General features: G+C 55.0%; 2 protein-coding genes across 2 annotated transcripts; one reads left to right on the forward strand and one right to left on the reverse strand.

Annotated features, from left to right (window-relative positions):
- The first annotated feature begins 6,998 nt into the window (after positions 1-6,998).
- Positions 6,999-22,946, forward strand: DELE1 (DAP3 binding cell death enhancer 1). Its single transcript, XM_002710270.5, has 13 exons — positions 6,999-10,650; positions 11,284-11,398; positions 11,482-11,599; positions 14,130-14,277; positions 15,144-15,314; positions 15,540-15,628; positions 15,728-15,824; positions 17,709-17,851; positions 18,576-18,734; positions 18,825-18,917; positions 20,465-20,624; positions 21,422-21,637; positions 22,409-22,946. The coding sequence occupies exons 1-12, from the start codon at positions 10,014-10,016 to the stop codon at positions 21,634-21,636; spliced, it is 2,145 nt and encodes a 714-aa protein (XP_002710316.2). The 5' UTR covers positions 6,999-10,013; the 3' UTR covers position 21,637; positions 22,409-22,946.
- Positions 22,947-27,378: 4,432 nt separating this feature from the next.
- PCDH12 (protocadherin 12) lies at positions 27,379-41,078 on the reverse strand. Its single transcript, XM_051844366.2, has 4 exons — positions 37,838-41,078; positions 33,864-33,964; positions 31,598-31,749; positions 27,379-28,188 (listed from the first exon to the last, which is right to left on the reverse strand). Exons 1-4 carry the CDS (start codon positions 40,712-40,714, stop codon positions 27,743-27,745), a joined length of 3,576 nt encoding a protein of 1,191 aa, XP_051700326.2. The 5' UTR covers positions 40,715-41,078; the 3' UTR covers positions 27,379-27,742.
- Positions 41,079-53,776: the final 12,698 nt, after the last annotated feature.

Here is a 53,776-nt window from a genome sequence, read left to right on the forward strand (position 1 = left end):
TTGTAGTGGTTCATGTCCTGCTGGTAACAGAGTGGGAGCCCACATAGAGTTTTATGGGCCCCCTGGGATGGGTTCCTTATCACTTATTTACTAAGTCACGTGGCCAAATCTTGCTGCAGTGGAAGCTAGAAAATGTCGAGCTGACTGGACATCCACAGCCCCATCACCTGCCTCACCTTGGGAGAAGAGAATGGATTGTGGTGGCTAATAGGATGTCAGCCATCTCACTGCACCGTACTACCCCCTGCCCATCATCTCTGGGGCTCTCTCTCCCCTGCTTACTTTGACTAATGAAGGCGATAGTTTCACTCTAGGTGGCTGCTGTGCCACGTGAGCAGAAGTGCCCTCCTATATCATCCAATTTTCTTCAACAAACATACTTGAGGGCTTACGTCCCATAAGGTACTGAGCACATAGAATGGTATCATACGTGCTTACCATGTGTGGAGTTTCCAGAAAACAGCATACTTGCATGAAGGGTTAAGGGCATGTGCAAAACAGGGTGAGCTTCAAACCAAATCCAGAGTCTCGTGGTGTTGGCACTGTAGCATAGTGGGCTAAGCCTCTACCTACAGCACCAGTATCCCATATGGGCACCGGTTGGTATCCCAGTGGCTCCTCTTATGATCCAGCTCTCTGCTATGGCCTGGGAAAGCAGAAGATGGCCCAAGTGCTTGGGCCCCTGCACCTGTGTGACAGACCTGGAAGAAGCTCCAGGCTCCTGGCTTTGGATCAGTGCAGCTCCAGACATTGCGGCCATTTAAGGAGTGAACCAGTGGATGAAAGACCTTTCTCTCTGTAACTTTACCTGTCAAGTAAATAAATAAATCGTAAAAAAAAAAAAAAAAAACCACCTCATATATCCAGCTCTACCACACCCTGCAAGGACAACCGGATAGAAACACACACACAGGTTGGCTGGGATGGGATATACGTAGGGAAAGAGCATGCACTCGGCGTGCGGGGGCCATGAGTAACTCTACACGCCAGGTGATCTCTGGAGACTCCATTCTACGTAGATCAGGACTGGATGTAACAGCCCTGTGATTGGCCTGGAAACCATGGCTTCTTAAGCTCTGATGATCCCACTCCATGATCTGTGGCTCTCCTAACACCTGGGGGAATCTTCAGCCAGCAGGGGCTGCCCTGTAGAGGTGTGTGCTCTGTGCCTGCGGGGGAGGGCTCCGTGGATTAGGTAAGACACTGGATGGGGTGACCCCCAGGTCCCTTCCAAATCTGGGTTTATAGTCACAGGTTTTGTTCCCTTGTGTGTGTGCCTTTTCTGTTTGTATTTATTTGGTCTACTTGAAAGGCAAAGTGATAGTGACAGTGAGAGGAGGAGAGAGCGATCTTCCACCCAGTTCCATTTCATAAATGTCCACAACTGCCAGGGCTGAGCCAAGCACAAGCCAGGAACCTGGAACTCCATCTCAGTCTCCCAGGTGGTCAGCAGGGGCCCAAGCATTGCAGCCATCAATGGCTGCCTCCCATCATGCGATGGGGAAGGGTTGTAGCTGGGACTAGAAGGAATGCTGGGTATGCGATGTCGGCCCTTACAGTCCCAGGTTAAATGAATATTGTTCTCTAGTGTCAGACATTGGGAACCCGTAACTTCTAGTCCTTTCTTACCCCTCACGGGAGAGGGCCCCCTGCTTCTGCCAGGCAGATGGCCTACCCCGGAATGCTGTGGGAACAGTCCGAGTGGACTGGCGCAGAAAGACCTAGGAGGCTGTCCCGGCTCTGCCTTAGCTGGGCAAATCTCGCACCTGCTCTGTGTCCTCTTTGTAAAATTCACCTCTCTCTGAGAAAGACACGGCGATTACCCCCCACTTTACGGAGGCGGGGCTCCAGCCCAGCCTGTGTGGCTCTGGGGCCGCAGCTGTGCGTCCCAAAGACGCGCTCCTGGGGTGGACACGGACATGTGCGGTAGTCAGAGGGACGACCCGGTACAACGGACGCGCGGGAAGCACCCGGAACAGAGGCAGTGCGACTCGGGGCCCGGAGTAAGGCAGCAGGCGCGGGAACCCGGGGCGGGCACGAACCGAGCCGCCCTGCTCTGCAGGCGGCCGCTGCGGTCCCGCCCCCCGCGGCGAGGCCAGGCGGGAGGCCGGGCAGCAGCCGCGGCGGCCCCGGTGTACACTCCTCTCGCGCTTCGCTGCAAGATCGCCCCAAAAAGCCGTATTAAATAAATAAAAGAAAATTCAGCAGATGGGAACATGAATCAATGGAAACTCCCATATGAGTGCAAAGATTTATGTCAAAAAACAAAGCATCAACATCTGGGAGCTGCCGCGGCTCCTCTTGGCTGCTCGCTTGGAATGCATTCTCAGGGTCGCTTTCCGCCTCTTTCCGGCCCTGGGCGAGGACCGAGAGAAATAAAGAATGAAGCCCATTAAAATCAGTCATTTTTAATCAGAGACGAACGCTGTTTTCCCCCTCAAGGCTGGAAGGGAAGCGAAGCAGGCCGCGGGGCTCCGGGCTCGGCCCGGCATCGCGGAGAGACAGAGCCCCCTGCCGGACGCCGAGGGCCGCCGCTCCCCCGGGTCCGTCCCCTTGGGACTTCCACGCGGCGGCCCAGACGCACACCCCAGCGCCCACCGCACTGCGGCCCGCGGCGCCGAAGCCCCGGCCGTCACGTGGGCGGGAGCCAAGCCCGCCGCCGCCAAGGAGCTCATCTGGCCAGGGAGAAAACCTGGGCGTGGGCTCCCCTACTTTCGAGGAAGGCAGGCGACGACCAGCGGCGAAAGAGGAACCGGGGCTTTTGCAAACCTTAACCCTCAGACGCGGCCACCTAGGGGTTAAGGGCGCTGGATCTGATGTCTGAGTTCAAATCCCAAATGCCAGGGCCAACTTCGTGACCTTGAGCAAGCTGACCTCCGGAGAGGGTTTCATCATCCGAAGAACGGGAGTAACAGCACCAGGCTCCTAGGAGGGTTGTGAACAGTGACTAAAGACGTGCTCAGTGCAGTGCACACATACACAGCCTCGAACAAATGCCAGCTGTTACTAGGAAACAGGCTCCAGGTCTCATCCTAGCCTACCAGGCTCTGTGACCTCTATCCCTGGGCTCCAGCCATGTGAAGCATGTTCCCTTCTGCTTCAGGGCCTTTGCATGTGTGGTTTCTGCTGCCGGGAGGACTCTTTCCCACCTCCTGCTTCAACCCAGTGTCACCTTTCTTTGGGCCTCGGCTTATTTGTCACAGCATCCCAGAGACTCTTTCAGATGTCTCCCTCCCTCAAAGTGTAGCCTTCCCTGCTCTCAGCTGCCACAGCAGCCTGGGTTTCTTCTCTTTGCTAACAGTGACCCAGTGGAAATGTCTCATCAACTGTGCTATGCTTAACATCTGTCACCCCGGGACAGCTCACTCTAGCCACTGCCCAGTTGCAGCACCCCAATGCCCCGGACAGTGACTGGCAAACTTGGCGGGGGGTGGGGGTAACAGCAGACTCCGAGGCCTTGGATCCATACCTTCCAGCAACAAACATGTGTTCACTGAGTGTCTGCATGCCAGGTCTTGTGTGGCATGCCAGCAACATTAAGCAAACGTAATTCTGTCTCTGACCTGATGGAGCTCACAGTGCAATGGCAGGGACAGGCATATACACAGATGACAACACAGACAGAGCGGAGACAGCAGTCAGGCTATGTGTGAGTGTCCACAGTGAGGACAGGGCACTCAGCTGCGTGTTATCGGTGAACGAAGCCCAGTGCCCTGCCTGCATAATCTCACTAACGCTCACAAGTATTAGGCCCATTACCATTCCTGCTGTACAGATGAGGGATCAAGAAGTTAACTTTCAGGGCCAGGACTGTGGCGCAGCAGATAAAGCCGCTACCTTCGACGCAGGCATCCCATTTGGGTGCCAGTTTGAGTCTTGGTTGCTCCATTTCCAATCCAGCTCCCTGCTAACATGCCTGGGAAAGCAGTGGAACTTGCTCCAAGTCCTTGGGAATCCTGCACCCACATGGGAGACCCAGAAGCTCCCAGCTCCCAAGCAGTCCAGCTCCAGCCATGGTGGCCATTAAGGGAGTGAACCAGCAGATGGAAGATTTCTGTCTCCCTCCCTCTCTGTAACTCTGCCTTTCAAGTAAATAAATCTTTTAAAAAGTTAACTTTCCTTGGATCACAAAGCTTATAATGGCAGAAGCAGGATTCAAACTGGGCTGTGCTGAGTCAGAGCCAGAGCTAGGAGCTACTTGGCCATGCTGCCTCCGAGCAGAGTGGTGAGGTTCCCTTCTTGCTCAGGGGCCAGTTCTGTGCTGGGTGACAGCGGGGCACTGCCCCTCCCAGCTTCCTGCCAGTAGGAACACCAGCCCCTGGGAGCAGAGGGTGGCAAAGGGGACCCACAGTGGCTCAGCTAAAAACAGGAGTGCATCTGGCTTCTGTTGCTGCTAACCCCCACCCAGGGGGAGGTCCCAGCCTGAGCTGCTCACCACCCTAAGGGTGTTGCTCTCCCCTTTCACAGCCACCAGGAAGCTCCAGTGCTCCTGCCGCCTCTTCTCCCCTCACCTCCCTGGGGCCTGTTTCAAAGGTTGTTTCATCCTCCATTCACTGTCTCAATGGCAGCCCTGCCTGCCCCGGAACCCCAGGAGTCAGCCAGCACAGGGTTAGGGGTACCAGTGAACTTCCTCGGGTCCTCTCTGCCAAGGCCTGGCTGAGGCCAGGTGGGCAGACCTTTGAGGATTCTGGACCACCTGTATTTTTCAGGTCCCCTCCTCCCCCCCCCCCACCCTCAGCTCCCAGGAAGTGTCATTTTGTACCCGCATCTGGAGAATTGTGACAGGAGGATCTGAGCTCACCCCAGGACATCCAATGGAAAAGTCTAGCAAGTGAGATGGGGCTGCAACTCAGGAAGGAAGTCATGGGTTAAGTAACTGTCTGCTTTATTGAGTCCTTTCTGTGTGCCAGGCACTGTGTTAATGAGGCACTTTATCTGTGCTCCATTTCACAGATGGGAAATTGAGGCCCAAGGAATAATTCAAGTCTCTTTCACAAGTTCACCCAACTAGAAAGCAGCGGGGAATTCAAACCCAGGCCACTGGGACTCCAGAACCCAGGACCCTAACGGCTATACTCTCATCCAGGAGTCAAGGACACAGAAGGGACGTGTGGGCACGACTTGTGCTAGGGTTCAGAGAGAGGAAGGCACAATGACACACACAGAAACGCAGCGGGGAAGTAAGCAAGGGAAGCTGGAGAGGAGACAGATTCAAGGCCTGCAGCAAGAGGGAGATTTTCACAGCACCTGGTGACACGCTGTGTGTGGAGCTGACTGGCATCTTTAGGGTATTGGTACAGATCAAGAGAAATCCAGGAAGCAAGTCAGGGTCAGAGGGCTCCCTCTGGGTCCCAGCAACATCCTGCCTTTGGGGTCTGCCAGATCCCTTACCCCATGCTGGAAAAATCGAGTCAAAAAACAGCTTGGGTAAGTGTCCAATGTTTGTACTCAGTGTCAAAAAGCAGGTGGAAGAAGGCAGAGAAGGGTCTGAGCCGAGCCTGAGTCCATGAGTTCTTCTGGGGATGGCTTGGAGAAGGGTCAACAGAACGAAGGAGACAGGAGGGTGGGGGCTTGTGTGGAAGATTCAAGGGGCGGACGGTCACCCGAGGCGAGTGCTCTGGGTCCAGGAGTCTGAGCAAAGGCCCAAGGGTAGTTAATGAGGTGTGTTCTGGGGATCCTAGCGACCCTGGTGTCAGATGGACAGGGACGGAAGCCCTGAGGCAGGGCAGAGAAGCAAGGGGGTCCTGCAGGAATGGAGGGCAGGCTGTGCACTGATCGGGAACTCTGCAAGGAGGGGGAAGGAACAGAATGGCAGCTGAGAGGGGCAGGAGGATGAAGTAAGGATTTTCCTCCGAGGTAGGAAAGGCCTGTGTGTGCTCCACAACCGAGTGTGAGGAGCCTGCCGTGGGATGGATGCTTCGGCATGAGGATTGGGATAATTATAGAGACTTTTCTAGAAGAGACAGGAAGGGAATGGGACTGAGAACGCAGTTTGGCCTTAGAACAAAGAGAAGAGACAGACCTCTCCAACTGAGCCTGTGTCCTTGTCGTTTCCTCTAAATCATAACCATTTGTTTGTACTGTGTGCAACTAACGTCCAGTGGTACGCACAGCTGCTGTCAAGCCAGATTCCCCCTCCTCCCAGACGGCTGCTGTTTATGGCCCACGCGTCTGGCAATTTAAATGTCTTACCTCATGAGAAGTGCACGCTCGTCATTCCCATCTTACAGATGAGGAAACCGAGCAAGAGCCATCATAATGAACTTGACCAAGGTGACCCAGCCGGCAAGTGGGAGGGCCGTGTTGGACGCCAGACAGTCCCACTCCAGAGCTCCTGCCCTTGGGTGCTGCTCCCGGGCACCTCACAGTTGCAAATAGCCCCTAGTGCAGCACTAGAGTGGAGACAGCCCGTGGCAGGGGTCTGCCTTTAGTACTCCTCTGCAGTGGGAGCACTTTCAGTAATGAAGAGGTCATTTCCTCTTCACGTCTCTTTTCAGTTCAGGGGTCGAGTCCCCCAGAGCTCGGCATGCTCCCTGCCAGCAGGCTCTCCCACACTCAGGTATAAACTGCTGACCACCTGACCAACCCCACACCCCTGCAACTAGCAGGTTTTCTGTGACACGTTCTTTTAAAAATAAATGAAACAAAACAGTTGCATAAGCAGTTTGCTTACTTTTCTAATAAAAGTCCCACTAACACAAAGCAAAGAGCTGGGCCCTGTGCTGAGGGGGTGACTCAGACTCTTTATGACGAAGGTGAGGTCACTGGCCTGGAGGGACAGAGTGAAAATAAGAGCTTGATCCACCCCCGTCGATTCCCACACAGCAGCCTAGCACTTGCTGGATCTCTGACTGCCCAGCTGAAATCCTGAGTCCCAGGCCCTCAGAACACAGTCCAGACATCTGGGGGCTAAGAGATGTTTACCACCTGGGCCCAACTACCACCCAAGACCATCATCGCACGCCCCCTCCCCACCCCTAGGCTACAGCTAATCTTTTTTTTTTTTTTTTTTTTTTTAACATCTACTTATTTATCTGAAAGGCAGAGTTACAGAGAGGCAGAGGCAGAGAAAGATGCAGGAAGAGAGGTTTTCCATCCATTGGTTCACTTCCCAAACGGCCGCAGTGGCCAGAGCCGATATAAAGCCAAGAGCCTGGAGCTTCTTCCGGGTCTCCCTCATGGGTGCAGGGGCCCAAGGACTTGGGCCATCTTCTATTGGTTTCCCAGGCCATAGCAGGGAGCGGGATGGGAAATGGAACAACCAGGACTCCAACCAGTGCCCATATGGGAAGCCAGCATCGCAGGCAGCAGCTTTACCCGCTATGCCACAGTGCCAACCCCACCTCCAGTGATCTTAAGTGTACTCCGCCTTCCCTGCCTGAATTGTGCTTCCCCGTCCTCTTCTTCCCCTGGCTAGTGCCGAGTCCTCAGCACTCAGATTTGCTTATGGCGATGCCGCTGCTTCTAAGAAGTCCTCCTGAATTCCATGTCTAGACCGTGGGCCTCCCCAGTGTGTACCCCTAGCACCCTGTACCTCCCCACCACAGCACCTGCTCATCTGCAATGAACCACACTTGCCAAGTACTACTCATGACCTTGAGTAGTCCTCTTTCACACCGATTCCAGGCTGGCCTCGTGAGCTGCGTTAACCAACGAATTCTAGAAGCGATCCTGCGTGGGTTCCTGGCCTGAAGCCCCTGGCAGCCTCCACTTTCGTACCTGTGCAAGCCCGAGCCACCACTTAAGTTCAGCTTCCCAGCAGACAAGCAGAGACCACCCAAGATGGAGAAAGGCCCAGCCTTTCCGGGGCCCTCGCTGAGGGTGCGTGATTCCAGCTCCAGCGGTCATCTGAGACCAGCAGTCAGGTCGCAGGACGATGAGACACAATGGCTGTTTTAAACCACTACATCTTGTGATGCAGCAACCAAAAAACTAAAACATCACTCTCTGGTTTCATTGCTTACTGGCTTTTTTGCCTGCTACACTGTTTTCTTCTGTGAAGGCAGGAACTACATCCACTTTTTTAAAGTATATACTTGTATACTCCAGACCTGCTGTAGCAACAAATGTGCTCTTAAGTATCTGATGAATGCAAATTAAGAATGGCTACAAAAACAAAGGCAACAGTGAACATCTGGGACACTGCCAGTGGCATGAGTACACCACAGGTGATGACCTGCACGCCTGGACATCAAGTTCCCAGTGTAAGACAGGCACTCACCTTGGCAGAGGGATTCAGTCACCTTGACTGGGGCCATACTCCAACAACACTGACCCCGGGGGCAGGAGAAGACAAAGGCTGATGGTTCAAATAAAGCTGAAAGGTCAAGGGAACAAAGTACCATTCCTGCCAGTGCTCCTGTGGGCAGCACTGAACAGGTGAGCTTGCACCAGGGAGGCCTCCAGCTGCCCTCACCACCTGCCCCTCACGCAGTGCTCTGTTGGGGTTCTCAGAGACGCCACCATGCCATTTCACACACGGGACAGCTGCCTTAGCCTCTCCTTCAAAACCCTTCAGCCAGCTCTAGCCAGGAGCACCTGAAGGAATGCATGCATGTGGAATGAACGCATCTCCACTCAGACAAGTAAATGCCGAGTGGGGTCTGGTGTTCTTGGCTGTAATCACCAACAGCACAAGGTGTCCAGTCAAGTCTGCCAGATGACAGTTTACGTCAAGACCTATGTGGGCCACACAGTGGGAAAATGCCATCCCTGTCCAGAGGACAAGAGAACTGGGGAGACTGGATTTACACAAATGAGATGATTAAATCAAAGGACAGAGTATGATTACTGCTAAACTGCAGTCGGAAGTGAAGTGCTATAGGAACTGGGAAAAGCAGGCAGTGGGGGAGGGCTCAGACAGGCTTCACTGAGGGGCTGGGATGGGGCTGAGCCCTCAAGAGTGAAACCCCCTACAGACAGGCTAAAAGGAAGAGGAGGAATAGAGCTGAACCCATGCTTGCTATTTTATTCGGAAGCAGCCACACAGAGATTGAAAGGTAGCTGCCCCAAAGCAAGGCTATTTCTGCAGAGTTCCCCAATATTCAGCCTTCTATCTTACTGTTTCCCCTGCCTTTCTCATCCACCTAGCAAACTGATACCCATGAAGGCCCAGCTCCAAGGCACCCACTTTTCTAAGGCACCCCACGGTGTGCCCACCGCTATCTATTACATTTGCCTACTCACCTCCACTATAGTGACCAGAAACAGATTAGGTTCTTACTACATGCCAGGAACTGTGCTCGACACTTTTAACGTATTGTTTAAGCCTCACAACGACTGCCATCCACTTTACAGATGGAGAACCGGAGTGCACAAGACATCGCTAGGAGGCTAAGTCCCAGACTGGTGGGGCTCAGGAGCCTCTGCACTATGTGTTCCCGAAGGCCACAAATGTTCTGGATTCATCTGCCTGCTCAGATTCTAGGATAGCGGCTGACATATGGCTCAAAAATTCTCTATCAGGGGACCAGTGCGGTGGCTTAGCAGGTAAAGCTGTTGCCTACAGATCTAGCATCCCATATGGGTGCCGGTTCAAGTCCCAGCTGGTCCACTTCCGACCCAGCTCCCTGCTAATGTGCCTGGGAAAGCAACCAAGTGCTTGGGCCCCTGCATCCATGTGGGAGACCCAGAAAAAGCTCCTGGCTTCTGGCCTGTGCTGCCATTTGTGGAGTGAACCAGGAGATAGAAGACCTCTCTCTCTGCCTCTCTGTAACTCTGCCTTTCAAATAAAAAAAATTTTAAGTAGCTTCTATAAAATACAGAAGTACTTTGAAAACAATTTTTAAAATTCTGTGACAAGCACTGCAACGTTCAGACTGGACGCCTCGGCCTCCAAGGAGGTACCCGCAGCACTTCCACCCCCCAAGGCCACGTACCTGGCAAGAGAGGAAGCCTACCCCTTATAGGTGAATTCGAGTCATTTACTTCACCGGTTCCAAAGGGGTCAAAGAGGAATTATTCTTTCCCACAAAACCCCACACTCTGGGACACTACACTGCCTGGGGCTGAAGATGAGGGGGCGTGCGGGGTCCGCGCCTGCTGGGTGGGGGAGGAGGCTCCTCTCGCGGATTTTGAGGGGAGCCATAGTCGCCCTCTCTCGGGCCTGGAAGGGCCGGCTGAGGCCACGCCACCTGACACCGCCGTGGCGCACAAAGCAAGAGCCGGCCGGAAGCTGCAGCTTTCAAAACCCGGGCGGGCCCGGCCCCGCACCTCCGACGCGAAGCTCGGCCCACCGAGGCTGGCTGAGACCACCTCCGCAACCTCGCGGGGCCCTCTGGCGTCACCGGAGCCGCTCCGCCCCGCTTCCCCACGGCCCTGCTTCCGGGGCGCTCTGCACCGCCGCCCGGACCCCGGCCGCAGCGCGCTCTGCGCATTCCTGTGGGGACGCCAAGGGCAACCCACACCCGCGCGGCCGGCGACCTCCCGGCCGGAACACGCCCACAGCCCGCACTTCCTCTCGCCCAGCGCCGTCCTTCCGGCCGGGCTCCTTTCTAATTGGCTGTCTGAGAGCTTCCCCGGGGACTCGGCCGCTCGGGACACCACGCTGGCCGCTGGAGTCGCTGCCCCGCGGCGTGGCCACACGTCTTCGGCTGCGAGCTCTCCGTGGTGCCGGTGACATGTGGCGCCTGTCAGGACTGCTGGGCCGAGGTAAGGGGCGTGGGAGCGGCAAGGCGGCAGATGCTGAATTGGAGCCAGGGCTGCAGGAAGACGCCACAGCGCCAGTGGGCGGGGCTAGGGCCACGGGGTGGGGCATTAAGTGGGGGCGGGGCTTCTGCGAGGATCAGCTTTGCATGGGTGGGAGGGGCTAAGGAAAAGGGGAGGGACTTAGGCGCCAGGAGGTGGGTGGAGCTAATGGGAGGGGGAGAAGTCAGGTGTGGAAACCGTGGGCCGATCCGATGGAAGACCGCGAGAGGCGAGTGGAATAGGAAGCCAGTGAGCAGAGGAAGGGTTCAGACCTTGCTCCAAGCACTGGACGAGACTCTGTGTATGAATATGTGGTCATAGAACTGTGGTTGCCAGCCACAGGAGGGCATCAGTCACATGGGGGAACTTTATCTACATGTGGATGCTCTACCCTAAAGGGCCCAGGTTAACTGGCTCTGGGTGGCACCCTAGAATCTGGGCAGAGACTTGCACGTATATCTTTGTTCAGGAACCATTGAGGAAGTGGGCACCAGTGCTGCCTGGGTTCCTGGATAGAACTTGGGTGCAGGTCTGAGGGGAGATGGTTGCCTGAGTCCTGTTCCTGTTGAGGTGACTGATCCTTTTCGCACTGCACAGCTCTTCCCCGCCTGCTGGGATCTGACCTTCAAAGTGTGACTCCTAAGTCTACCAGCCCAGATGGGCCTCAGGCAGCTGCCTCCACACTGCTGGTCCCTGTGCCCAGCTTTCAGCGGTAAGACACTGCCATTCTACCACCTGACTTCTCTTTGCCCCCGTGTGGGACAGAACTTGACAGCCCCTCATTGCATCATCTAGGTCGCGCACCCATGGCCCGGGCACAAGACAGGGTCCAAGGAACCATGGGTGGAAGGATGCTTTCCACTGGATGTCTGCTCGTGTCTCGCCCAACACTCTGTGGGATGCATTATCATGGGTAAGGCATCCCCAACTCTCCTTGACTTTTGGTGTGAATTAGAATGATCCTGAGGCAAGCAGTATGGCACAGCAGGTTAAACCACTACTTGGATGTCCGCATCCCATCTTGAAATATATGGTTTGAGTTCTGGCTACCCCACGTACTTCCAATCAAGCTGCCTGCTAATGTCCCTGAGAGGTACTTGGGTTCCTGTCACTCATGTGGCTTAGCTCCTGGCCTAGCTTAGCTCTTGAAGGCACTTGAGGAGTAAACCACCAAATGGAAGATCTCTCTCCCTCTCTGTCTCTCCCTCTATGTTTGTCACTTTGCCTTTCAAACATACATAAATCTTTAAAGAAAAAAAAAAAAAAAGAATGGTCATATATGAAAGTATAGCCTGGTTTAGAAACAGGAACTAGGGCATCATTGCGTTCATACAACAGATGGCATTTGAATGTATTCGTGGAGTCTTTGCCACCACTCCTCCTCAAATATGTACTTATTTCTCATTTAATTCAGTAAACATTCACTTAACACCGTCTCTGAGTCAGGTGTTCTTGCTAGGCACCAGGGACATAGCAGAGAACAAGGAAGATTTATTTCTTGCCTTCACGGAGCTTACAACAAATAATAGTAACTAGCATTCGTTATTCATGTAAAGTATGATACATTCATTATCTTGCTTGAGCCTTATAAAAATCTTGCAAGGAAAACAAAATCTTCATTGTTTAAAAGATTTATTTATTTGAAAGGCAGAGTTAGAAAGAGAGAGGGACAGACAGAACGTGATCTTCTGTCACTGGTTCTCTCCCCAAACAGCTGTAAGAGCTGGGACTGGGGCAGTCTGGAACCAGGAACCTGGAACTCCATCCGAATCGCCCACGTGGTGGCCCAAGCACTCAGGCCATCTTTGCTGCTTTCCCAGCTGCATTAGCAGGGAGGTGGATCAGGAGTAGAGCAGCTTGCACACAAAGTGGCACTCACAGGGAAAGCTGGCGTCACAGGTGGAAGCTTAACCCCCTGTACCACACACTGGCCCTGTATAGTTTTCATTAAAAAAAATAACTTTTTATCTTGTTGAAAGGTAAGAGAGAAAGAGAGATCGTCCATTCACTGGTTCAGTCCTCAAAATGCCTGCCATCCAGGCTGGGCCGTGTGGGGGCCAGCGGCCTGGAACTCTGTCCAGCTCTCCCTGTTGGGCGGTAGGGCCAAGCTCTTGAGTCATCATCTGCTGCCTCCCGGGGTGCATTAGCAGGCAGCTGTATTTGAAGCAGAGTAGCTGTGACTTGAACAGGCACTCCTCTGTGGGGTGCAGGCATCCCAAGAAGCAGCTTAACACAATCTTCATTTTTTTATTAAAGATTTATTTATTAATTTGCACACAATCTTCATTTTTTTATTGAAGATTTATTTATTAATTTGAAAGAGTTACACAGAGAGAGAAGGAGAGGCAGAGAGAGAGAGAGAGATATCTTCCATCCACTGGTTCACTCCCTAATTGGTCACAATGGCTAGAGCTGTGCCGATCCGAAGCCAGGAGCCAGGAGTTTCTTAGGGGTCTCCCACATGGGTGCAGGTACCCAAGGACTTGGGCCTTCTTCTACTGCTTTCCCAGGCTGTAGCAGAGAGCTGGATAGGAAGCGGAGCAGCCAGGACTCGAACCGGTGCCCTTACAGGATGCCAGCCCTGCAGGTGGTAGCTTTACCCGCTCTGCCACAGCACTGGCCCCCATCAGCCCACTTCTTAAACACCATAACTGGATTAATTTCCCACCCTCCTAGAAACAGATGCTTAAGACTTTGAGGGTTAAAGTCCTGCATGAGTTCCAGAGCCCCACAGCAGTAGTTACTGTATTTATTTCTCTGTGTGCTTGGGTTTTGTCTTTCTCGATGCAATACAGGAACCTCATGCCAGCAGAGACTTTGTCTGATTTTTGTACACAGTGCCTGTTGCAACAAGCAGCATGGAAAGAGACAGAAAACCCAGCAGTCAGTGGGATGAGCGTGAGCTCAGGGCTTCCTGCCGACCTCGCAGGGAAGAGACACGTTGAGCACGCCTACACCTGTCACTGTGTGTGCTGGTGCCATCGCTTGGTTGTGCCAGACTGCAGAGGGTCCATTGGGGAGCACTGAGCGTGGCTGCATGTGTGGCTAAGCCCCAGTGTGCCACGTGATCCTGGTGCCTGCCTAGACTTTGTTTATTCAGTCCTGCACGCAGGCATTTACTTGGCCTCTGCTGTTTCTTAGCACTGTGGTGATCACCAGGGGAGTGCTGGTGAGCAGGTCATACACGGGTCCTGCCCTCCTCGTGCTTAGAGGTGAACAGGAGTAACAGACCTTGGATGAAGAATGACTGTAGAGAGGATAGGTTAAGTGCGGATGCCATCAGGGCTCTGGAGAGAAGTTCAGTGTTGTAAGAGTGCGTAGTGGGGAGCTGGCCCGGCCAGGAGCCAGGACAGGCTTCCGGAGGAAATGATCTTTGATCTGAAGACTGGGTCTGGAGCTCTGATGAGTGGCAGACCGGGTCCCTAAGGTACTGTTTTCCCCAGGGCACGCTGGCTGTGCTGGCCCTGCAGCTGGCCAGGCAGATCCACTCCCAGGCGTCCCTGCCTGCAGGACCGCGGCGGCCGGAACACTGCTCTTGGCGCAGTCCCCTGGACCGTTTCCTCCCATCCGCCCCGTGGCAGCCGCACTCCTGTGAGTTCTCAGCCCCAGGGGCAGCAGGGCTGGGCTGGGCGGCATCTCAGGACACACCTCAGGAAAAGAGCTCCTTGCCTTTCCTATCTGGAGTCAGAGGAAGCAGAACCCTGGGAAATTCTGTCCACCCACGGCGTGGCCACACCTGCCCCCTGGGTGTCCTTCCTTGCCTTCCCATCACCTCCTGTGGAGGGAGCCCGAGAGGTTCCGGCTACTGCAGATCCTGGGTGTGGCCTCCTGCCTCACCTTTAGCCAGTGAGGTCATTTTCTGGTCAGTTTTTAAGTCATTCATGAATAAGTAAGTGTTCATTAGAGATTGTTATAAGAGGCATGACACAGGAGCAGTATAGCCTAGTGGTTAAGGCTCTGGAGTCAGAGTCTAGGAACTGAAGCCCCAGGGGCCCTGTTTCCTGGTCTTGTGTCCCTGGACAAGTCACTTGCAACTGCCTTGTGCCTCAGTTCCCTCACCTGTAAAACAGGGGTAATGAGCCTCATGCCCAGTACTGCTCGTGAATGGTGACTCATTGAGTGCTGGGTAACTGTTACTGCACGTTCTTGTCCATCTTTCTGTGACTGTAACTGTTGCCATTGGACAAGGGCTAGTTGCCGCAGCTTCCACAGTGGGGAAGGTGGCTGCCTCCTGCACTGCAGAGGAGTGGCTTATGGGTAGGCTTGGAGGTCAGCAAAAGGATGGGCCCCTCGAGACCCCCGTGGAGGGCAGCCCTCCAAGGCCGTGAGGAAGGAGGAGGAGTGTGCAGGAAATGTCAGGGTTTTGCCGTTCTTCCTCGGGTCTCCAAAGCCTTGGGGAGGGTGAGCAGGCTGCACTGGTCCCTTCCTGACCTGCACACTCATGCTGCTCTTCCCAGCACTGCGGAGGCACATTCTCCCCCTCGCCAATGGCCCCACTTCCACTCCTGCTCCCGGGTACACTGGCCTTGGGGACAGGCAGGGCCCAGAAGAACCCTTGACTCAGCCCCAGAGGGTCTCCTCGCGCAGCCCCTTGGAGGCAGCTGGCCTCCAGGACCTCTCCGAGGAAGGTCAGTCTCCACTTGCTGGAACCGGGAGGGGAGCAGGGCGGGTGGACAGTGGTGGCTGGGAGCTCCCAGCTAAGGGAATTCCCATCATTCCCATGAGGCTGTGTGCCTTTTGGGTTTCTTAGGAGCCCGGCAGGACTGCTGGCTGGAGAGGCTGGGGAGACTGGGGAGCCGGCGAGGAGGTGGAGTGACACTGCCCCTGGCTGGGTGTTGGCCTTTGCCTTGCAGGTCCCAGTGACTGGACCTTGCTCCATGCCAGCAGTAGCTCCGACTCCACGGCGACAGCAGCCCAGCCTGGGCCCCTGGGAGACAGGAAGGTACTGTCAACGCTGGCCACTCAGAGCCCCAGCTTTCCCCTGGGCAGGCCGCGGTCCCTGTGAGCCATCCCTTGAAGAGTCTTCGTGTTTGCTCCCTAGGAACAAGACACATCAACAGCTCTTCCACTTGAGGAGGCCGTGACTTCCATTCAGCAGCTCTTCGAGCTCAGTGTTTCCATCGCCTTCAACTTCCTGGGTAACTGGGAGGGCTGTGCCTGTAGGCAGGAGGGCGGGAACGAGAAAGGGTACAGTCAGGGTGGAGAGTGGTTGAAATGAGAGACTATCTTCTCCCAGGTTGGTAGACCAGATGCTGGCTTGATGACATCAGCGATGAATTCTTTCTCAGATGTGTTCTGGCATTCTTTTTTCTTTCTTTCTTTTTTTTTTTTGTAAAGATTTACTTATTTGTTTGAAAGGCAGAGTTACAGAGAGGCAGAGGCAGAGAGAGCGAATGGGAAAGGTCTTCCATCCACTGGTTTGCTCGCCAGATGGCTCCTACAGCTGGAACTGAGCTAATCTGAATCCAGGAACCAAGAGCTTCTTCCAGGTCTCCCACACAGGTGCAGGGGCCCAAGGACTTGGCCCACCTTCTACTGCTTTCCCAGGCCGTAGCAGAGAACTGGATCAGAAGTACAGCAGCTGGGCACCCGAACCGGTGCCCATATGGGACTCCAGCACTACAGGCAGTGGATTTACCCACTACGCCACAGCACCAGCCCCAGCGTACTGCCTTCTTAAAATGCTCCTGGAGCCAGCGCTGTGGCGTAGTAGGCTAAGCATTCGCCTGCAGGAAGGGAAGCCGGGTGGAGGGGTGCAAGCAGAGGCCCTGGCAGGAGGGGCCACACAGGCAAAGGCTCCGAGGTGGAAATCAGCGCGCCCTGCTCCTTTCCTCTCTTCTTTTTGGCTTGGGCAGTAACCACAGCATGAGCTGAGTAGACTTCCCGGTCTCCACTCTCACATATTCCCATTCCCGGTCTCCTCATGGGACGAGGTGGACAGGGGCCAGCATTGTGATTCAGCAGGGTAAGCAGCTGCTTGCAGTGCCCGGCATGCCATATCAGAACGCTGGTTCAAGTCCGCGGTGCTCCACTTCTGGTCCAGCTCTCTGCTGTTGTGCCTGGGAAGGCAGTGGATGATGGTCCAAGTCCTTGGCTTCCTGTTGCCCATGCGGGAGACCCAGGTGGAATTCCAGGCTCATGGCTTCAGCTTGGCCCGGCCAACCATTGGAGCCATTTGAGGAGTAAGCCAGTGCATGCAATCCCTCTCTCTCTCTCTCTCTCTTTCTCTGTATAACTCTGCCTTTCAAATAAATAAGTAAACCTTAAAAGAGGAGGAAAAAAAAAGCAAAATTAATGGCACCACCTGGAGCTGGCATTGAGGTGCAGAAGGTTAAGCCACCACCTGTAACACCCAGGTACATTCCAGTCCCAGCTGCTCAGCTTCCAGCCAACAGATGATGGTCTTAGTACTGGGGCTCGTGGGAGACCCAGATGGGATTCCTGGCTTCTGACCTGGCTGTTGTGGGCATTTGGAAAGAGAACCAGCAAATGGAAGATCTCTCTGTCCCTGTGTCTCCCTCTTTCTCTGATGCTATCCCTTTCAAGTAAATAAATCTTGAAGCAGTATCACCTGTACAAGTTAGGGTTTGCTGCAGCCTGATCTCACCCTGGCTACCTGAGTCACGAAATGAACCTGCTGGGGTCTGCCGACCACCAGATCTCAGGAAGGGTGGAACCTGTCGGAACCAAGCCGGAGGAGCCGTTTCCTTCCCTCGTCCCAGCCTGAGCAAGGTTTCCGCTCCTAAGAAAGTGTCTCAATGATTGGCACATTGATTGACAGCACTGTGGGCAGGGCTTTTCCCAAGAGAAGGAGGCTTGAATGGTTGTGTAGGAAGGCAGAACCCACGGATGTGTGGCACACCAGTGAAGTATTTGGAGGATAGAAATACGTGCCAGATGTCTTGCATAGAAAAGGAAGGCAGGAGCCCGGGTTCGAGTGAGAAGCCTGTGAGGGTCTGGCCGAGGACGTGGGGCAGCTCATGGAGGGGCTGTAAGTGTCCACGCCCTGTGCTTTCTTGCAGGGACAGAGAATGTAAGGAACGGGGACTACGCAGCAGCCTTTTCTTACTTCCAGAAAGCTGCGGACCGTGGCTACAGCAAAGCACAGTACAACGTGGGCTTGTGTCACGAGCGTGGGAGAGGCACCCCGAGGGACCTGAGCAAGGTATTGCGCTTCCTCCCCTCCCCAGGCCTGTCCACCGTGCTGGGCTGCCCAGAGTGTTCCCTGGAGATGAGCGGGGCTGTGGGGTGGCAGGAGGCCCCATTTCTCTCTCCCACTTGTTTCAGTCCAGCCCCAAGGGAAATGCAAGAAAGAAGCTCCCACCTTCTAGAAACTTAGAACTCAGGGAGGTCAGGGCTGGCCTGGAGTCTTTGCCGTGGTTTCCTAGTGCCTGGAACAGTGCCCTGGTGGATGGGTTAATGCGTTCTAAAGAGCAGGAGAAGTCAGAGTCGCGACATACAGGGGTGTGTTGCTAACAGTTGTGGAGACTGAAAAAGGGGCAGCGACTTCAGTTTCCTTAACAGTAGAGAACTGGTTCATTACATTATATGCTAGGTCTGTATTGGCAGGAAAAGACATCCCATGGTAGGTTACAAAATAGTGTGCTATGATCCAGGTCTCTCTCTCTGCACACAGGCACTTTGTGTGTGTGTATATGTAATGTTTACATGTATGCAAAGAGATTTGAAAGCTGTGCACTCAACAAAGAATCATTTTTAGAATTTCTTGGGATGTTATGTTTCTATTTTTAAATGCTGGCTTATCTATATTTCCTGACTCATCTATAATAATTACATATTATTTAATGAAAATAAAATTTCAGATTTCGCCCAAAGAGCAAGGCGCTTACAGAGTCACCGGCTGACTGGGTGTTTGCTCTGTGCCGTAGGCAGTCCTGTATTACCAGCTGGCTGCCAGCCAGGGCCATGGCCTGGCTCAGTACCGCTGCGCCCGGTACCTGCTGCAGGGCTCCGCCTCGTCCTGGGACGCTGAGCGGCAGAGGGCCATGTCCATGCTGGAGCAGGCTGCGGACTCGGGCCTGAGAGAGGCAAGTGCCCGGGGCGGGTGTGTCCCGGGTATCCTGGGCAGGGGAGCCTGAAAGTGACCGAGCTGCCTTTCCCCTCGCCCTCGACCACAGGCCCAGGCTTTCCTCGGGGTGCTTTTCACCAAGGAGCCGCACCTGGATGAGCAGAGAGCCGTGAAGTACCTGGGGCTTGCCGCCGACAATGGGGTATGCCATCTCAGCTGTCCAGGCTTGTTGAACAGGGCGTTGAGTCTGTGCGTGTCTAGTGGGGGTGGAACCGAGTGTGTCTGTGCTCCCCAGCTGCACTTGAAGCCTTAGCCCTGTCTGCTTACTGTGGGACCCATGGGTGGACCCAATAGTCGCCCAGCCTGCAGTCAGAAATGGTGTGAGAATCTACTCCAAAGACAAAGCCGAATGCGCAGAGCAAGGCTCCCGCCCTCTGCCCCGAGCCAGCTGTTACATGTTTACCAGCACACACTGCTCTGATGCCTTCCTGATCTGACCCTGTTTGCCCATCTTGAAACTCGGCATGGTAACACCTGCCTCACCTGTCTCCCGATTCCGAGGTTGTTGTGAGGATCAGAAACTACCTGAGAGAGCAGGTGTGAGAACCCTTTGTTAGCTGTGCATGCGGAACGTGCATCTGTACAGGTGCTGGCAGCCTTGGAAGTCAGAAGATGAGCAGGGGGCGAGAGGGTGAGGGAGCGAGGGGGCGAGGGGGCGAGGGCGAGGCTGGGCACTGGGGGTGGGGGACATGGGCACTGGCATTCAGGCGGCCTGACCCGGAGATTGCTCCATGGAGCATTGGTTCCTTGCGGTGGACAGATTGGTTTGGGAGTACTGAGTTCAGCAGTGGTCTTGACTGCAGGAGCTCTCAGAGCGTTGTCACTGAACCCCCGAGAAGGCAGTCTGCTGTGCTGTCTTCCTCGAGTGTGTGTCACCAGGATGTTCTGAGTTGTGTCTGGAAGGCCCAGAGAAAGAAAGGGAGAGAGGGAGAGAGGTCTTCGACCATCCACTGGTTCACTCCCCAAATGGCTGCAATGGCCGGAGCTGAACTGACCCAAAGCTGGGAGTCAAGAGCTTCTTCCAGGTCTCCCATGCAGGTGCAGGGACCCAAGGACTTGGGCCATCATCTGCTGCTTTCCCAGGCCACAGCAGAGAGCTGGATCAGAAGTGGAGCAATCAGGACTGGAACTGGAATCCATATGGGATGCCAGCAATGTTGGTGGCGGCTTTACCTGTTATACCACAGTGCCAGCCCCAAGGCTTAGCCTTTTAAAGGAGCAGCACTTTTATGTTATTCAGGCTTTGCAGCCTCGCAAGCAGAGGTTCAGGAAGGCAGACAGGGCCTTTGGGAGGCTGCCCTTCCACCCTTGCCTTCTTGTGTTCCCCAGATAACGGAGCCTGGCTCCCAGGTTTTCCCATTACTGGGCTGAGTATTTCCTGCAGGTTTCACTTCTGCCTGTTTTAGCCAGCCTCAGCAAGAGCAGCCTCCACGCTACTCAGGCTGGCATCCTCCCGGGTGGAGGCGTCCCTGTGTCCCCCATGCTGGCGAGCTGTGGGCCTCTGATGTCTTACAGTTGACATCGCGGTATGGGCAGGCTCAGTGGGCCCTGGCCCTGCGTGGACCAGGCTTCAGCATGCCCAGCTCCATCTTCCTCCTGGCTGAGCATTCCAGTGTCCTGTGTGTGTGTGTGTGTGTGTGTGTGTGTGTGTGTGTGTGTGTGTCTGCGTCTGCCCACTTCTTCCCATAGGACTCACAGAGCAGGTACCACCTGGGGATTTGCTATGAGAAGGGCCTTGGTGTGCAGAGGAGTCTGGAAGAGGCTGTGAGATGTTACCAGCAGTCAGCAGCTCTGGGAAACCAGCCTGCCCAGGAGAGGCTGCGGACGCTGTTTGCCGTGAAGGCAACAGGTACTGATACATGTCAAAGCGAATAGGGTCCCTCCCCCGAGCTGAGTCCCCTGTGACAGAGTGGGCTGGCAGTATCCCTGGTCCCTTGTCATTTCCTGCCCCATTGATGGTGAAGAGCACAGCTTTTGGAATCAGACAAACCTGAGTTTTAATTCTTCGTGCCACTGAATTCAGACTGCACGTCTTTGACCCTGTAAAAACAAGGGTCATAGTGGTGCCTAACTCGTTAGGTTGTCATGGGGATTAAGTGAGATAACAATCAAGGTCTTAGCCCAGGGTGACACACAGCAGGTGGTGACTAAATGGAAGTTGGCTGGTGACTTTTAGGAGAGACGATGGCCTGAGACTGTCTGAACCACCCTCCTAGAGCTCGGAGAGTCCAGCTCAGGAATCACTGGACGGGGCTGGGTTCATGATGCCGGGAGGAAACAAGTCCTTTAAAAAGTCTTTGCTTGTGTTGGGTGTTTGGCCCAGCAGTTGCAACTCTGGTTGGGTTCCTCGCCTCCCGTTTTGGAGTACCTGGGTTCAGTGCCCAGCTCCACACCTGGCGCCAGAGCCCTCCTGCTAATGCACCCTGGGATCCGTGGTGAGGACTCATATGACTGGGTTCCCGCCACCCACGCGGGAGACCTGCACTGAATCCCTGGCTCAAGGGGGAGCTGTTGTAGGCATTCGGGGAGTGGGCTCTCTTGTCCTCTCTCCCCCTCTCAAATAAATAAGTATATAGCATTGGACTTTGCTGCAGAGTAGGCGTTTGGGAATACAGCATGAGTAAGAGTGTCTCTCCTCTTTCGTAGCTCCGGGGCCCAGCAGCCTGGCAGTTACTGGGTTGAAGTCTTTCTCCAGCCCCTCCCTCTGCAGCCTGAACAGCTTGCTTGTGGGAGCCTCGTGCCTCCCACACGCCTCGAGCACGGGCAACCTCGGCCTCCTGTGCAGAAGCAGGCATCTCGGGGCCCCCAGCAGGACTGCCCCGTCCTTGGAGCGGAGTCTTCTAAGACTGGGTTTTGGCTAAGGTGAGGTCAGACACAGTGGCTGGTGCCTCTCCGGGCCCGGGGGTGGGCACAGGAAGTTGAATGACAAAAATAGGGTGTCAGTGTACTCCCCTGGGTGAACATTCCAGTGGTGCCCAAGTCCCCAGGTTCAAGTGCGTAGCTAACAAATGACTTGGACCGTTTCCCCCACTTGGCAGATGCGTTCACAGTCATTCCTGGTCTGTGCACCAGAGATTCACTCGGTGACCTGTGCGAAACTGCCAAGGGGTCCGAGACCCTGGGGCTCACCTCAGCCTTTGCCCTCAAGCAAACGGCTTCAGCTTTCCCCTCCGTGGGCCTCGGCTTCCTCCCACCTCGACTCTGCCGACACCAGATGCGTGTACCTCTGTGGTTCACAGGGTGACCTCGGGCAGGATTCAAATCCATGTCTTATTGTAGTAGTTGTGTGTTTATCACTGAATGTGACAGCGTGACCAGCCTACCCACCTGTAGCTTTACAGACGGCATGGCTTGGATGAAGCTAACTTAGAAAAGAAAGGGGAGGTAATTTAAAGAAAACCATGGCCTCAAGGTGAACACAGGTCCAGAGAGGCGCAGAAGTCGGGGGAGTGGTTCCATGAACAGCTGGAGCCCGGGGGGCCACAGTCGGGTCGTCCCTGAGACTGGCTCAGACCTTCGCCTTTGTTCATCCCCGGTAGAGAGAGTCGCCATCTTTCTCCTTGCCCTCTGACTGGGAGGAAGCTCTCCCTCCCTGACTGCCTGGATGTGTCTGCATCTGCTTGACTTTTTCAGACCTTCTCACTCCAGCCCTAGACAGAGCCTGTGAGTTCTCAGATTTCACCACTTGAGTCCCAACGAAGAGGCTGATTGTCCATCCACCTCCCAAAAACCTGAAGCACCTGCGCGGCACAGCAACCAAGAGGGAAGTGTGTGACGTCCCTGGCGGCCCTGACCTGACTTGCCGTACCGTGTCCTCGGTTGTAGACCACGGACAGTGGTATGTGCCCTCCTGCCGTGCAGGACTGACCTGATGCAGACACCTGTGTGTCTGCAGAGCACGCCCCGGTGCCCACTCAGCCCGCAGAGGCAGTGGGCGGCCCCGGGTGTCAGGAGGCCAGGAGGGGGACCTGGGCCACCCAAGGTTCCCCTCCACGGGCTCACGCTGCGATCTTAGGCGCAGGCATGACTCTCATCCTCCCGACGTGAGAGAGGACCTGGAGTCCAGCACCAGGCGCCTCGGAGCCAGACAGGGGATTGTGAGTGCTTGTTTGAGAAAGGTGTGCGGAATCGTAGGGGTGTTTAATAAAGCAGAGATCGGATTATCTCATCATTCTTGCCCTTGAGCGTGTTGGGGAGAGCCAAGGAGATGGGCAGGGGATGCTGAAAGCCGAGGCTCCGTCCTCCTCTCTAGACTCTCCATTAACCAATTTAAAGGGTCTTAAAAGCTTTTCCAAGAGAGAGACTTAGAAAAAAATGATTTCTGAGTCAACGCTAATGACTCCAATTACTGAATTTGTGAATAGCTCTGTTCCCTGGCTTCTGGATATTAGCCCAAGTTCAATAGCATAGATGTGGTTGAGGGTGGGGGGTGGGAGGGACCGCTGGAATGGGAAGGGCCAGCCCCCTCAGCCAGTACAAGGGTGGCAGCATTTCGGGGCTGGGGCTGGGGGCCCGGTGGGGGGTTTGTACCTTTCTCCACCCCGACTCTCCCAACCTCACAGTGGTCCCTGCCACACTTGGCCCAGCAGCTTCCGGCCACTGCTGGAGCGCCCAGCGCCTCCCTCGGGCCCTGGTCTCTTTCTGGGCCTACCCTGCACTCTGGCCTCACCCCCGCAGGGCCCCTCCCACAGCTGTCTCCTTCCGTGCCTATCCCAGTTCCCCAGCCTTTAGCGCAGTGCCCCAGTGGGGGGTGGGGCCCAGCATCTTCAGCAGCACCGGGCGCTGATGTCTCTGCCAAAAAGGGGGCAGGGGGAGGTTTGTGGTCAGATAAGTTTGGGAAAGGCTGTGCTAGACGTCCCCTTTTATAGATTCACAATACACATCAGCATATTCAAGGTTCCAAGAAGTGCTACGGGGAAGAACCTGGTTAACCCTACGTGTCCCGCACCGCCAAGTCCAGCACGAAGCCTGTTCCCTCACAGATTGCCTGGCAGCCCCCGGCACCCTTGGGGGCTGTGTCACAGCCTGCTCTCCCCATGGAGCCCAATCCCCAGCCCCCACCCCCCACCCCCATTGTGCCTTTGGATTCTATGATTGTGGCTTAGATCTGACCACACCTGAGGCCACGGGTGTCCTGTGCTGATGGCAGGTGCAGCTCCCGCAGTCACTGCTGAGTTAAACGCTGGTTCGCTTTGGGGAGCCAAAGCGGGGGTGGGCTGTTCTCAAGAGCTCCCATTTAGGACAGAAGGGCTTCCTGTGGAGAAGGCGGGGCGAGCTGGGGGAGAGATGCTGTCAGTGCTGTCAGGGGACAAAGCCCTGGCTCTTCAGGCATTGCAGTCCTGACACAGCCCCAGGCTCACCAGCAGACCTGGAACTGCTCTGTGTTTGCCATGAGAATTCTGTTATTAATGACCATGATTAATGACTCGTCATTATGCCCCGAGAGGAGATGTGGGAGGAGGACAGGGAGGTGGCCTGGGTGAGAATGCTGGGCGCCCCAGTGTGGAGGCCTGGCGCCCTCGAGCTGGGACTCTGCGGAAGCCCCAGTGCCTGCCTTTCCCTGCATGGAGATCCGGGAGCCCTGACCCTGTGGCAGAGGGACCCTGTTTGGTCCCTTGGAGCTTCAGGGCCAGCCCAGTGCAGAGTGCTTAGTGGTTGCTCAGTGAATAGTTGCAGTGAGTGAGAGTGATGGCAGGAGTTCCCTCCTCTCCACCCAGCGCCCAGCTCCACGCCTACCCAGCACGTAGTAGGTGCTTTAAATAGCAATGGATGAATCAAGGATTCACCCCCACCTTGTTCCTTGGACAACTTTGGACACTTAGAAATTGTCCAGTAAATACAAGGCATTTGCTGAAGCAGTGTTTCTGATCGTACCCCTTCTCCCTCTGCCCCCATTACATCACACCCAGCACTGAGTAGGGTTGGAAAATACCGACCTATTTCCCAGGTCCACACCAGGTGCCAAGCTGTGCTTGAGCCAAGACTCCCTCCCCACCTCTCCCATCTTGCGTTTTGGGATTTGCTTCTCTCGAGAGACCCAGGGGTAGCAGTTGCCATCTCGACTCCTGTTTGAGCCAGAGGAGAGGCAGGGTCAGTGAGCTGAAGCTGGGTGACAGACAAGAAGGCTGCCTGTCAATCTCTGAGCTGCCCCCAGGCTCCAAGTGAGCACTGCGTGGCAGTCCCGGTGCTGGAGAGCGGCTGACTATTGATAAAATGTGTCCCTCTGTGCTTTCCAAATTAAGACGACATTTAACTGAGAGCCTGCTGGCTCGCCTGCTCCCTCCGTCTCCCAGGGGACAGAGCCTATCTTGGTGAAAACTGTTTTGAACATGTCCAAAGTCTCAGCTTTGACATCTTGGCTGATGTCAAGAAGTTTCTGTAACCTTCCTGTTCAGCACACCCAGTTCTGTCACCATATGCACCGTGGCGTTCTCAGTCTGTTGCGGGAAAAGTGCTGCTGTCAGTGTGCGAGGAGGGACGCGGGAAGAACACCAGGCCTCACGGACGGGCACCCCAACTGGATCAAAGACCTCTCGCCTCAGAGCGGGAGCAGCAGCCAGGACTTCTCCAGGTTGTGCGGGGAAGCCGAGCGGAGGCGCGGCCTGCAGGGTTGCAGTGGGCCTTCATCTTATGTAGGTCAGAGACCCCTGTGAGAATCTGATGAAAGCGCCCACCCTTTCCACGGAAAACTGCTGCTGCTTCCCAGTCCTGCGTGCACTCAGCAGGCTCGGAGATGCTGAAGCTGCACCGGGACCCCAGGTGAAGAGGCCTTGATGTATTAGAAAAACATCATCTCGATCCCAGATCCAAACCCTAGCGCTGCCACGGGGCCCGGGGCAAGCTGTCTGCCGTGTCTGCCTTTCTCTATCCCCGGCTGTAAAATGAGGAGTTGAAATAGGTCAAGTCCAGGCTCTGCACGACTGGACTCGCCCGTGTCCGGGGAGGGTTGGGGCACGTCACAGCAGGGCCGCAGAACCCTCTGTAGGTCACATGTTCCTTTGAGAAGATGGTAGCTTGTGCATTCTGCCCGGAAAGATGCTTGTACGCAAGTTGTGACTAATTTTTTGGGGGGAGGGGAGGTGCAAGGGCTACAGCTTTAGGACTTTGTGACCCCGAGGCGTGCCATGGTCAGGCAGCTGCACTTCCTTAGGTCACCTCCTTCCCTCGTCTCTGCACCTGCCAACATCAGCTGTGCACTAGGAGTCTACCAGCCGGTGGGGAGTCAGCACCAGCTGCCCTAGCAGTGTCACTCAGACTTGGTTTTTCCATAAAAGAGCCACGTTTTCCTAATGCAGCCTTACTCAGAGCTCCAGTATTGACAGAAGGGTCCTGTGACCCCCGTGTGTACCCAGTTCTTCACTCACACATCCCCTCAACAAGTTCACCCGCAAGTGTTGCCCTGTGCCAGGCAGCTGGCCCCTCTCAGGGACCCAGAGACCCACACAGAAGATCACAGGTCTCTTGTCGTGAGGCCACTATGGCCTGGAGGGGCTGGATCAGGACCCAGAGACTCCAACCTTGGACCCCTGACCACCTGCATGGGGGCCTCGTTTTCTTCAGTTGTAAAGAGTGGTGACAGCGATGCCAGACTGTTCAGGTTTCAAGGAGGCCCTGCAGTCCCCAGTGGGCAGTATAATTGGCCCGATTTGATGGACAGTGGGTGTGGGCAATGAACTCGAGCAGGGACAAAAGGAGGCACAGACAGAGGAACGTCCAGTGTCTGCGAGACATTTAGAAGCTTGCCAAGTGACTGCGTGGAATTTTCCTGGAAAATCACAAAGCTGAACCCTGGGAAAACAGTGGCTGTTCTTCATCCCCACCCCCGACCCGCCTCTGGAAAGCCGGCTGCTGTCAGCGTCGATTGCATAAACGCAGGTCACACGCTGGCCTCTGGGGCCTGCATTCCCAGACCTGAATGCTCGCAGGACGGGCCACCTGTGGACAGGGGAGGGGAGACTTATGCACCTTCTGTGCCGTGGCAAAGGGCAAGGGCCTGTGCCGGGGCAGGGGGTCCACGCTCCTTCAGCACGGGTGTGCGCGTGTGAGGCTGAGGGGTTCAGGAGGGGCTCAGGCAAGTCCGCCGCTGGCAGAAGCTGCCCTCGGGGCTTTTCCTTTTCTTTGCCTTGGCTGGCAGCCTTGGGCCAGGGCTGGGGGCGTGGGGTTTCATGTTGGACCACTCCCGATCCAAATCCTGGCTCCATCTCTCCCTCCTGCTCGATCTTGGGAGAAACTCAACCTTCCTGAGCCTCATACTGCTTGTCTGTGAAATGGGGATAACAATCCCTGCCTCCCAGAGTCTGCGGAAAATCAAATGAAACCCTAACTATAAAGCTTGGTGCCTGGCTCATGGAAATGCTCTATAAATAGTCCTGCTTTTCTTAGCCCTAATTTTCCAGCTTGGAAGCAATCCTTTGCTAGAGGCGAGAGGTCAAGAGCATGTGCGTCCATCGTCTGTGTACCTGTCACCAGTGGGGCAGCATCAGCACGCCCCACTCCCGGCCAGGCCCACCAGGACTTTCTTGCCAGGGACCGGGTAACAAAGAACCCTCCTCACTCTGTCACTCATACCTGTTTTTCCTGAAAGGTGTACACGGGAGAGCAGACTGCCTTGTTTTCTTTATTAGTAGGGCAGGGAGCATTGCCTGGCCCCGCAGGACCCGGTGCCCTGATCCCGAGCTACCCAACAAGGCCACCCCCTGCCTGGGATGCTCGTGGCATCCATCCTGCTGCAGGGTGCACCCTCCCCACCCTGCTTGTGTTTTGCCAGCAAACACTTATCTCAGCCACAAACTGTCCCTGGACAGAGCCCGTCATAAGGGGCTGCTCCAGGCAGTCCACTGTCACCCCTGGGGCCATCGCCTCCTCTGTGGGGACAGCACCAGTCACCCTCAAGTTCTCCACAATGTCAAAAACCAGGTCCCCAGGCCTGGCCTCTCTCACATCTCTCAAGACCTCTGCTTCTTGGAATCAGAGGCACCCAGGGTGTGCTCCCGGGCACCTGCTGCTGCTGCTGTCGCTGCCACTCTGGCCCTCGACCCCCTTCTTTCCACCTGGGCCCTCCTGCACTTCCAGGCCGGAGGTTCTGCCCGTGGCCAGGTCCAGACTGAGGGTCCTCCCACAGACCGAGAGCCGCCGCAGCGCCTCGGAGGCGGCCTCCACCGGCACGCTGGACCGCTGCTGCAGCAGCATCTCCAAAAGCGAGCTCATCTCCGACAGGAAGGTGCTGGCCAGTCGTGTGCCGGCCGGGCTCAGCTCGGGCCCTGCCTCCTTGCCGAACGTCTGGAAGGTTCTTGGCTCTTCCAAGGCTGCAGCGTCGGGAGAGATCACGTTGTCGCGGTAGTTGGTGGTGAGGGGCAAGGACAGCCTGGCCATCCAGGCAGGGTCAGGGACGCTCAGCCGATCCAGGGCCAGGCCTGCGGGTGGGAGGAGGGGCACAGTGAGGCTGGGCTCAGGGAAGAGCAGGCGGCAGGGGTGGGGCCATGGGCAGGGCGAGGGCAGTGGACAAAGGAGGGAAGGGAAATGGCAGGGGACGGATGGGGTGGTCAGAGGGGGACAGGAAGGAAGAGGTCCTGACAAGGAAGCCGGGAGGCAGGAAGGCAAAGACTGAAGTCCCCGTGAGCTGGGTGGGGAGGAGGCGGGAGGGGCTGGAGGCCCAGGACTGGAAATCAGCCGAACCTCAAGAATTTCCCACTCCCTGGTGCATTTCAGGTCCAACTGTCTGCTACTGAACCCAGCCAGGGTTTTCACCCCTTAAGGCAGAATTTTTCCCTGGGGGCACCACCTTTGTTAGACAAAGCCGCAGCTCCTGGCTTGGCTGCCTTCTGCCTACATCCCTAATAGCGCTTAGTAGGTGCTGAGCAAGTTACATGTTTATCTCATTCACCCTCTGCACAAACCTGTGTGGTCAAGAGTATGGTCCCCATTCTATGAATGGGGAAACTGGAGCCCAGCATAGGTAGGTAAGCCACACATCAAGGCTACCCGACGTGCATTTGACCCTAGGTCCCATGACTCGGAAGCCCTGGGGGCCACACTCCCCTACCCACTCTCTGGCTTCTAGACTGGCTGGGATGCAGCTGCCTGCCTGAGGGCTTTCCCAGGAGAAGGACTAGGGCAGCTTCAGGGCTGGGAATTTTTTTTTTTTTTTTCTGACAGTTAGAGAATGAGAGAGACAGAGAGAAAGGTCTTCCTTTTTCTGTTGGTTCACCCCCCAAAGTGGCCACTATGGCCAACATGTTGCGGCCGGCGTGCTGCGCCCATCTGAAGCCAGGAGCCAGGTGCCTCTTCCTGGTCTCCCATGCAGGCGCAGGGCCCAAGGACCTGGGCCATCCTCCACTGCACTCCTGGACCACAGCAGAGAATCCTCCACTGCACTCCCTGGCCACAGCAGAGAGCTGGACTGGAAGAGGAGCAACCGGGACAGAATCTGGCACCCCGACTGGGACTAGAACCCTGGGGTGCCGGTGCCGCATACGGAGGATTAGCTTAGAGAACAGCGATGCCGGCCCCCCCCCCTTTTTTTTTTAGGGTTGAGAATTTAAAAACTTGTCCTTTGGATTCCCAAAGCCACATTTCTTATCCCATCTCTTCAGCAGAAAGTCGTCCTCCAAACACTAGCCCCAGAGGTGAAGCCGGAGGACAGGAAGGCAAGTCTGTGATGTAGTGGAGAAATGGTCTTTTTGAAAACACTTGTGCGTGGTGAGGGGTGCACATTACCTACTTTATTTTTTTAGTGTTTGCATAAGGTTACCCATTTTAGAGTATGCGCCTGGAAAGATCCGTCAGTGTTAACTGACACCACCCTGGACAGAAGTGATCTATTCTGTTTTTGTATGTATTTTTCTCCTTGAACCAAATACTTTCGTAATTTGAAAAAGTTACCCCAAAGTAGAGCCAATCTGATATATATCAGAGATTCTCTATTTTGCATTCAGTGCTGGACCATGCAGGAGGTGAGGCCGGGCTGGGCCCCTCGCCTGCTGGGTCCTGGGGTCTGGCCCCACTCCTGGGATCTGGCTCCCAAGTGAGCGCTTGTTGAACGACTGAAGGATCAGAGAGGAGGAGAGAGGCCTGGAGTGACAGCACCACTCCTCATCACTCCCCTTTCCAGCCGCGGGTGAGCGCCTGGGTCTGATTTCCCTGCGTAGCCCCTTAGGGTCAGCAAGACCTTGGGAAAAGGTCCCTGAGCCCCCAGCAGTACTCTTCTTGTCTGCTGTTATGAGCATCCACTGAGCCCATCCAGTCAGTACAGGGTCCTGGTCACATCCTCAGGCTGGGCTTTTGTCTGAAGCAGCAAGACACACACACCAGGAGCCCCGTGGCAGTCGGGCCCTGGGTGCATGAGGGTTCTCATTCTCCACTTCCTTCCTGGCCCCACCTCCTCCCAGGCTCAGTGCCCTCTGGACTGTGGGGAGGCAGGACCCTGGGAACTGAGCCTGCAGCCAGAGCTGGGCATAGAGACAGAATCCAAAGCGGCAGCCGCCAGCGCTGTGTGGTTCAAGAGCACTGGAAAGGCAGCTGGGAAGGTGGAGGAACTGAAGATTTCATTTTATTTCCTTTTGATTCATTTACATTTAAATAGCCACATGTGGACCGTGGCTGCTGCACTGAACAGCACAGCTCTAAAACTCAGAGCTGCACTGCTTGCGTTAATAACTGAGTAACCGTTAATAATGACCTCAGGCACACTGTTAACCCACCCCTACCCTCAGTCTCTCCTTTATGAAATGGGAATCCTGAACAGCCCCTATTTCCCAAGATTTTCTCATGAGCCCATAGAGTGCCCCACAAATGGCGGCTACGTTTTTTAGTGGAGGAAAGAGAAGTCGCCGCCTCACCTCTGGGGGTGTGCAGCCACTTGCAGCACAAGGAAGAGATGAACTAGAGACACAACCACAGCACAGAGGTGGTCGGACGAGCAGCGCGCTCAGCACGAGAAGCGACCGGTGTGGCAGGGGAAGGTGGGAAGGAGACTACCGCTAGCAGGTTCTTGAGTTAAGGTCCAAGGAACCGGGCCTGCTGTGGCACCGTGGGTTAGGCTGCCGCCTGCGACACGGGCATCCCACATCGTAGTGCTGGTTTAAGTCCCAGCTGCTCCACTTCCAGTCCAGCTCCCCGCCAATGAGCCTGGAAAGGCAGTGCAAAGTGGCCCGAGTGCTTGGGCCCCTGCCAACTGCATGGGAGTCCCAAAGGGAGTTCTGGCTTCAGCCTGGCCCAGCACTGGCCATTGCAGCCATTCAGACAGTGAACTAGAGAATGGAGAACTAAAAAAATAAAGTTCAAGTAATACAGCTAGTGCCAAAACTAATCATTTTCCTACAGAAAATTATTTTGGTTTGAATTAGGGGCATTAGCATTGTAAAGGGTTGACTCAGTTCCCATGCTGAAAGGATATTTCACCACACCAAAGACATGCCAGTGACTGCTTTAGGGGGATGCCTGTATCTCAGTTTCCAATGCAGCTTCTTGCTAATATGCCTGAGAGGCAGCAGACGATGGGATGGCCCAAGTACTCGGGGTTCTGCCACCCATGCAGCTGACCCAGATGGAGTTCCTGAATCCTAGTGAGCCAACAGTCTTTCCTTTTCTCTCTATCATTCTGCCTTTCAAATAAATGAATAAACCTTTTAAAATTAAATTAAGTTGATCATCAAAGGGGAACCTCGTCTTGAAGCAGACACATGCTTTCTGGGGCTGACGCTGCTCCCAGGTGCAGGGTGCCTGTCTCCTTGCACCAGAATGGAGCACGAAGCTCTGCAGCCCGGGTGGATGAAGGGGCCGTGGGGGCAGAGGCGGGGTCGGGGTACCCTGGGGAGTCCCTACCAGTGTGCGGATCCAGCAGGCTCGACAGCTCTTCCTCCAGCAGCCGCTTCACAGACAGGTCCTCTTCAGGGTCCACAGGCCCTTCCTCCTGGTCTGGTTCTGCCGGGCCGCCAGTGCCGGCGCCTGGACCATCCGTATCTGGGACTGCACTTCTGGAAAGGAAACCAAGGGGGCCACGAGTGAGGCGCTTCCCACACTCATTTGCTCCTTCGTGCTCATCAACACCTGTCTGTGCCTCCTCGTAGGGAGCTGGTACCCAGCGTCAGGGCAGCCTGGTTATGGGATCCCAGCCCTCCTGCCTGCTGTTTCCTCATCTGCACAGTTGGCGTTGCCAGCGACACCGGCTCAGGTGGTGTCGTGAGGGTGAAATGAGACACTGCAGGTAAGGGGCTTGGTATGCAGTGGGTGCTTAATACATCCTTTGTGACTGGGCAGCTGAGTGCTCCTGCCTCCCTGTGTTAGGCCAAGCTCCAGACCAGAAGAGTGGATCTGTGGAGGGTGCCACTGAGCATGGACATCCAGGAAGCGGCTCCGAATCCACCACCTGCACCCGTTCTCCAGCCGGACCCTCCCTCCCACAGTCTCTTGAGGACGGCCTGAGAAGGCAGCCAAGGAAGGGCCTTGAAGGTCCAGGAGCCCCTACTGGCTGCTGTGTTTGGTGGGAAGGCGCCAAATGTGTGTAACAACGACAACCATGTGCATGCGCCATCTCATTTGCACCCTTCGCACTTGCATTGGGTTCTCTAGCTATCAACCTCATCTTACAAATGAGAAAGCCAAGACACATAAAGATTTTGCAGCTCGCTCAGGTGGTACAGCATGAGTTCAAGTCCAGGCCACTGGGACTCTGGCATCTGGGTACGACTGGGACTCAGAAAACAAAACCCGCAGGGAAGGCCTTGGTCTCAAAGTCTCCCTCTGACTTCTCCAGCCCTCCTGTCTCTTACTCCTCCTTCTCCCCTGGGGCAAGTCGTGGAAACCAGAATTCCTCTTCCCCAGGGCCAGGCATTAAACCTGAAACCATGACCCTAATGTCCTTCTTTGTTGCGGAAAAGAAATTCTCTGCTCTGGTTTTGTGGTTGCAGGTCTAAGACCCTAAGACGCTCATCTCAGAAGGGTCCTGTCCCACACCTGAGGGGAGAGAAAGCTGCCCCGGGAGGCTGAGAACACTTGGAACACACGGCCCTGCTGGGTTTCCCCACTCGGTCTATTACCATCAGCTCAGACCCTCGTTGTCCAATTGTATTTCTACACAGCTGTCCACGCTCCCTCAAAGCTTCGTCTACTCATAAAGATAAAGAGTGCATCTGGGGTCTTTGGATCTTCCATCTAAGGTCTCCTGTGTCACATAAAGCCACCATCAAATGTATTTGTTACAGCTTTTCTCAGCAGATTCAAAACACCGACCTTCAGAGGGAAAAGCTGAACTTTTCTCCAGTACTCGCTCCAGTACTGCACTACCTCTCACGGTCCTTGCAAAAATGAAGTTACTAATTGTTAGGGCAGGAACACTGACCCGGGAGTCAGGAGCCCTGAGACCCGGCCCTGCTCTGCAACCTTAGGGCAAAGTCACTTCAAGGGGAAAGGGCTGAGTGTTGCTTGCACACCCACTATGTGCCAGGCAGCATCACTTGTGCCCCTACTATGTGCCAGGCACTGTACTAGGGACATGGAGCACACTCGATCGTTAAATCCTCACCCCAGCGCCATAAGTTCTACAGCCGATGACGGAAGCCCTGCGAGCTATCTGACTTGCTCCAGTTTACACGGCTGCTTTGGATGGAACATTTTAGCGGCTCGGTGTCTCCACCAAGGAGTGAGATTGATGGGATGCCCTCTTGAGGCTTCATCCATCTTAGGACTTCCCCAAGGGACACAACCACACGTCCACCTCCTTGCTGGGGAGGCATCATCTCATGTCTGTGGGTCGGCAGAGGGAAAGGTGAAAGCCAGAGCCAATTTATGGCACCCTCTGTAGTCAGGGGACAGAGACACAGAGCCTCAGGGATGAAGTCATTTCCTTCGTGACTACGGGCCCTGTAAATACTGTACTATAAATACGGTCGCCCCAGGACCAGGCCCCCCACCGAGGGGGATGGCTGCCTCTGCTGTCCTCTCCCAGGGGACCAGTGTCTAGGATGTGCTCACAGATGTGACCAGTGTCTAGGATGTGCAGCTCACAGAGGCTGCAGGGATGAGGGGCGGGCGGTGGGGACCTTGGGAAGTCGGGCGTGTAGGGGATAGGGGGGAGCTACGTGCCGCTTACCTGCCGGCGCTGCCAGGCTTGGCCAAGTACTTATTTCCCCGGTGGTTTGGTTTGGGCTGGAATTGGCCCTGATGTAGCAAGGACAGCAGCTGGGAGATTTGCTACAAGACAGGAAAAATCTGTTGATTCCACACAATTCCGACTCAGCACACTTCCTCGCCGGATGTTTCCCTCAATGCCGGGGCTTTCTTTTTATAGTCTTTCCTCTGGCTTCAGATGTTTGTGGGATCGGATGGGGGTTGGTGCTGCATGATGGAGACAGGGACCTGAGCCGGCCGGTTCCCTGCTTCGCCACGTCATCCCACCCCAGGGCCTGTGTGTCTGGGGGAGAGCATGGGGACCCACCAGGCCGTCCCCTCACACTCATTCCCCCAAGTGATCTGCTTCTAGTGGCCCCTGGGGAATGGAGTGGAAAAGACATTTCCTGGCCATAAATTCGTTGTTCCTTTAAAGAATGTTTTCTTGTTTATTTTTGTTATATTTGAAGCTGGGACGGGGGCTGGAGAAAGAGAGATCTCTTCCATCTGCTGGTTCATTCACCAAATGCCTGCAACCGCTGAGGCTGGGCCAGGCTAAATCCAGGAGCCTGGAACTCAATCCAGGTGTCCCATGCGGGTGGCCAGGCCCCAGGTGCTGGAGCCCTCACCTGCTGCCTCCCAGGGTGCTCATTATCAGGAAGCTGGAGGTGGGAGAGGAGCTGGGACTGGAACTCAGGCACTCCGATGCAGGGACTTAACCACTGCAAGTGCCTGCCACTCCTTGTCATTCTCTCCTTGGGCAGAATTCAGACACTCAGGCCACTTGTGGGCCAGATATCAGATTGTGTTTTAGAGAAGCCAGGTGATGTACAGAATCATTTACTTACTCATCCTTCCATCAGTCAGTGAGTACTTAGGAAGTGCTTGTTGGTACTAGGCACGGTGCTTGCTATGGGAGTAGGAAGGAGTGCTGTGGCTAGCCTCAGGGAGCGTACTGTGGTGGTTGGGGGACAGGGCTGTGGTCACTGCAGGGACTGGATCTGGCTGTTGGGAGAGGATGAGGGTCTGTGAGAGAAGTGGCGGCAGGAGCTCTCAGCCCAACTTGGAGCAGGGAGGAAGTGGCATAGGCGGTGCAGGGGATGTTTATGCACTTACGGGAACAAGCATTTATTGAGCACCTGCTGCATGCCGGATACCTTTCCTGAGATCCACAGGATCCACAGGAGTTTGGCAGGTGGAAAGAGAGCGAGCGTCTGGGCAGGGGGGAAAGGGGGCTTTAGGCGGAAGCACTGGATGCTGAAAGGTCAGAAGAGATGGCAGAGGGTGTGCGAGAGGTCGGGGCCAGACCCTGTAGGGCGCTGTGAGCAAGAAGCCACAGAGCAAGTCTTGGGAGGCAGAGTCCTAGCTCAAGGTCATTTCTGGCTTGTTGATGAAGGGCAGGCTTTTAGTTAGACCTCACACATCAGCTTCCTCATCTCTAAAGTGAGGCTAGCCATGCCTGGCACTGTCAGGATGAGTTAGGTGGCTTGGAAATGTTGGAAAGTCTCTCTGAATGCAAGGAGCTTGGTCGTTCCATCTGGAAGCATTGCTCCTGCTTCCTGGGCCCACTCACTCCTCGCTGGGGAGGCCCAGCAGCACCAGCCTCAGCAGAGAGTTGGAAGAGGAGGTGGCCAGGACAGGGATTTCCCTGGGCCTTGAGAGGGCCAGGGTCCCACTGCTGGCCTCGGGGCAGACCCTACCTCCCTGCTCAGGCCCAGGAGCCCTCCTAAGCCGCCTGCCCTCCTTGGCCCGAGTGCCAGCTGACGTGCCAGGGACCCTCCCTGCAGGCCAGCCTCTGGGCTGAGCATCATCATTCGGGGTCACTTTGCAGTTACAGTCCAGACTCCAGAGTCCAGTCACGCTGGCGGTCACAGCTAAATCTCTTCCCTACGTCCCCTCTGTGTGGCTTTGACCGATTACCTAAGCACCTGAGATTCTGTTTCCTCAGGAGTAAAACAGTAAGGGGTGGGCGTTGTGGCACGGTAGATTCAGCCACCGCTCAGAACACTTGAATCCCATGTCAGTTCCTGGGCTGAAGCCAGCACTTCCAATACAGCATCCTGCTGATGCCCCTGGGAGGCAGCGGGTAATGGCCCGAGGGCTCGAGTTCCTGCCACCCATATGGGAGGCCCAGATGGTGTTTCTGGCTCCTGGTTTTGGCCTGACCTAGCCCTTTGGTAAGTGATCCAGGGGGTAGAAGATCTTTCCTCTCTCTCTCTCTCTCTGTCATTTTGCCTTTCAATAAATAAACACATTTTTTTAAAGTGAATAATAATGAGAGTATGATCATGTCATACTGTCGTGGAACAGTTTTTTTTTTTTTTTTTTTTTAATGAAGAATGGGACTGGGAATGGGAGTGGGAGGAGGTTGTAGGGGTGGGAGTGGGGCGGGAGAGCAGGTATGATGGGAAGAATTTGTACTCATTAAATAAACAGTTTCTTTGGAGAAAAGAATAAAAAGCAATCATACTTTCAAAAAAAAAAATCACACCATAGTTCAGATGAGATTCAAATGAGTGAAAGCATATACATTACTTATTAATAGATCCCATGATAAACTCAATGAGTGTCTGTTGTATATAATCTCATTTAATCCCTGCAGTAACCCAAGGGAATAGATTTCATTATACTCATTGTGCAGAGGCTCACAGCCACTACACAGAGTGAGTTTCAGTACTGGAATTTGAACTCAGAGCTGACTGCACTGTGGAGCTGTGTTGCTGGAAAGACGTGAGGGTCAGGCATCTTAGCTCTTACAGACCCCAGATGGCCAGTTTCTTTCCATCATGAGGTCACACCTAGGGCCTGCTCTCTGTGGTCTTGGACACCAGTGGCCAGCCTAGTGTTTGACCCAAAGAGCTCATCCGAAAAGCACTTGTTGGATGAATGAATGAAAGAATAAATGGCTCTGAGCAATTTCTGGGTCTGGTAGAGCCCAGGACAACATTCCGAACAGAACAGCTGGGCCATCTCCAGGTGGCTTCCTGGGGAGGGGGCGGGGAAAGGAAGCTGTGTCCTTGCTGCACAGGAAACCCGAGCTGGTGGCCTGGCCAACCAGAGGTGTGCCTGGGGTGGGCAGCCGGGCCCAGTGAAAACCATCTGGGCCTGAGATGGGGCTCCCACGTGCCGGGGAAATCCTGATGTCTATGCACTTTATCCTTAACGATGCCATTTAACCCTCACTGCTCCCACCCTCCACCCCCGGGAGGTAGACAGAGGACTTGCCCGGGCATGCCTGGCTCCTAAGTGGCTGTATTGAACTTTGAACCCCACAGTGCTTAAGTTCTTTCTACTCCCTCCTCCTGCAGGCCAGCTGTAAGCCCTGGGGTCCCAGGCAAGGCAACCGCAGCAGCCCCTGAGCCCGGAAGCAGGCTTGCTCCACAAGTGGAGAGTGGAGAGGGGCCAGTTCCTGACAGAAGCAGTGACAGTCCTTGGCCGAACGCTGACGACACACCAGACACTGCTGCACAGGCGGCCCGTGCGCTGACCCATTCTATCTTCAGGCACACTTAGGAGACGGGCTCTGTCAACAGGGACATCTCCAACAGAGAAGTTGATCAACTGCCCTGTCATTCACAGCTAGGAAGAGCCACAGCCAGGATTCAAACTCAGGCAACCTTGCTCCAAAGCTTATATTCCTAACCTCTGGTTTCTCACCAGCGCTGGTGAGGAAGTGCTGCTTACGCTTTAACTGACCCTAATCCTCAGGACGACTTGGTGTGAGGCACATTCTGTTACCATCATGCTTATTTTACAGAAAACTAAGGCTCAGAGACTGTAAGTAATTTTCCCAGGATCACACAGCAGAGCTCTCCTGATCTCAGAGCTCTGTCCAGAACCATTGCCCCCTAAAGCCTCTTAAAGGGCCAGCTGAACCCAAGGAACGAATTGGGGTGCCTGATGCTGCTGGTTGGGGGCGGAGGTGACCAGAGAAAGAGCTGCCCATGCCCAAGGTACCTGAACGGGAGGCGAATCCACGGTGAGCTCCTCCACAGGGTTGCGCTCCGCAAAGGCGGCCACAGACAGCCGGACCAGGCTGCGCAGGATCTGTCGGGGCCCTGACTCTTTGTCAGGGGTCACTTTCCCATTGAGGTTCTTCTGCCGCCGCAGGGTCGCAGAGGAAGCTGGCGGGCTCAGGGGCACCTCCTGGCTGGCCTGGTCTCCAGCCAGCTTCCCCGTGGGGCTGCCCGCGGCCTTCAGGGGCCTGGAGCGTGGCTGGCCCAGAGCAGGCTGGGGATCGGGGAGGTTCAAGTTCTCCCGGGAGGCATTCCTCTGCCGAGGATGGTTGAACAGGAGGTTGACCGTGTCCTGCAGCACCTCTGGGCTCTCGGCCAGCGATCCCTGGTTGCCTTGGTTACGCAGGGTCCGGTATAGGGTCGGGGTGAGGTGACAGGGGGCCTGCAGGCAGGGGTCCCAGCCTGCTTCCACCAGGGCTTCCTTGCCCGCGTCCCTGTGGGGCGGCCCGGCCTCACCAGGCTCATCGGCGTGGCCCCGGAGCACAGGCACCAGGTGGATGTCCGCCTTCTGAATGTGCTTCTGGGGCCTCTTGGGCTGGTGGCGGTAGGTGGACTCGGCCTCACGACAGTTGTAGGCCCTGCTGTCCTTCTTCTCTGTCCGGCAGACGGACATGAACAGAGCCAAGCCCGAACCAAAAGTAGCGAGCAGGACAGCCAGGCAGATGAGCGTCAGCACGGAGGGGCTCAGGGCCCCTGACTCCCGGGCCGAGTCTTTCAGGTGGTCCACGCTGCTGAAGAAGAGGACCCGCAGCAGGGCCTGGGTGTGCAAGGCGGGGCTGCCCTGGTCCTCCACCACGATCTCCAGCTCCCATGTGCTGCCAATGAGGCTGCTGGCGTTGGTGACGTTGACAAACAGCTGGCCCAGGCTGGGGCTGAGCACGAAGAGACCGGCTTCGTTCCCCCTCCGAATGCTGTAGACAAGCTCTGCATTCGGCCCCGAGTCTGCGTCTCTTGCCACAATGGTTGCCAGAAGGAATGGCTTGGAGCCATGAGTGGCCAGGGGTGGCGTGTGTGCACCTGCGGGACCCAAGCCACCAAGAGTCTCGATGGGCACCAGCAGCTGGCCCGTGGAGGCATTCACCAGCACCGAGAGGCTGGCTCGCCCTGCGCTGAGCACCGGCTGGATCACCTCCGGGGCGTTATCGTTGGCATCCAGCAGGCTGACCCACACGGAGACGCTGGCTGCAAGCTGGGGCTGGCCCCTGTCCTCCGCGATCACCTGGAACTCAAAGCCAGCCATCTCCTCGTAGTCCAGCGACCTCTGCGCGGTGACCTCTCCTGTGTCTGAGTCAATAGCTACTAAGTGGGAAACTGGGGAGTCTTGGATGCGGTACGCGATTTTCCCATTGACGCCCAGGTCTTTGTCATGAGCCTTGACCGTGATGAGGTGAAGGAAGGGTAGGTTGTTCTCCCGAGTGGAGACCTCGTACCTGCTCTTCTCAAACACAGGGGCATTGTCGTTGGCATCACCGATCTCAATGCTGAGCTGCCTGTCGGCTGACAAGGGCTGGGGTCCTTGGTCTTGGGCTAACACAGTGAGGGTGTATCGGGGCCACTGCTCTCTGTCCAGTGTGGCATTGGTCAGCAGCATATACGTGTTGCCATTAGTCCTTTGCAGCCTGAAGTGGCCCAGCCCTTGGCTCAGCCAACAGTGGACCAGGCCGTTGTTTCCCGAGTCCAAGTCCTGTGCCATGACAAGCGCAATGAAACTGTCCTTGGGGAGATCTTCTGACACCAGGGAGGGCTGGGAGGCCCAGGTGATGTGGATGCTTGGGGCGTTGTCGTTGACGTCCAGAACCTTGATGAGAACTTTGCAGTGGGCTGGGATGGGATTGGGCCCCAGGTCCCTGGCCTGGACATCCACCTCGTAGGCAGAATCCCTCTCATAGTCCAGGGGCCTGCGCAGAATCACCTGGCCCGTCTTGGCGCCGATGCTGAAAGTGTCCAGCACCTGTGCAGGCACGTGCTTACCAAGTGAGAACTCCACCTCCCCGTTGGGGCCTTGATCAGGGTCGCTGGCTGTCAGGTTTACGAGGAGAGTGCCGGGGGCGGCATCTTCGCGGACTTCGAGCGCCAGAGAACTCTCTGCAAACACCGGGCTGTTGTCGTTGGAGTCCAGGACGTTGACTTTGACCAAGCTGGTGCCTGACTTGGGGGGGCTCCCGCTGTCGTAGGCCGTTAATACCAGATCAAAGAACGAGTGCACCTCGCGGTCCAGCTCCTTCACCACCACGAGCTCCGCGTGCTTCGTGTCGTCGGGCCCCACGATGACATCCAGGGCGAAGTGCTCACTGGGAGACAGGGCGTAGGAGTGCAGGGTGTTCGGGCCGGTGTCTGGGTCGAGAGCTCTGTCCAGGGGGATGCGCGTGTGCAGGGAGGCGCTCTCCGAGATTTCGAGCTCCTGCTGGCCTTTGGGAAACTGGGGCTGGTGGTCATTGATATCCAGCACTTGGACCTCCACGTGGATCAGCGCTAACTCCCCGGCGGCGAGCACGTCGAAGGAGACCAGGCAGGGGTCCCGCTGCCGGCAGAGCTGCTCTCGGTCCAGCCGCCTCGCGGTGCTGAGCAAGCCGTTCTCGGAGTCCACCTGAATGGGGAGCGCCCGAGGCAGCTGCAGGACCTGGAAGGCAGCTCCGGTCCGCGGCCGCCGGTCCTCCCGGCCCAGTTGCTGGGACAGCTTCCCAATCACTGTGCCAGATGGCACTTCCTCCGTCACTTGGTATTTCACCGTGAGCGTGGCCACCTCCTGGCAGTCCCCTGAAAGGAACAAGTAGCCCCCGGGCCCCCAGAGTCCCAGCAGGAGCCGCAGAAGTTGCATTGTGCTTACCGCCAGAGTGGGCTCGAGTCAGAAACCCCTACAGTTCTTTAAAGGCTGGACAAGTCCTCCAGGGTTTCCTGGACGGAGTGGTGAGCCCTGTTCTCCTGCCCCCAGACCTGCTGGTACCTCCTGGCCCCATAATTAAACACTCATGGGACAAGCAGGGTCTTCGGGAGAGCCCATCGTCCTCAGAAGCGATCTGAGAGCTCCAGGCATAGAGGAAATAAAACTGCCGGAGATGCCTGCCCCTTGCCGCGGCTCCGGTCAGTCCACTGCAGCCGTCGGGGGACCAGAGCCGGTCCAGGAGGGACTTGATCCGGGAGAGCAGGATGTGGGGCTCTGACTTCCAAACAGTTGCTAGGCTGGGGAAACAGAGAAGCAGCTTTTTCCTATGGAAACCCCACCTACAGGAAAAGGGAGGGCTGTGAGTTTCAATGCCAATTAGAGAAAGAGTGTTTCCTGTGAAGCCCAGTGGCCTGCCGCTGAGGAGCAAGGAGCAGGAGGAGGAGGCCGGACGGGAAGGCGCTGTCCACGCAGGGAGGTGGCTTGGAGGGAGAGGGAGCCGGCCGCATTCCCCGCGTCTCCTCCCTGTCTCCCACGATTCTGTCCCCACTCTGACCCCCACCCTCAGGCTTGTTTACCTCTCCATCTTGCTCCACCCCATCATCCCTTTTTGTCTCCCTGGGAAGTCCTCACAGCAGAATGGCCCAGTTCAGATCCTGACCCTGTGACTTGCCAGTTGCGTCATCTAGGGCCAGTCACTTAACCCCCCAGGGCGCCCCCTGACCTCGGGATTAGTGAGGATGGGAATGAGAACCCAAGGCCACTCAGCAGGAAGCTGTGAGGATTACATGGAACCACACACAAAGGGCCTCGGCCTGGCCCCAGCCCCGAGCCACAGGGTCACTGGCCACGGGGTCGCTGGTCGCTGTTGTCTGTACAATTCCTCCCAACTTGAGGCTGCCTCTGGCTTTTGCCTTGGGCCTGGGGCAGTCCCGTGAAGGTGCCCGTGGTCTTGGCTTCCACGGCTGACCTAACTGCCCTGCCCGGCTGCCTCCCCTCCCCTTGCAGCCTTGCTGTCCATTGTTCTCTGCATCTGTCCCGACTTCCCTGTCTGGGGAAGCCCCAGCCTCCGCTCTGGCGCGCCTGTGTCTTGGGGACTTGCATGCACCACCCCCCATTTCCTCTCCCTGTCTTCTGTGTTTTTCTCTCCCATCCCCCCATTCTGCTCTCCCCACCTCTGTTCATGCCGCAGTCCTGGGGTCACTAGCTCCTCCAAGGCCTTTCGGGAGGCCTGATTCCTGATTTACGCCATTCTCCTTATCTGGGAGCCACGGCTCAGGGAGGAGGAAGTGGGCACGGTTGCCTCTTCTGGTCCTCCCAGCTTGCAGCCCCAGCCTCACACCCACCTTGAGGCTGACACTGAAGGTCGTGAAGCATTGGAGGCAGTGGGAATTGAGGGTCCATTTCACTTGGGTGGGTGTTTGCAGCTGAGTCCGGGGGCCAGAGGGGTCCCTTGTGGACCCCAGTGACACCGGCCGGGGCTTGTGGGAAGGGAGGCCCATGGCCACGAGGACTGGGATGGCTGAAGGACAGTCATGGGCATGCCCTTCCCTTTCCTCTGTCTTTTCCTTCTTGCCACCTATAGCCCATTCCTGCGGCTTTCCCAGTGCTCTCACCATGAAGCCGCAGCCAAGGGTGTGAATCAATGGGGCAGTTTGCTACAGCACAGATCTAGAAACAGACAGGCCCATGAAGGGCATGGGCTCCATGCTAAGGATGTGTTGTGAAGGCCACGGGAAGCATTTGGAGGGATCAAAGCGGGCTTACGAGAATGGCAGCCCCCCCAGCTGCCTTCTTAGAGTGGAGCTACAGCCCTTCTTGGGAGCAGGGGGCACTCTGGGACCCAGTACCCCAAAGAGCTCAGTGCAGGTCTGTGGGGACCAGAGCCTGTCTTTGAGCGTCAGGTTTTGTGTCTCAGCATGCAAATGATGACACCGCCTGGCATCCACCTTTCTCTGTGCCTCCTTGGCCCCAGGGCCCCTCCAGCTCTGTGGGCGAGGTGCTTTGCATCTGACCCTGGAGACCAGAGGCCCTCAGGTGACAGGCAGCTGTGTGATGGCCTTAGGGTCTGTCCCACTGTGTGCGGGGGCAGCAAGGCAAGTGACCCTCAAGGGGCTGATGGTCTACGTGGGGGCAGGGAAAGGCAAAGAGCCCAGGAGAAAGGCTGGAGGTCGGGGGGCAGGAGGGTTGCTCAAGGGGAGTTCTCACTGGCTCCTAGAAGCACGGAGGAGCCACCAGAGGCAGGTGGGTGGGCAGGGTATGTCGGGAACAGAAGAGGCTGGGTCTGCAAGGTGGACCCTGGTTCCTCATGGTGTTCCAAGGGCGCCTGTGCGGGAGAGTGAGGGGGAGGGTGGGGCTGGGGACAGAAGCGGGGGTCACCAACTTTTGAAGCATTTGAGAACAGCAGTCTGTGCACCAGGCCTGTCCTGATTGTGTTACCCTCACCCTCCCATGCCAGCCTCACAATGCGCCATCAGATTGACTGTGAGGAGCCCAGAGGGCTAGGACGTGTGCCCAAGGTCATGCAGATTCCCCTCCAGGGAGTCCTTTTGGCTGCCCTGGGGAGAGCCAAGTGGCAGGAACAGAGAGGGAGGGAGGACGGAAGCCGCGGAGAGGAAGGCAGGGCAGCTTTGATGCGGAGCTCTGGGGGTGCGAATGTCTCCAAATCGCCATCTGGTGGCCAAAGGCAGAGGCAAAGGCACAGAAGGTGCCTGGGTTCATAAATACCCTCAGCTCCAGCCCGGCTGCAGGGGGCACAGTGGAAGAAGCTACACGCAGGTGACAGTGGTGCCTCTTCCTGGAAACCTAGCTGGACCAGTGCTGCAGAAGGCACTGCAGGATTCATGACTTCACCTGTGTGAACACGTACGCTTAAAAAAAAAAAAAAGATTTATGTATTTATTTTGAAAGGCATTTACAGAGAGACAAAAAGAGATCTTCCCTGTGCTGGTTCATTCCTCACAAAAAATTTTTTTTAAAGATTTAGTTGTTTATTTGAAAGGCAGAGTGACGGAGAAGCACAGGCAGAGAGCGGGAGAGAGAGAGAGGTCTTCCATCCGCTGGTTTACTCCCCAAATGGCCGCAATGACCAAAGCTGAGCTGATCCGAAGCCAGGAGCCAGGAGCATCTTCCAGGCCCAGGCCTCCCACACGGGTTCAGAGGCCCAGGGACTTGGGCCATCTTCTTCTGCTTTCCCAGGCCATAGCAGAGAGCTGGATCGGAAGTGGCACAGCCGGGACTCAAACCAGTGTCCATATGGGATGCTGGCACTGCAGGCGGTGGCTTTACCTGCTATGCTGCAGCACCGGCCCCCAAATGTTCTTAACAGCCATGGCTGGGCCAAGCTGAATCCAAGACCCAGGAGGTTCTTCTGGGTCTCCCACAGTCGGTGTAGGGACCCAAGCACTTGGGCCATCCATGGTTGCTTTCCCAGGCACTTTAGCAGGGAGTGGTATCAGAACCAGAACAGCTGGGACTCAAACTTGCACTCCCATTTGGCGTCACAGGCAGCGGCTTAACCCACTGCACACAACAGCGGTTCCAACATTTACACTCTTTGAGAGGACATTGGTATCTATGTGTCCACCAATCAACAATCTGTGTGACATGCACATGTGTGTGCGTGTATTGTGTTGTGTTGCCTGGGACCACAGAGGCTAATAACAGACTTGTAAATCATGAAAAGTTTGAATTTGGATTTCCCAGGTGGTTTTATTGTTGTGTGTTTGCTTTACTCGCACTGGGGGCATTTGATCCTTGCAAGGATCCAAAGCCAGCATGCAGGACAGCAGAGCACTCGCAGGTGCTGACCTGTGGGAAAGAGGTCCCCACTCAGTCACTCTCTCTCCTCCTCGTGGGCTGCAGGGGCTGCTGGTCATTAGCAGTTCTGTGTCAGAGGTGAATGGTGCTGTCACCAGAGGTTGTCAGGAAAGTGGCATTTTCCTGAGTTTTGAAAATAGGCTTTCAGCCCAGGACAGTTTCCCTGAAGTCCAGTTTTAAAAAGAGGACAGGATGGGAGGTGGTACTTAAAGGTCTCCATCATCACCGACGTTGAGGTTGCTCGTGTTTGGATCTTTGGCCATCAGGTGAGCCTGAGGGGTGAGATGGGCAGGGTGGGGGTCAGAGGAATTTTTCACAGCTTCCTGGCCGGGGCCGCAGCTCAATAGGCTAATCCTCCGCCTGGCGGCGCAGGCACACCAGGTTCTAGTCCCGGTCAGGGTGCCAGATTCTGTTGCCCCTCTTCCAGGCCAGCTCTCTGTTGTGGCCCGGGAGTGCAGTGGAGGATGGCCCAAGTGCTTGGGCCCTGCACCCCATGGGAGACCAGGATAAGTACCTGGCTCCTGCCTTCGGATCAATGTAGTGCGCCGGCCGCAGCGGGCCAGCCACGGTGGCCATTGGAGGGTGAACCAACGGCAAAAGAAGACCTTTCTCTGTCTCTCTCTCTCATTGTCCACTCTGCCTGTCAAAAAAAAAAAAAAAAAATGCACAGCTTCCTAAGGAACCTGGAGGGCTCAGTGAGACCAGCAGGTGTAACTCTGCCCCCCAGGGGTCTTGGCAGACGGCTGGATGGAGGCTAAGACCGTGTCCCCCACGATGCATGTCCTGCTGGGCTGGCTGTGCTTTCCCAGGGCTCTAGACTCCTGGGCTGGCTCCTAAAGAATCCACAGTATCAGGACCAAGGCTGCAGTGTGGAGGCCGGGAGGCGTCACCACCCTCAGGGTCACTGCAGTGGGGCCTGCAGCCATAGCTTCCAAGGTCAGCTACTTTGCTGGGGAAGGCCTGGTTACAGTGACAGGCCAGGATTCCTGACTGGGAGACCCGGGTACATGTTCTGGTCCCCTACCACGGGCTTGGCACTCTGTGAACCTTGTTGGCATAGGAGGCAGCTGTCCACTCCCTCACCATGGCACCCTTTCTGGGCCCAGTGCTGAGAGAAGAATATACTTTGCAAGGAGAAATTTGCCAAGAAGTAGGGCTTTTCAAGAAATGAAAAGGTTTTGTGTCTTGGTTAAGAATGGCAAGAAAATTGCCGCGTTTCCCTTCACCAGCCCCATTCTCCCTCCTTCTAAGAGGCTTCCTCTTTCAGCTCCTTTGGGACAGGGTTGGGGGAGCTGGAAGCAGATTGGCTGGAAAGAGAGGCTCCAGGATCTACGCAATGAAAGAAAAACAGCTGAGGGGGGCGGGTGGCTGGACGACGGGCCACAACCTGGCTCTGGAATTGGACCACATGAGTTCTGAGCTGACAAGGGTGACACACACATCTCTCTAACCAGCCCTCAGAAGGGATGGGCACCACTTCTGCTCCGTAGATTTCAATCCTAACATCCTGCAGGCGATTCTGGCACACAGCCTCTCTGCCCCCGAACCTCATTAGGAATCACTGATGAGAGCTTAGAAGCACCCGTTGGGGTGGGCACGCGACACAGCAGGTGGAGGGGTGGGCGAGCGATGCAGCAGGTGAAGCCTATCCGAGTGCCGGCTTCCAGTCCAGCGTCTTGCTGACGCACACCCTGGGAGGCAGCAGGGGACGGCTCAGGTGCTTGAGTCCCCGCTACCCACGTGGGTAACCCGGATGGAGTTCCAGGTTCCTGGCTTCGATCTGTCCCAGCCCCGGCTATTGGGGGCATTTGGGAGAGTGAACCTGAAGATGGAGCTCTCTGTCTTCTCTCCCTCTCTCTGTTGCTCTTTCAAAACAAACAAACTAGACATTTTGAAAAAGAAGCAGTAGTAACCTTGTAAGGGCCAAACTCTGCAGCCAGGCAGGCTTCTTACCTGATCAGCATCCACCTCTCCTCCACACCTGTATCCTTCATCAGAGCTCTCTACTCACCTGGTTCTCCCTCCATTTTTTTTAAAAAAGATTTTTTTTAATCTATCTGAGGACCAGCACTGTGGTGTAGTGGATAAAGTTCCCACCTGCAATGCCAGCATCCCATAGGGGAGGTGGCTCAAATCCTGGCTGTTCCACTTCTAATCCAGCGCCCTGCTAATGGCCCAGGGAAAGCAGCAGAAGATGGCTCAAAAGTCTGGGCCCCTGCCAGCCCTGTGGGAGACCCAGATGAAGCTCCTGGCTTGGCTTGGCTAGCTCTGGCTATTGCAGCCATCTGGGGAGTGAACCAGCAGGTGCAAGATCTCTCCTTCTCTCTATGTAACTCTGCCTTTCAAATAAAGAAATGAATCCTTAAAAATTATTTATTTGAAAGGCAGAATGAAAAAGAGAGGGAGAGGCAGAGAGAAATCTTCAATCCACTCTGTTAGGAAAAGAATTGCAGATTGGTGCCTCTTCACATGGGGCACCAAAATGTTAGGGAAAGAGTAGCAGAATAGGGCCAGTGCCGCGGTTCAATAGGCTAATCCTCCACCTGCGGTGCCCGCACCCCGGGTTCTAGTCCCGGTTGGGGCGCCGGTCCTGTCCCAGTTGTCCCTCTTCCAGTCCAGCTCTCTGCTGTGGCCAGGGAGTGCAGTGGAGGATGGCCCAAGTCCTTGGGCTCTGCACCTGCATGGGAGACCAGGAGAAGCACCTGGCTCCTGGCTTTGGATCAGCGTGGTGCGCTGGCCTCAGCAGCCATTGGAGGGTGAACCAACGGAAAAGGAAGACCTTTCTCTCTCACTCTCTCTCTTTCACTGTCCACTCTGCCTGTCCAAAAAAAAAAAAAAAAAAAAAAAAAAAAAAAAAAAAAAAAAGAGTAGCAGAATAAGAATAGAGAGGAGGCAGTGTACGAATTTACAGCCAGACTGAATTTATTCAGAGAAAATAAATCCACAGAGGTGGATGACCAACTGTCTGCGTGTACATGATGGAGCACGTGGCAGAAGGCCCCAACCCCCAGGGGCTGGGCCTTTTTAAGGAGGGCTAGCAGGTGGAGGGGAATTCCTGGAACTGGGTGAGGCCTTGGGGACCTGGAAGAAAAAAAATGTAGGGTGGGGGTGAAGGCAATAGGGTGTGAGACCCAACTGAGTTTCTTGTCTAGAGATGCGAGATGTATTTATAATTGATAAGGCAGTTGTCATTTTTTAAAAAAAATTTTTATTTGATAGGTAGAGTTATAGACAGTGAGAGAGAGACAAAGAGAAAGGTCTTCCTTCTGTTGGTTCACTCCCCTAATGGCCGCTACGGCTGGCACTGCTCTGATCCAAAGCCAGGAGCCGGGTGCTTCTCCTGGTCTCCCACGCCGGTGCAGGGACCCAAGCACTTGGGCCATCCTCCGCTGCCCTCCCAGGCCACAGCAGAGAGCTGGACTGGAAGAGGAGCAACTGGGGCAGAATCTGGCGCCCCAACCGGGACTAGAACCTGGGGTGCCGGCGCCGCAGGCGGAGGATTAGCCTAGTGAGCCATGGTGCCGGCCCCACTTGAGTTTCAAGGGCAAGGAATACATTCCAGTGTTTATCTCTTTTGGGCAATGAGGGAGAATGGCTGACAGGCCTTATGTCCCTGTTCACGCTTCAGTCCCCAGGTGGCCAGAACAGCTGTGGCTGGGCCAGGCTGAAGCCAGGAGCCTGGAACTCAATCTGGGTCTCCCACATGAGTGCAGAGGACCAAGCACTCGGGCCATTCTCCTCTGCTTTCCCAGGTGCATAGCAGGGGGCCGGGTCAGAAGTGGAGCAGCTGGGACTCTCCACTCTTCTGCAGACTCTTTTTTTTTTTTTTTTTTTTTTTTTTTTTTTGACAGGCAGAGTGGACAGTGAGAGAGAGAGAGAGAGAGAGAGAAAGGTCTTCCTTTGCCGTTGGTTCACCCTCCAATGGCCGCCGCTGCAGCCGGCGCACCGCGCTGATCCGATGGCAGGAGCCAGGAGCCAGGTGCTTCTCCTGGTCTCCCATGGGGTGCAGGGCCCAAGCACCTGGGCCATCCTCCACTGCACTCCCTGGCCATAGCAGAGAGCTGGCCTGGAAGAGGGGCAACCGGGACAGAATCCGGCGCCCCAACCGGGACTAGAACCCGGTGTGCCGGCGCCGCAAGGTGGAGGATTAGCCTATTGAGCCACGGCGCCGGCTACAGACTCTTCTGATTGCGTCTGTGACTCCTCCTGTAGTTTTCCGTCCTCTGACTCCCGCATGTGGACGGGTCCCTCAGACACTCTGCTCAGCCCTTTCCCTTACATGGGGTTATTGGCTCCAAAATAGGTCGCCAGATTTGGCAAACAAAAATACAAGATAGCCAGTTAAATCTGAATTTCAAATAAACAATGATCACTTTTTTTAGTACAAGCATTTTTATCTCCAACCCTGTCCAGAAATAATATATGCTCTCAACACGAGTTTCTTTTCTTTTTCAGAATGTTGGTTGACATAGTGGATTGAAAATATACCAATAGGCCGGCGCCGGCACACCGGGTTCTAGTCCCGGTCAGGGCGCCGGATTCTGTCCCAGTTGCCCCTCTTCCAGGCCAGCTCTCTGCTGTGGCCAGGGAGTGCAGTGGAGGATGGCCCAAGTGCTTGGGTCCTGCACCCCATGGGAGACCAGGATAAGTACCTGGCTCCTGCCTTCGGATCAGCGCGGTGCGCCGGCTGCAGCGCACTGGCCACGGCGGCCATTGGAGGGTGAACCAACGGCAAAGGAAGACCTTTCTCTCTGTCTCTCTCTATCTCACTGTCCACTCTGCCTGTCCAAAAAAAAAAAAAAAAAAAAAAAAGAGAGAGAGAGAGAGGGAGAAAATATACCAATAAACACAGAAATCAAGCCTGTTGACAGAGGGCCTCATCTATGCATGAATATTCAGGAGGCGCCTTGTTGACTGGTCCTACTATGTCTTAAGAATGTCTGCATGACCCCAGGATTGATCTGTTCCTACCCTGAAAGAACCATCCAGGAGGAGGCCTGGACCATACTCATTCGTTAAATCATGCAGTCACGCAGGCTCTCAAGCAGCTGGAGGAAGGCAGCGTGCTCCTCTCTATTTACAAGGTCGGTGTTTCTGGCCAGGGAAGGCGCTCCAGTTGACCCACATTTTCCCTTCCTCTAAACCATCGGTTTGGTTTTTTCTTCATATAGAATCTAATCAGCCTAATTCTCTCCTTGCTTCCGAAAGGCTCTTGCAGGAAGCAAAATGAGTCTTCCCGTCGTTACATAAATTCTCATGGGGCTTCCCTTTACAAGTGTATGACAGCCAGGAGTCGAGCCTGGAGCTCCGAGAGGCACAGCCGCACGCTGATTTACGGTGGCAGGTGCTGCTAAATCTCACCCCTCTTCCCTTCGTACAGAGCCATGTTACCTTGGGGTTACAAAACTCTTTTTGCTGTTATTCAGGGGAATAATAATAAAATGCCAGGTTGCAAGTATAAACATGATCACTCTGTGCCCGTTACTGTAAATCAAATCTTACCTTGTACCGGTGCACTGGCAACATTTCATACCAGTCAGCCTCACTGGGTCTCTGCAGGCGCCTGCCTGGTATATAACCCTGGGGTGGGTGACCCGAGGGACTGCCTGGGCTCTACTGACCAGGGAAGCTAGTCACACAGGTGACCTGGTTGCGTCTCCTTCCAGCCCCAGCTGACCACGTTCTTGGAATGTAGTGTTGACTTGGTGTGAGCTTAGCACTGGGGTTAATGATGTGGGTTCGGGACTCCGCCTGGGTTCTGAATTTCCCCTCTGCGTGACAATGGTAAGTCCATCAGCTTCTCCATGATCCATTTCCGTGGTGATAATGGTGGTGGTGAAAGGATTGCTATAGGGCTTAACTTAGCCAACGCAGCACTTAGAGCTGAGTCAGGGACATGCAGCCCTTTAAATGCTTATTTATAATTGTGCTTGCACTGTGGTAGCTTCCAGGGCTTTTTTTTTTTTTTTTTTAGGATGAAGCCTCCATTTAAAAAAGAGTGGGTATTTGGCACTGCACTGTGGTTAAGCCACTGCTGGGGATGCCCACATTCCACATCAAAGAGCCTCATTCAGGTCCTGGCTTAGAGACTCCTCCTGATCCAGCTTCCTGCTAATACGCACTCTGAGAAGCAGCAGTGATGGCTCCAGCGTATGGATTCCTGCCGCCCACACCGGAGACCTGGACTGAGTCCCAGCCCTGGGACAAATGCCGTGGGCATTGGGGCCGTGAGCCCGCAGATGGAAGACTTCTCTCTCTCTTTCTCCTTCTCTGCCTTTCAAGTAAAATGAAAACAGATTTGTAAAAATTCAGATTTCATTTTCAGATTTCCATGTGATAGTAATATACCTCACGCACAGGGATAGGACACCAGCGACAAGTCGGTGATTCTTCTGCTGGGAGCCCCGTGTTCCCTGAGGGGTGCCGAGGGCTTTCCTCTCCACGCTGCTGTGCCTTCGTGCGTCGAGGACTTGGGCCCAGGGTGTGTGTGTGTGAGTGGTGGCCGTGGGAGAGGAGGCTGACCCCTCTGAGAAGGTGGGATGCCGTCAGCAAGATCTCTGGTCACCACCAGCTGTCGGAGGCAGATGGGCATGGGTGCAGGTACTGCTGGCCTGGAGGACCTATGGCAACAAGCCTTATGTTGTGACCAGCCCCTACTCTGAACACAGTAGTCTGGGTCCTTTCCCTGGTGTAAGTCATGCATTCCACCCTCCCCTAACCTAGGCTGCATCACCCAGAGTCCCTGGGGACAGGGGTGGCGCTGGATCTCAGTCTCCCCTCTCACCATGCTATAAACTCCCACCCTAACCTCCAGAGGGCCTTCCCTTTTACATCTTAATGTCAGAACTGTTGACTGTTACAACAAACCCTGATTCTCTTACAGGCTTCCAGAGGGGTCAGGCTGATGAGGGACTGGTCTTAACCCGGGACCCACCACTGTATGAGCCTGGTCAAATCACTTCACTCCTTAGTGCCTCAATTTCTTCTGTTAAATGAGGAAACAAAATTATCTGAGTCACAAACTCTCTGGCATTTAAATGTGACAGTGCATGGGGGTTGGGCGCACAAGGAGGTTGTTCATTTATTCATTTTTTAAAGACTTATTTATTTGAAAGACAGAGCAACAGAGAGACAGGGAGAGAGAGAGAAGATCTTCCATCTGCTGGTTCATTCCCCTAAATGGTCACAAGTCAGGTCTGGGTGAGGCAACTCTGTGCTGGTATCCCACATGAGTGATGGGGGCCCAAGTGCTTGGGTCATCTTCTGCTACTTTTCTAGGAAGCGGAAGTGGAATTAGAAGTGGAACAGTTGGGACTCGAACCACTAGGATATGGGATGTGGGTGTCAGAAGCAGGGATTTAATCTGTGGCACCACTGTGCCAGTCCCAGGGAGAGCTCCAAGTAAAAGACTAACCAGGAACCTGAAATCAAAGACACAAAATCCTGTTGATTTCACGGAGTCAACCAACGAAATCTCGAAGGCTGGCTTTATCGACTCCTGTGCTCAAAACTCGGTTCTCCACCCTCAGTCACCAAATTATCCACACAGCTTTACAGTTTTCTTTCCGACTGTGTCCTGTGACCTCTGACCTGAGGTCATGGTGTGATGTCACAATCCACCCCCTCCTCCAACTGGGAGACCCTCCTGAGCTGGTTCTGGAGCTGCCCCACCTGTTGCGTCTGCGAGGGCTTTGGGGCGCTCTCTGAGGTAGGCTTGCTCTGCGCTTTGCTCTGTTTCACCCCTTTGGCCCAGCAGGAACAATGATATCAGTGAATGGCACAGCTATCACCGCTGTCTGATTCCTCACTGTTTTCATCCCGCGGACACACCCACTGCCGCTCAGCAGTCATGTCCCACTCCTTCCTGCTCATCCCCTGGAAATCACTAATGTAGCTCCTGTCTCTGCAGATTTGCCTATGCTGGATGTTTCATATAAATGGAAAAATATAACATGTGACGTTTTGTGTCTGACTTCTTTCACTTGGTGTAGTATGCTCAAGGTTCTTTCCTGTTGTAGCATGTAGCAGCACCTCCCCCTTGTTACGGCTGAGTAATATTCCATCGCACGGCTGTGCCACATTTTGCGTCTCCACTCATCCATCCCTGGACCTTTGGGTTGATTCCACTTTTTGCATATTGTGAGTAGTGGTGCAGTGAACATTCCTATACATGTACAGGATTTTGTGTAAACACCTGTTTTCAATACTCTTGGGTATACACCTAGGAGTAGCATTCCCGAGTTTCATTGCGACTCTATGTTTAACTTTTTGAGGACCTGCCAAGGCAAGTCAAAAGCAGAGTGGTCAAAAGCAAGGCCAAAGGCAGAGTGGCTGCACCACCATGCCTTGCCGTCAGCAGTGCGTAAAGGTTCCGATTGCTCCACATCCTCACTAACGCTTGTCACGTGTCACTTCTTCTAGCCATCCCAGCGGTTGTGAAGTGGCTTCTCCCAGTGGCTTTGATTTGCACTTCCCTGATGGCTAGTGATGTTGAGTATCTTTTCATGTGCCTGTTGACCATTTACACTCCTCTTTTGGAGGACTGTCCATTTAGATCCCTTGTCCGTTTTTTTAACAGTGCTATTTGCCTTGTTGTTGAGTTGTGTAATATAATTTTTGGAGAACAGACCTTTAACAGAAATATGATTTGCATATATTTTCTTCTATTCTGTGGGATGTCTTTTCTACATTCTTGATAGCATCCTTTGAAGTGGAAAGCTTTTCATTTTGATGTATCCAATTTACCTATTTTTCTGTTTTGTTGCTTGTGGTTTTGGTGAAACTATTTTGAGAAACTATTGCTGATTTCGAGGTTATAAAGATTTGCCCCTACCTTTTCTTCTAAGGGTTTTATTGTTCTAGTTCTTATATCTTGGATGCATTTTTTTTTAAATCTTTATTTATTTATTTGAAAGGCAGAGTTACAGAGAGAGAAAGAGAGACAGAAATTTTCCATCTGTTGGTTCATTCTCCAATTGGCTACAACAGCTGGGCTGGTCTGAAGCCAGGAACCAGGAGCTTCAACTGGGTCTCCCACATGGATGGAGAAGCCCAAGCACTTGGGCTTCTACTGCTGCTTTCCCAGGTGTATTAAAGGGAACTGGATCAGAAACGGAGCAGCCAGGACTTGAACCAGGGGCTCTAAGGGATGATGGCCCTGCAGGCAGGAGCTTAACCCAC

This window comes from Oryctolagus cuniculus, chromosome 6 (assembly GCF_964237555.1).
Source record: "Oryctolagus cuniculus chromosome 6, mOryCun1.1, whole genome shotgun sequence".
In the NCBI taxonomy this organism is placed as follows: domain Eukaryota; kingdom Metazoa; phylum Chordata; class Mammalia; order Lagomorpha; family Leporidae; genus Oryctolagus; species Oryctolagus cuniculus.

What these genes read in the sequence shown, in the direction of transcription:
- PCDH12 (XM_051844366.2), bottom strand. Translation starts at nt 40,714, where the DNA reads ATGCAACTTCTGCGGCTCCTGCTGGGACTCTGGGGGCCCGGGGGCTAC. An exon ending in TGGATTCGCCTCCCGTTCAG is followed by an intron (nt 33,965 to 37,837) that starts GTACCTTGGGCA and finishes CCTGTCTTGTAG; the next exon opens with CAAATCTCCCAGCTGCTGTC. An exon ending in CCTGCTGGATCCGCACACTG is followed by an intron (nt 28,189 to 31,597) that starts GTAGGGACTCCC and finishes TCCCACCCGCAG; the next exon opens with GCCTGGCCCTGGATCGGCTG.
- DELE1 (XM_002710270.5), top strand. Translation starts at nt 10,014, where the DNA reads ATGAGGGGGCGTGCGGGGTCCGCGCCTGCTGGGTGGGGGAGGAGGCTC. An exon ending in TGTGGGATGCATTATCATGG is followed by an intron (nt 11,600 to 14,129) that starts GTAAGGCATCCC and finishes TGTTTTCCCCAG; the next exon opens with GGCACGCTGGCTGTGCTGGC. An exon ending in GGCTTGCCGCCGACAATGGG is followed by an intron (nt 18,918 to 20,464) that starts GTATGCCATCTC and finishes TTCTTCCCATAG; the next exon opens with GACTCACAGAGCAGGTACCA.